The sequence below is a fragment of the Spinacia oleracea genome, chromosome 6 (genome assembly GCF_020520425.1).
Source record: "Spinacia oleracea cultivar Varoflay chromosome 6, BTI_SOV_V1, whole genome shotgun sequence".
Taxonomy (NCBI): domain Eukaryota; kingdom Viridiplantae; phylum Streptophyta; class Magnoliopsida; order Caryophyllales; family Amaranthaceae; genus Spinacia; species Spinacia oleracea.
In genome coordinates, this window is record NC_079492.1 from 84024295 (window position 1) to 84096383 (window position 72089).

At 37.2% G+C, this 72089-nt stretch overlaps 2 protein-coding genes and 2 long non-coding RNA genes across 19 annotated transcripts; 2 read left to right on the forward strand and 2 right to left on the reverse strand.

Moving 5' to 3' along the window:
• Positions 1 to 4003: 4003 nt before the first annotated feature.
• On the reverse strand, positions 4004 to 7745 carry LOC110779318 (uncharacterized). 5 transcript variants are annotated; one of them, XR_008923197.1, is made up of 5 exons: positions 7497 to 7732; positions 7262 to 7396; positions 5745 to 6389; positions 4399 to 5131; positions 4004 to 4298 (listed from the first exon to the last, which is right to left on the reverse strand). It is a non-coding gene; the product is annotated as an uncharacterized lncRNA (long non-coding RNA). The 5 variants fall into 5 exon arrangements; XR_008923196.1 differs by having other exon boundaries at positions 7262 to 7418; XR_008923198.1 differs by having other exon boundaries at positions 5745 to 6055; positions 6309 to 6389; positions 7262 to 7731.
• Positions 7746 to 17427: 9682 nt separating this feature from the next.
• LOC110797323 (beta-1,3-galactosyltransferase 7-like) lies at positions 17428 to 35556 on the reverse strand. 5 transcript variants are annotated; one of them, XR_008923515.1, is made up of 10 exons: positions 34195 to 35556; positions 34022 to 34098; positions 33767 to 33944; positions 33581 to 33631; positions 18556 to 18628; positions 18347 to 18467; positions 18136 to 18223; positions 17899 to 18024; positions 17733 to 17823; positions 17428 to 17610 (listed from the first exon to the last, which is right to left on the reverse strand). XR_008923515.1 is itself a non-coding variant. In XM_056831658.1 (10 exons), exons 1-9 carry the CDS (start codon positions 34281 to 34283, stop codon positions 17743 to 17745), a joined length of 828 nt encoding a protein of 275 aa, XP_056687636.1. In that variant the 5' UTR covers positions 34284 to 35556; the 3' UTR covers positions 17428 to 17610; positions 17733 to 17742. The 5 variants fall into 5 exon arrangements, 4 of the variants coding, with proteins under 4 accessions (XP_056687636.1, XP_056687640.1, XP_056687641.1 ...); XM_056831658.1 differs by having other exon boundaries at positions 17733 to 17767; XM_056831662.1 differs by having other exon boundaries at positions 17428 to 17823.
• On the forward strand, positions 32174 to 35740 carry LOC130462768 (uncharacterized). Of its 2 annotated transcripts, XM_056831664.1 has the most exons (5): positions 32174 to 32695; positions 33048 to 33245; positions 33404 to 33447; positions 34263 to 34336; positions 35436 to 35740. In XM_056831664.1, exons 2-5 carry the CDS (start codon positions 33240 to 33242, stop codon positions 35738 to 35740), a joined length of 429 nt encoding a protein of 142 aa, XP_056687642.1. In that variant the 5' UTR covers positions 32174 to 32695; positions 33048 to 33239. The 2 variants fall into 2 exon arrangements, 1 of the variants encoding a protein (XP_056687642.1); XR_008923516.1 differs by having other exon boundaries at positions 33002 to 34336; positions 35436 to 35511.
• A 496-nt stretch (positions 35741 to 36236) lies between these two features.
• LOC110780608 (uncharacterized) lies at positions 36237 to 43375 on the forward strand. 7 transcript variants are annotated; one of them, XR_008923523.1, is made up of 11 exons: positions 36237 to 36563; positions 36669 to 36912; positions 37524 to 37727; positions 37830 to 37920; positions 38033 to 38139; positions 38220 to 38540; positions 38658 to 39999; positions 40135 to 40148; positions 40980 to 41127; positions 42197 to 42480; positions 42575 to 43375. It is a non-coding gene; the product is annotated as an uncharacterized lncRNA (long non-coding RNA). The 7 variants fall into 7 exon arrangements; XR_008923520.1 differs by having other exon boundaries at positions 37524 to 37548; positions 37649 to 37727; positions 37823 to 37920; positions 38658 to 40148; XR_008923519.1 differs by having other exon boundaries at positions 37524 to 37548; positions 37649 to 37727; positions 38658 to 40148.
• Positions 43376 to 72089: the final 28714 nt, after the last annotated feature.

Sequence of the window (72089 nt, forward strand, 5' to 3'; positions counted from 1 at the left end):
TTATGTTAATCCACAGCTTACTCTTGACTGAACCCGTAGGGTCACACAAATAGTACGTAAACGGATCAAGTATTTAATGGCATTAAATACTCCATCTATGGATATTCGGAATCGACGGATCTTGGTTTCAGTGGAGGCTGAGATCGTCATAAGCAAGAAATGAATACTCCGGAAACGATGATATTGCCGGAAACGGAAATATGGATCGTATCGGAAATATGAATATTATCCAAGTCGTAGATGTTGCCGGAAACGGAAACATGGTACGTATCGGAAAATATTAATGGAAAGGGAAATATTGCCGGAATCGGAAATATTTCCGAAAACGGAAATATTGTCTGAATCGGAAATATTATCGGAATCGGAAAATAATTCCGGAAACGGAAATATTAAATATTTGTTCGAAACGGAAGTTAATTCCGGAATCGGAAATATTAAATATTGGTCGTATCAGAAATGAATTCCGGAACCGGGAATTTAATCGGAAGCGCGTCGTACGAATTTAGCATCGGACGAGGCTTGCCAGACGAAGGCCCAACACGAAGCCAGGCCCGCGCCCAGCAAGCCAAGTGCCCAACACGAAGGCCACAGCCTCGCCAGGCCTAGTGCAAGGCCAGGCCCAGCAAGGCCGTAGGCGCGCGCGCTGGAGCGTATGCTCGTGGGCTGCGAGGCACTGCCCACTCGTGTGGGCCGCAAGGCCTGCGCGGGTGCGTGCGTCCCTCGTGGTCGTGCGACATTCGTGTTCGTAACGAATCCTAATCGTATTGGAATTCGTGCAATGATTAAATCCTAATCCTAATAGATTAAATTTATTATTTAGAGTTCAAATAGGATTCTAATTAATAAATCCATATCCTAGTAGGATTATAATTCCTTTCCATAAACTCTATAAATATAGGCCTAGGGTCACATATTTAACATACGATTATTGAAGTATTCAAGGTAATATTTTTAAGCAAAAATCAGCCAAACACTTGCACCCAAATAGCCAAAAATCTAAGGAACCTTAAGGGCGATTCTAGTTGGTCAAGCTTAAGGCGGATCCGGACGTGTTGTGGACTATCTACGGAGGGACGACACTTGGAGTCCTAAAGACTTGTTCTTGTTCGGTTCGGGCGCAGCTAGGGAGGGCACGCTACAAAATGTATGCATCTGAATTATGCTAAATGATTATGTGTTAATAATATGTTTCCTGGCTTTATGGTTTTTTCCGCATGATTTATGTTTATTCATATGTATCATAACCTAACAATATGGAGTTTTGAAGATAGAGGATCGTGCATGTTCGACACGCGCCCGATCGGGCGGGCTTCGCCAAATCCGGATCGGGCGGTCATTCTGGGCGCTGTTATGGACATTTCGCAACCGCCCGATCGGGCGGAATTTCGTCCGATCGGGCCGCTTGTCGAGCAGAATGCCCGATTGGGTGGCCGTATGCCCGATCGGGCGACGCCAACCCCTGCTTCTTTTTCGCGAATTTTTAATTCCGGTTTTGGGCTATATTTTGAGCAAACTATAAATACTAGCCCCTTTTATTTTTAGTGACATCATTTTTTTTTCTAGTTTCAACACTTAGTTTATTTTCCATAGCTTTTTTTATTCTCTCTAAATTTGTTCCAAAACTTAGTTTTTAATTGCAATCAAAATTCAAGCTTTCATTATTCATTGTTCTTCATTTAGGTATTGCTTCTTACTTTGATTTATTACTTTGCTTTAATCATGTTTTCAATAGTATTAATTGCTTTATTTATTGGTAATATGTGTGAGTAGTCTATTTTCTAGGGTTTTAGGGATCCATGAATTAATATGAAAGGATGATTGAATGTTGTTGATTGTTGGTATTGTGATTAATTCCTATTGATTGGTTTCATTTACTATGAAATTAGATTTGCGCAGGTTTAATTGTATTAGTCAAGCAATATCAAGTTAAGATTCGAGAGATACAATTTGATGTTTAGGCTTGTGTCAATAGGTAGAATTGGAATTAATACGTAGTGAGAGCCCGTTAATTCTAAGTCTATGATTAGTATCGATTCGAGAGAGCATGCTAGTCTAATTAATTGCTTTATTGATTGTTGTCGATTGATTATCATCCTGGATTGTTATTTGTTGGTGAACCTATGCCCTAGATCCTTTAATATCTGAATTCTTATTTGTTTAATTATCGTCGTAGTCTTAGTATACAAACCAACCAACTCTTGTTTCCCAATAGTCTAGATTAGTTGATTAGTAGTAGAAAGAACGTTGTTTCCCTGTGGATTCGATCCTGACTTCCCTTGCTACCTAGCTAGTGGACTTAGGTTTATTTTTGATAAGGTAATACGACTTTAGCCTGTCACCGCTTGGCGTTCGAATCTCATGTGCCCAAGTACAAATTTTAATTATGCACCTTTCAATATTGCAATTTCAATATCGCACCTTTCAATACCGCAATTTCAATATTGCACTTTCAATATCGCACTTTCAATTTCAATACCGCAATTTCAGTACCGCACTTTCAATTCCGCATCTTTACTTGCCTAGTCCATTTCTAGGCAATGTGGACCTACTCCTTAGTCCTTTTCTAGGGGGTCTTGTATTTACTAATTCCGCACTTTATTTAGTATTGTGATGTTGCTTTATTTGCTTTATCGCTTTCATCACCAACATGCTAAATACAACAAAATACAAAAGTTACATCACGCTTAACAAAGATATTTTTGGACAAACCGGCCTTAGGTTCCTTAAATCAATCTTTAAAGGAAAGTGACCACCATACAATTAGAGATTCAATTTGCTCTTAATGCAAACCCACATAGTCTAATCTAGGGTTTATTTTCGAAAACAATGTTGTGCCAACGTACTTGAATATTTCTAAAGCTCGCCGAATAAGCATTTTGTTCCCGTGCCCGGATCTCACCCTTCCGTTTCAAGGATTCAAGGCCTTATCCAACATAGAGTCACTTTCGGTCTTTCCAAACGCAACTTTAAAAAATGTTTGGTGGCGACTCCTTCGAGGTACAAAAATTCTACGGTTTTCTAAAGAACCGCCCCTCTTGTAGAACGGGAAACAAGTTTTGACACAAAAAACCCCCTACAGTAGTACATAATTAACGTTAGGTAACACCGAAAACCTGTTACATAAAGGGGGTAAAGTGTTTCCATAGATTATAAGTAACACTTTATGGGTGATACATCTGCTCGTGCTACCTATTCTATTAGGTAACACTTATAATTACATATTATAACACTTTTACTAGTGTTACCAAAAATAACTTTATGTAACACTTTTCCATTCTTATTGTAGCACTTTGAAAGTGTTACTTGTAATATCTTAGGTAACACTTTTTAACCATTAGTATCACTTTTTATATCATCTTTTGATTTACCGTAACACTTAATCGAATCGTAGGTATCACTTTTTACCATATAACGTAACACATTGTTTAATATTAAGCAACACTTTTCTGCTATTAGGTAACATTTTTCAATCATCTTTTGACATCAAGTAACACTTTTTTCGACATTATGTATCATTTTTTGTAAACTAATATAACACCGGTTAATTAATATGTAACATTTTTTTATTAAAAATATTATTAGTATTACTATGATTATTTAAAATATACAACATTTTTTTAAAAAATATAAAATAATACTCCCTCCGTCCCGGAATACTCGACACGGTTTGACCGGCACAGAGTTTAAGGGACTTGAATTGACTTATTTAATTTAATAGGTAGTAGTTGATAGTGGGGTATTATTTTAATGTAGTTAGTGGGGGGTGGGTTAAGAGGTTGGGTTGGGGGAGAGTAGGGGTTGAATTTTTAATTATTTTTTGTATGGAGTAGTAGGTGGGTTAATAGGGGTGGAGTGAGAAATAATATAATATTGTTAATATTTCCATTTTTAGAAACAGGTCAAGTATTAAGGGACGGCCCAATAAGGAAAACAGGTCAAGTGTTCCGGGACGGAGGGAGTATATATTAACATGCACAACAACCACAAATATGAAATTAACATATACGATAGACAAAAATTACATTTGATATAATTTCATAATTTCTTACAGAAAACATTCACAAACACCAACTTTTGTTTGGCTAAGCAATCTAACAATCAAAACAAAAAGAAAGCCAACTTCAATCAACTTCGGTCTTTAGACCACTAAATTCCAAAACAGCTCCAAGCAGACGTACATAACCTCCAAGCTGAGGCTCCAAGCACCAGCAGCACCTCGATCAAGCAACAACAACACCTCCCAAAATAGAAGCTTTAAACAACAGCACAACCAATCTTTCATCTTGATCCACTTTATTCTAATATATGTATAAAAAGAATAAAAATCAGATAACCAGGACGAAACCATGATGGTAATATGAATTATAGATACGGCAGTAGCTCTGATAAAATATTTACCTCAACCATAGATTCAAAGTCTTTTTGAAGCAATGTACTCTAAAATTATGCCATGGCATAAACCCAAGCAAAATAAATGTGCTTGTTCACCCAATGCATGCATCCTCGTTCCGCTGCTCATTCCATGACCCAATTAAGCATATATACAACACAGAAAAGGCAATCCCCGGAAGCATGAATTAGAGACAGTGAATCCTATAATGTTATATGTTTAAAAGAGTCTGTTCAAGGTACACATAATCTGTTTTATAAATAAATAACAACATAGCTTCTCCATGTTACATATCTAAATAATATAGGCGAAAATATTACCTACAGTATGTTGCAAAAATTTAATTTTGGGGGAAAAATTATTATAATCTATCTTATAATAATGTTGCATTTTATTTTGTAATCTAGTAAAAGGTTATACCTTATGCTTCTCCAGAACTCTGCTTTTTTCTTATGGCTTGATTCCAACTTAACAATGTCTTCTTCTTTCTATGATAGCCTTGGCAATTAAATTATACATATTTACACTAAAAACAGTGACAGGAGTGAGAAGAACAAATTTTTTTCTTAGGAGATAAGTATATGAAGCCTTCCTTTCAATCTTTTGTTTGTGGCGTTTCATCCAAGAAGTCATGGTAGGATTTAGGGCGGTGGCTCAACTGGCACTCACTTCGTTCCTCGTCCATCACCGGTATCGCCCATCTTAATCTTCACAGTTTGCAGAGTCAATTCCTCTCTTACGCTGATAACCATAACACACTTCAGAAACAATATGAGGAACATAATATAATGCTGGAGTAAATCAGCATTCAGACAAACAGAAAACTCATAATTGAATGTTACAGTTGAGTTATCCACTTCAATGCTCCCAAACACTCCAAGAAATCCATTCTTTATTTATGATTCAAATTGCTTCTTCAAAATTCGAGAAACTGTTTTAGTTCTATAAGTCCTAAATGCAAAATTAAATCCAAAACTCAAGAACTCATATGAAAGAACATATCAATTTTCAACAAAAAAACATACAAATAATTCGATGTTCAATTTATCCCAAAGACACACAAAACCAAATTTCAAACCTAAACTAACCAATCTATAACTTTATATCCAAAAAGAAATGCACAAAAATATGAAGTATAAAGGGGAACCGAATAACGAATTTGAATTAAATTGTGAGAAATTCCACACACAATTCGCCGAAAACCCTAAACAAATAACATTTATAACCGGAACTTTCAAGAATCAATAAAATTATTCAATCAATAAAATAATTAAGAACATCCCACAATTAAACCAAAGTATATCAAAATCAAAGGAAAAAAATTATAAACCAAATGGACGGGAAGATAATTCACCTTATTTGAAATGCACAATCGATTAACAGATTCATAGAGGATCAAAGCCAAAATCAATCTATTAATCGGGAATAGACGTTGATTTTCCATTGTTGTCATCCTCTGTGGCTGGTTTCTCTGATGAAACACACTCCTCTCCTTTTCATTTTGTCTTTGTTAAACTCTCGTCAAGCCACTTTTCGTTTTGGCCTTCCAGGCTTCCACCCTGGTCTACCCATATACCCCGTTGTCTAGGTGGTGGTGCGGCGACGTCGTGTTGTCTAGGTGGTGGTGCATCGCCGACTGTTCGCTGGAAGATGGTGTGTTGCCGTCTGATCGTTGTGTAGGTGAATTAGGGTTCTTCAATCACTAGTACATAATTGTGTACTATTGGTGTCTACAGTAATCAAAAGAAATTCTCTACTCCCTATATATGATATGGAATCAACAGAATATAAAATATGAAGGTTGGTTAATGCCAGTCTTCTATCTGTTTTGTTAAAAGAAAAGGCATCAACTTTTGACTTTGGCAACCATCTTTTTAAGGAACGCAATTAGCTTTTCACACATACTAAAGACACATACGGTGTTCTTAGCTCTATTTTGAGAAAACCCATCAATTCTGCAAAAGCTTTTGCGGGAAATCCTTCCATTTTCTCCTGAAACCTGCAAATAAGAGTGGGTGAGAAATTACAAGATTTATAATGTCATAATATCCACGTCAAAATAATCTATATCTTTGAACAAAACTGAAGCAAACAAGCCCAGCTGCAGATGTTTTAGAGGAAGATCTCATCCCACCATTGGCACCACATGTGTGGTGGTTGATACAGACATAGGTGCCTGTAGTATATAGGGATATTTACCATTGTCTTTGCCTCAAACCCACCATGATTTTGTATTAGATAACACAGAATAGACAGTCACTCAAGATACTAAGGAACCTCTATTATTGCTTTGTTAGATCAAAATAATGCTACCACCAATAAGTCAGTAAGAAAAGTATGCATATTGCATCTATGAAAACTAAATCCATTTGAAAATACGTTCACTTGGTAAAAATTACTTTTTAAGAAAGCCCAACTTTAGAGAACTATCTAACAACAATCTTCACATATAAAAAAAATTTGAACATGCTAGCAGACTTTGCAGATTAGTACTGAGTCGAAAAGAAAACACACATACATTAACCTACTCCAAGTAATAGTATTTGCAAACCAAACACACAGAATAACAGTCAACAACCATACCAAACCAACACACACAGACTCACAGTCAGCAACCAGGCAAAGTGAAACCACAAACTATATTCCTCCTGCTCGAATTATACTAGAAAATGTAGTTTTGAACAAGAACCCACAAACTATACTCCTTCTCGAAAACCCAATTCGAGGTGAAGGCATTCTAAATACCGAATCAAAAAATCACAAATAATTAACACTATAATCTAGTTTGTAACAATTCATAGAAATCTTGAAAATCAAGTATTAAATAACCAAAAAAAAAAATAAGAACACCCACCACAAATCAGAAAGTACCTGAATTTGGAAGCCTGCAAATTCGATAAAACCCAATCAAGACCACGATCAAGACCAATATTAAGACCACAAAATTGGAAGCGCGAATTCGATGAAACGTGAAATTAGAAGTGCTCATTCAATGAAATTTCCCCCCTTCCGATCAACACAACCAAAACTATTTACAATTGTGAAGCAATTAAACTTCTAAAAGCTTAAATTAGTAAAATAAGAATTACGAGTTAATTGAACTTACATAATTTAGGGTTTGAAAAATAGAAAATCAAAGCCCTTATATTCTGGAAGAGTATGAAAGAACGATGCAAAGTTGTTGGATTGAGTTAATCTCAAAAATAGAGTATGAAAGAACTTGCAAGGATGAAGCAGTTGTTGTATGAATGAAAGATGGAGGACGAAAGATGGAAAAAACAAAGAGATGAGAGGTGGAGGACGGAGAAGTGTATTATGTTTCAAGGCAATTTTCCATTTTTTCTTTATAATAAGGGAATCTAAAACTAATTTAGGCGGGCCTAGTCTTAGCTTCCCTAATTTCTTGTTGTACACAAAACTCAACAAGTATAAAAAAAAAGTTGTCAACAAGTGAATTAAGATACTCCGCAGTAAAATTTAAAAGTGTTACAAATTAGTGTTACGTAATACTAAAGTGTTACAAAGTAGTGTTATCGTTTATTAAAGTGTTACAAATTGGTGTTACCTAATATTCAGTGTTACAAATTAGTGTTACCTAAAATTAAAGTGTTACTAAAGTGCTACTTATACATTGAATAATTTTACAACTTTAAAAGTGTTACCTTTGGTGTTACCTAAGGTTACTTTTGTACTAGTGACACGAACAAATTAAAAATCGCAGAGTTCTTGATTGTTCTTAAATTTTCATGGTTCCAATCATCGAATTCACACTTCCAATTTCTGGTTTCATCGTATTAGTGCTTTTATTTCGTCGTCTTAATCATCTTTCGAGTTTGTTCTTGACCGGGCTTTATTGAATCCGCGCTTCCAATTTCAGGTATTTGTGATTTGTGGTGGTTGTTCTTAAATTTTTTGTTTGTTTAATATTTGATTTTCAAGATTTCTATGAATTGTTACAATACAAATTATATTGTTTTATTTTTTTTGATTGGATTGTGAACGTTTATTATGCAGTGGTAATTTGTTTGATTTTTTGATTCGGTACTCTGTATTTTGGCCTGGTGTGGTTGGTTGAGTGTGAGTGTGTGTTTTGGTTTGGTTGTTCTGAAACTTTTTGTTTGTTTACTCTTTGATTTTCAAGATTTCTATGAATACAGATTATAGTGTTTAAATTTTTTTTTTGATTGGAATGTGAACGTTTATTATGCAGTGGTAAGTTGTTTGATTTTTTGATTGGGTACTCTGTATTTTGGTCTGGTATGGTTGTTGACTGTGAGTATGTGTTTTGGTTTGGTTGTCAAGCAACCTGAATAAGGGTCATTTACACTAGTATTATTGGTTGTTAGCTTTTCGTGTCTGGTTAATTTTCTGTATTTTCTTCTATTTTGTCGATTATATGGCCCTTCTAAGAGTCACAGTGACAGTCACATAAGTGGGAGGTATGATTCTATAGAACACGAATCAGCTTGATTAATTTACCTGCTCTTTCTGGTTCCTTTTGTTGTGTTTTTACACTTAGTGTTAGTACTCCTTTTGATTGAATTTTGTGTCTGATGTGGTATTATGGGCTTTTAATTTATTCATTCCGTATTTCAAGTTTGTTGATTTTGTGTTTGATGTCGTGTCATTGGCTTTGAATTTGATAATCTGAATTTTTTAGTCATGAACTTAAATGGTATATGCTCTGGCTCACTGGTGGACCTCACTGATGGACCTGGACTGAATTTGGACAAGAATAGAATTATCATAGTTTTATGTGAGCTTAGTGAACATTGATTGCGACCAATGAACAACTCAGGAGGCTGCATAGGAGCTTACTTGCATGGTTAAAAAAAGGCGTATTACTGATATAAGGGGTGACTCGATACTCGTGACTGCATTTTTTTATTGTCTATTTTATCTGACAGTCACTGCATTGTAATTTAATTTCAGAAAGTAGGTTGTCTTTTATGTAATAAGATATCATCTCATCTTTGTAGGCTAGAAAATACAACCTGTGATGGATGGGTACCAAATAATATTACTCGCCTGTATTGGCCTTACTGCTGCAATGATGATCCTTTGGCTGTTCCATGTTTTAATGCCATTGCTTGGTTTCCCCTATTATGCTCAAACGTAAAAGAGGAAGTATAAAATTTCATAATCATGGTGAATAACAGATTAACAACTTTCAGTATATAACCTTACTGGGAAGCCGTCCCATTTTTTCCAATACATTCTTAGGTAGTGTCTCAAGAACTGTGACATGAACAAGTTGGTTAGGAAAAATTAACACTTCTGCAAAGAACTGATCTGTGCAGATCGGAACTGATCTGTGCAGATTAGAACTGATCTGTACAGATCAGAACTGGTCTGTACAGATCAGAACTGGTCTGTACAGATCAGAACTGATCTGTGCAGATCAGAACTGATCTGTGCAGATCAAAACTGATCTGTGCAAAATAGAACTGAACTTCACAGAACCCTTATGTTAGTCTATTCATAGAATTTATCTGATTTCAATTTCTAGGGTTCTGTCACTACGGAGTCCTACCTGCTGTTTTTTTTTGTCTGTATAAATTCATCTTTCTCTCTTCTATTTTGACACTGCTGTGGGCTCTATCATGGTGACCTGGTGACTATTTAATTGGCATGCCTGCCATTTCAATACTTTGGCTTGCTTGTGAACATAACGTTTCTTAAATCTCAACTTGATATTTTTTTTGTTTACTCATCCAAATATACGTTCTTCTGATTGAGCTTCTCCTTATCTCTTCCGTATTTTGAACTTCTGCAGATTCGTACTTTATTGCAATTCGGAGGATATACTCTTGTGAGAAATTCAAAGGACCTGTTTGAGAGTCTTGGATTTCATGATATTCAGCCTGTGCTCATAAGTCTCATCATCTTTCAGGTTTGGATTTCATGAACTGCTATTCTTTCAATTGATTTTAACTTTGGAAATAATAAATTCATAATTAGTGGAGGTTTAGTTAAGGTTGAGCTCAAGATATTATTTCCTTTATTTCAGCTAGTTCCCTGTCTTAAGCCTGTTTGGGGTCCAAGAATAGTTGTGAGAATATTGTGCTTCCCAGGTCTATTGTCCCTCCCCTAAACCCCTATGGCTCTACCTGATTTAGCCAAAGGGGAGTGTGTGCCAAAACCAGAGGCCACTAATGCAGTAATGCCTGCAGGCCAACATCAACTATGTCTGCAGTCAAGGAGTTATTTGCAAGCTCATTAAACCCGGTGATGCTGCTTAAGACCAAATAAGTCTAGGTCTCATAATACTCTCACAATCACCTGTTCCATGAATACCTTTTACCAATCCATAGGTTTGCATCCTTTCCAAATCGAATTATGCATGTTTATCTCTTTATAGTTCATAACCTAAATTCTATTTCACCATTAAGGCTAACTGAAAATATCAACGGATACCCTTTCCTTGTATTGCAACATGATATAGCTTGATTAACCTGTCTCCACCTCATGCTAAGTGCATCAAGTGTTCTAAACTTAATGTTGTGATACAGAACTTACTCCGACCTTTATTCTGCTAGTTTAATTCATTTGAGGCTTGATGTTATAGTGGTAGTGTTTAACTGTTTGCATTTGTGCAGTTTCGAGGTGTGTGGGATCCAGGTGCTCGGGCAGCAGAGCGAGTTGCGGCAGCTTCACTGAGGTAAATTTCTCCTACTATCAGAGTTTGAAAATTATTATATGAGCGAATATCTCCTGTAAAATCAGCAATATTCTTTTAGTAAGCTGTTTTCCTTACTGTTGAATTTAAGCTGTGATTACATGGGAGTATACCTAAGTGATTACTGTTGAATTGAATTTAAGAATATGAGTGTGCTTAATTTATCGAATAATCGTTTTAATGGGAGTATACCTAAGTTGATTTCAAGTTTGAACTTGCTTTCGGCTTTGGATCTTTCTAACAATTCTGTCTCTGTTTAGGTTCCTGACTTGGGGTTACCAAATTTGCAAGTGCTTTAGGGAATGATGTTGATTTAGTGAAAACTTTGGTTAAGCAGTCTGATTTGTGATTACATGATGAACTATGTCACATAGAAAAGAAAATGAAATTTCTGAAAATTGCTACAGGTGAACAGAAATGAAAAAAGAGAGTAAGTTACCAGAAAACAAGTTAATAAGAAAATTTTTACCAGTAGTAAGAGACAAAACAAAAGACGGGAAAATGTTAAAAGTTCTTCATAGTAAGTAGTAATGTTGCATGATATAAGTTTAGGGAAACACATTTAGTTTTTATCAGTATCTCTCTGGTTCGCAGACTCTTATTTAAGCCTTCTAAAGAAAATAAAAAATGACAGACTTACAAAAATACTACTCTGAATACTAATCGGCTGAAAAAATGAAGTAGAATTAAAGTACCATGCTTGTCTATTTTTGAGTTGTTGCTTTTACAATGTCTTTCTGCTGATGTTTTCCTCCGGTGTTGTTTTCCTGATTTCTTGTGTACCCGTTCTTTTTCTAATTGTAGTCTTTTTGCCTGTTCAGGTTCTTTCTGCCTTTTCATGTTCTGATTGTAGTCTTTTTGCCTGTTCTTGTTTTGATTGTAGTTTTTCTGCCCATTCTAGTTCTGATTGTAATGTTTCTGCCTGTAATAGTTCGTAAAGAGAGTTACATGTGTGCATCCTTAGATTAAACCTTGAGTGCACTAATGTATTTCAGAGAAAGAATACCAATTTAACACCAACAATGAGATTCCGTTAATCATCATGGCAGCTTCCTATCTAGCTAATACAACTTAATATACTACCTAAAAGAATCTAGCAATCGGAAACTTCACCAGATTTTTGAATTCCACTTGACTTTTTATCTATTTTCTTTACTTGTTTCGTTTCTATTATTATTATACAAGTCTCAATTATTTGTGGGTGTATGTTTCTATAGTTATTATCACTCCTTTTAGACATGTTAAAATTATATTCCAATGTTTTTAATCTCTCAATTCGTGTATGTTTAACTTTTCATAAAGGAGACAGAATGAGTAGTAGGGCCAACTTCTTACAATCTAGTAATGAGTATGAGAAAGGTGTGGAGGATTACTTAGATAAAGCGTTTTCTACTCAAGCAATTGGTGATCAGATTACTTGCCCGTGTAAGGTGTGTTATCACATCTTTTGGCATCATGAGAGACAATATTCAATCATTTGATTGCAAACGGGATCGAGCCTGGCACTGAAGGATGACATTGTTATGAAAAGGGTATGTCATCGACATCAAATACAAAGAGGAATGTTGAAGATAATACACCAGACATGCACGATGATATTGAACGTTTGATATATGATGTTCATAGAGACGTGGCAGAAAGGTATGATGAAGGAAATAATGCCCTTGGTCCAAGTATGCATTCTATGTTAAGTCTAATAAATGCGGTTCAGTATTAATTAACAAGTTAATAATTCAGTGAGATCAAGTGAGCTGAATGCCTAGCTAGAGGCCGCTTCAGTTCAAGTGGAATTAATGATATTAATCCACAGCTTACTCTTGACTGAACCCGTAGGGTCACACAAATAGTACGTAAACGGATCAAGTATTTAATGGCATTAAATACTCCATCTATGGATATTCGGAATCGACGGATCTTGGTTTCAGTGGGAGCTGAGATCGTCACAGGCAAGAAATGAATACTCCGGAAACGATGATATTGCCGGAAACGGAAATATGGATCGTATCGGAAATATAAATATTATCCAAGTCGTAGATGTTGCCGGAAACGGAAACATGGTACGTATCGGAAAATATTATCGGAAATGGAAATATTGCCGGAATCGGAAATATTGCCGGAAACGGAAATATTGTCAGAATCGGAAATATTATCGGAATCGGAAAATAATTCCGGAAACAAAAATATTAAATATTTGTTCGAAACGGAAATTAATTCCGGAATCGGAAATATTAAATGTTGTTCGTATCGGAAATGAATTCCGGAATCGGGATTTTAATCGGAAGCGTATCGTACAAATTAGCATCGGACGAGGCCCGCTAGACGAAGGCCCAGCACGAAGCCAGGCCATCGCCCAGCGAGCCGCACGCAGCAACGCACGCCTCGACCAGGCCCAGCGCAAGGCCAGGCCCAACCAAGGGCGCGCGCGCGCGACAGCACAATAGCGTGGGTTGTGCGCCTGACGTGGGCCGCAAGGCTTGCGCGGGTGCACGGCTTGTGCGATGCGTGTGCGGGAAATCCTAATTCTATTAGCATTCGTGCGAAGATTAAAATCCTAATCTTATTAGAATTGCATTGTTATTTAGAGTCCTAATAAAGTTCTAATTAACAAATCCACATCCTAGTAGGATTACAATTCCTTTTCCATACCTCTATAAATAAGGGCCTAGGGTCATTATTTATACACAAGTTTTCAAGTATTCAAAACTAGGATTTTTAAGCAGAAAAATCAGCCATATCTCTTGCCCATTTAGCCGAAAATAAGTAGTACCTTAAGGGCGATTCTAGTTGGTCAATCTTAAGGCGGATCCGGACGTGCTGTGGACTATCTACGGAGGGACGACACTTGGAGTCCTAAAGACTTGTTCTTGTTCGGTTCGGGCGCAGCTAGGGAGGGCACGCAACAAAGTGTATGCATCTAAACTATGTTAAATGATTATGTGTAAATAATATGTTTTCCTGGCTTTATGGTTTTTCCGCATGATTTATGAATTGTCATATGTATCATAACCTAACAGTGGTATCACGAGCCTCTTATTATTTTCATAATCTAAATTGCATGAACATGGTTAAATATTACAAATTTGCAAGAATTAAAAGGGGTGATTTATTTTCGTAATTGTTAATTAATTGCAAATTGCGTTTATTTAATTATACGTACGCAGTTTTTCGGCAGTTTCTTCGTTACTCATCCAAATCGAGTGATTTTTGTGTCAATTCCGCATGTAAAAGGCATTCTAAAATTTTGACAAATCGGCCGAACCCAGAATTCTCAAATTCGAAGCCTAACTATGACTTTTCGGAGGTTTTAGTTTTTCGAATGCAAAATTTCGTAAATTTAAGATGTTAAATTAAATATTTGCGATTCTTGTTGATAAATCTTGAATTTTTTATTGACCTACTGTATATGTTTAACAAGTTTGAATGCCTAGCCTTGTTAATTATGCAATCTAATTTGTAATTATGATTAATTTGTTGAAAATTGGAATAATTTAGAATTAATTTGATTTTCATAATTAATTATAATTTAATTAGACACCTATGATTAAAAACCACCATAAAAATTGTAAATTTATGTTAAATTTTAAATTTTTATGACCTAGACTTGAATCCATGTTAATCGGAAATCAATTAAATAATAAATTTTCGATTTTTCGCCCTTAAATTATGAAATTAATATTATTTATTAATTTGTCATTAATTTTGAATATAAATTTTAAATTTTTATGCGATTCGCTCATATAACTTGCACGCACAAAGCAATGGACGCTACGTGTTACCCTTAAGGGGTGTTGTATAGTGCGGGCATGTGACGACGAGCAAGGGGGCTCGTCGCCCATGCGGTACGAATGCAATGAGCAAGGCCATGGTGCACGAGCACAAGGCAGCAACCCTGCCTTGTGTCGTGTGCTGTGTGCGATGGGCGAATGGGCGAGGGCGAGGGCAAGGCACGAGCAGTCGCGTGTGGGCAGCAAGCGAGCTGCGCCACAGCGCGCACTGCCTCGCGCAAGCGAGCGGAGCCTCGCGCGCAGCGAGCGCAAGCTCGCGTGCCACGAGTGCTACGCCCAAGCATCGATCGCTCGCGCGCAGCGAGCGCTGTTGTGCGTGCGACGAGCGCTGCGCCCAGCAATGGCGTGCGAGTGCTTGTTGTGCGTGCGATGAGCGCTGCGCCCAGCGATGGCGTGCGACGAGCGCTGCGCCCAGCGATGGCGTACGAGTGCTTGTTGCGACGTGCGACGAGCGCTGCGCCCAGCGATGGCAAGCAGCTTGCTTGTTGCGACGTGCGACGAGCGCTGCGCCCAGCGATGGGCTGCGGCAGCATGCTCGTGCGTCGAGCGCTGGCGCGCGCAGCGAGCACCAGCTCGCGTGATGCCTTGCGATGGTGAGCAGCAGTAATGCGAGGCAGCGCATGGGCTGCGCGCACATGGCCAGCGATGGCTGTGTGCGTGTGGCCCATGGGCGTGCGATGCGTGGGATTGTTGCGTTGCGATTAGATCGTTTTGAAATTTTAATTTGAAATTTTCAGTTTATGTAATTTTAATTAATTTTAAAATTAATAATTTAAATTATTTTTTGGATTTTAATTTTGAATATTGTAATTATAATAAATTTTATTTATTCTAATTATTTTACTAAAATTAAAATCATGAATTAACTTAAATACGACTGAAATTAAATTAAACTTTTTGGATTCAATTACAAATTTATATGAGCTTTAAATTTTAATTAAATTTGTATGTTTCCGGTTAGACTAGAAATACATTTTTATGTTTAAAATTAGTAAAGCATATGAATTTATTGGTTTAAGTGGGAGCCCTTTTTAGTCATAAACTCTTGATTAGGTCTACAAATCCTTAAGGTTAAAACAACTTGATTAGAATTAATAAGGACTGAGTAATTTGTAGATTATTGGTGCCCTTGATTAATTGCTGCAAATGTTTACGTGATGCATAATGTGTTTTACTAACCAGCTATGTGGGCCATTCATGATAATGAATGGGTGAATGGTATATATTGTATATGTACTGTTTTGCAGGTTATGAAGTGACTAGTATGGCCCAAATAGGATAGAAAATATGGTCTGCGTACCATTAATTTGAATGTAATTGGTCTAAAGTACCAAGGTTGTTTTTCAATTCAAATATGGTCTGCGTACCATCAAATAGTTGTAATTAGTTGTAATTATAGCTTATTCTATTTGAAGAAAATGGTGCCTCCCACGGAGATTTTCAAGACGGACTTTGAAGTTAAAGCTTCAAGATGAAGTCGGGCCATACTAGATCACATTTATCTTATGCATGTTTTAAGTTATTTATTGCTTTTAAATATGTCTTAAAATGCATGAGATCAAAAGCTTGATTATGTTGCATGATTAAGGATTTTAGTTCACTTAAAATCTAACCAACATAGTAAGAGCCTTAAGTTCCAAACTTAAAAATTGAGTTATAAGGTGCCATGCCAAAATATACACTTGCTTGGATATCCTTTACATCAATCTAGTAATAGTTTTCGCTCAGCGAGGTGTTACTTATTGGTCCTAAAGGGGCAAGGTACACAAATAATTGTGAGTACATGTTAGTTTTGGTGAATCTCAACGATATAAGTAAGGAGTCCTTTTATGTCGTGGCAAAATCGATAGGTTTACCTAATAAGTTCTTAGACGTACCTATCAACCAAGAGTAGTTTCTAGACTATTAGCAAAAGGCTTTTGCTTACCTAAAATGTTTTAGAATTGAGTCGACAAACTGTGCTTAATTCTTCAATGGTTTTAGGATCTTGGAATCATTTTATTCGCACCTGCCGGAACAATAAATTCGAATAAAATGCTAATAACTTGTTTTAAATTGCATGCACTAGTGGAAAAAGGCTCATTTGCATCGCACATTTAAGTGCATTTGCGTCGCACATTGTGCGTGGCAAAAGCTCTCGACGCAAATGACTAAAAGTCATTTGCATCGCACATTTGTGCGACGCAAATGACCCTCATTTGCGTTGCACATTAAGCAAATGTGCGACGCAAATGACTTTTCAGGCGCCAAAAAATAAGTCATTTGCCTCGCACAATAGCTTAATGTGCGACGCAAATGACTATTTGAGCGCCAAAGAAATAAGTCATTTGCCTCGCACATTAGCTTAATGTGCGACGCAAATGACCTTTTTTGGCACCAAAAAAATAAGCCATTTGCGTCGCACATTAAGCTAATGTGCGACGCAAATGAATTTGAATTTTGTAAAAAAAAAATAGATATTTTACTATATATATATATATATATATATATATATATATATATATATATATATATATATATATATATATATATAGTAAAATGAAACCTATGTATAGTAAAATGGACAACTCATATTATTAAATAGAACCACATCAAATCAATAAGACTAAATACGTAAAGGCAGTACCTTTATAAATCTTACAATACAAAAGCTTGAAATATCTACAACAATGTATTCCATCTAACGGTTTCTCTTGACACCCAACAAAAAAAAAATATTAGTTGCTGCCCAGAATCTTCTAGTGTTTCCCTCGCTTCTAGTGTAGTATCGAGCAACGTCCCAACAATCATGGCCAAGGCGTAGCAAGTGATGAGAAAAGTGCATTTAGTATGTCAATCAAATTGGTTTTGGTGTACAGATCGTGAGTAGAAAACCAACCTTCACGAAATCATCCACTAGCAAAGCGGTTCCATCTAAAGAAACATTTTGGTTAAGGTGTGAATATAGTTAACACAAATGAGATGAGACCCTGAATATGAAGCATAAAGAGGTTGAAAATGCATAAAAAAAAGCAGATATCAGGAAAAAAGAAACTGAATCTCACTGATTTATAGAAATATATGTTGCCAAATCTTTGGAGATGGCATAGATCTGCCCAGTTGCATGGCGGAAGTACTTGTTTCCATCATCCCCAAACTTCCAGAATTCTGGTTCATGGTATTTAACATTCCTATGAAAAAACAAAAGAAATGCATAAGAGGGACATTGAAAATTATCTAAATACCAAGAAACAAAAAAAGAACAAATGGATGACCTATATAAAGAGGTCCTGGAAGCTTACTTATCAGCCAGAACGGGTCCAGATTTCATACATTTGATATACACTCTTGGTTTTGATCGATAATGAGCAAGAGTTGACGCAAAAACACCTGCAATAAAAAACAGATAATGAACAAAAATCATCAGAGACAGTGGATAATGGAAACCATGGTGGTGAGGGCAACATATGATAGATAATTAGATACAGAAATAACATTATTTTAAAAATGTACCTAAATTTAAATGTACATCGTCATCCACCTTGACATAAAAATCAGCATCCCATTTTGCAACAGCTGTGGAGAAGTATATCTTGGTTTTTGCAGACAATTCATGATATCCTTCAATATGCTCCTGAAAATGTTTTTGGACAAGATTCTCACAATGACCGAAAAGGTTAACCTGTACATAGATATACTGAACTTGGGGATTGTATTATTACCAGCCTGAGAAAGTCATGATGCTGAGCTTCCTCCGAATCAATCGCTCGATCTAATATGGTGTTAGATGTAGCACTATTTCAAGAATGCATATTTCAGTCAGTGCACATTTCACAATAATTTAGCATTAAAAAAAAGCACATTTCACCACATTTATAACAAACTATCTTCCAATAGCTCCAACAGTGGAATGGAAAAAAATATGCACGGTTAGAACACAAAGGAGTATGACCACTATATCCAATGTCCTTTTCAGTCTCTCCACAAGCAATAAAAGCTTTGCTTGAAGTTTAAAGGATATGAAGTTTTAATCTTGGTGATTTGCAAGTTGCAACAACAAATCTCATACCAATCACACCAATGCTTTGATATATTATGTGTGTGCTTATCAATCATTTTTTTCATTATATCCATGTACTTCCTTAGGACTTTTAACCCTTTAAAGTACTATGATACAAACTCCCCTGAATGCCAAACTCTCCAGATTCCTCAAAAGATACTTGTCGTCCTAGTTCTTGTTTAAAGACTTAGTTTTTACTTCTTAACCAAGTAAATAACAATCAATCATTTTGAAACATATATGACAAGAATTCTTAGCATTGCACAAGAATAAAACCCTTGCTAGATATTAGATGACTAAGATAGTGTTGGTAAAACTTTATTTTATCTTATTTGTTCAGACAACATAAGTTTTTTTCCCAGACAAAAGAAGTCCGTGTAAGAAAAAATAAGTCTTTTTAAGGTGAACCAACCACAGACTAGAGGAAGTGGACTCTTTGAAAGTACAGATCCAAGGCTAAGAAAATGTGTAAGTTAGAACACATATGAATTCTCTTCCCATCAACCCACCCTAAGCGTTAAAGATCATAACTAGAGGCACTGGGTAATGTCCATGTATGTTATATTACTGACCAGTAACTAATTAGGGTAGCTGGTATTGCAGTTATAAGGAATTCAGTTATTAAATTCATAGAGCTATCTTTATCGGCTATCAAATGAAAAGCTTGATTCCCTGATCTTCAATGTTCAATAAGCTCAAAGGATAATTTAAAAGTTTCAACCAATGGCCAGTTTAAAGAGTTGATCCAGGCAGGCAATCAGTCATTCGGCCATTCCAAAAGCACACCCACCCTGGTGACTGATGTTACTATCAGGAATTCAGGAGAAAACTATGGCCAATTTCATAGTCTTATTAATCATTCATAAGAAAGTATGGTGGCCTGTTTACATACATAATACTATTATCTGTATAATTCTTACAAGTGGATATCCATTTTAGTTGGAAGACTGTGTGTTCAATGTAGACAAAGTGACAAACTGCACATAAGATGAAGCCCTACTTGTATAATGGATTACACCTACATAATCTCCCTTCCAATCTACAAATGCAGAAACAACATAAGCAACTACTACTTGTCAACATAAGCAACAGAAACAACAAATGCAGAAAGATAGAATATATCACTACTTGTCAGAATTGTCACACAATTCAGAATTATTAGCAACCACTGACAAAAGAAAAGTAAGAATATATTAGTAGCAAACAATTTATCTATAGTACCGAATTCATTGACAGTTCATTATAAAAGTTCCAAAAGTTAAATATACATTAAAAACAGCAATTAGTAACTGATTTTGAATTTAGAAAGGGAAAATGAATCTGAAAATGTAACTGTCATTAACGCAAAAACATAAGCTTCGATCACTAATCACTTATTGATCCACAATCCATTTGGGAACATAAGCAAGTTCAATCTAGCATAACAGAAATGAAGTAACTTTAAATTCAAAATCCTAGATTCGCCATAATAACATAAGAAAGGGGCAAAAGATGATAAACTTCGACACCAACGTAGGAGAGTGAAAGTACACTCCCATATGGTGTGACAACAATTCAAACGGCAATTAAACAGTCTGATTGTCACCAAATCACATCGGATCACATGATCCCAGGTGCATCAGTAAACTAGAAGTCTAACATTCACAATAATCAACAAACACCCAGATTCAATGTGGGATAATTGATCAAAGCAGTCAGATCACGCAACATAACACGCTCAGTGACTAAACTTAAGCATCATACTTCACAACACTAAAAATCCAGATCTACGAAAAATTAATACGACCAAATTCCCACAAAATTAGAAATTAAAAACAACAACATTCATACTTCATGTCAGCAATGTAGCATCTATATGGGAAATTTTTTTTTCAGATTAAAATCAACAAAAGATCTAATTTCCACCCAAATCACTACGATCACGATTCAACCCTACCCAGATCAACAACTAACAACTTCAAAAAAAAAATCAAAATCCTCAATTAAAAGTTCAAAAACTCGAAAACAAAATACTCGAATTCACAAACTAACCAACATGATCAAACCCTAGATTTATAATAAAACAACAAAAAGAGGCGCAAAACTAATTAAACATGGAAACTAAGGTAGGAGAGAGAAAATACCTCAGCAGGAAGGTAATCATGGATGGCGGCGGAGTAAACGAGAGCTCCAACACCAACATGTTCAGCATATTACTCAGCGTTCAAAAATCGAACAATAATACCCAACGGAAACTGCAAACGAACATTAATTCTTCGAGATGTAGCCTTCTTCGTCGCGCCGGGACCTAGAATTTTTCCAGTTCTTGCCATTTTCGCACAGCTTAGATTTCCATTGATTAGAGTTTCGGAGGAGACAGAGAACAAGGTATTGGAGCCTTTGAAGGGAAGCGGGATAGTGGTGTTGTGGTTAGGGTGGGTTTCAAACAGGAGATCTAGAAAAAGGAGGATGAGAGAGAAAGAGATGTATGGAGGGAGGAGGCGGAAACCCTCTGTGAGGAAATGAATTAATTTTTAGGAATTTTAGGGTATCATTACGTCGCCATATTAAAAAGCTGCGATGCAGTATAATCTTTGAGGATGGACTAGTCCTTTGCGTCGCCATATTAAAAAAACTGCGACGCACTTGATTGAGTCATTTGCCTCGCAGTTTTGTTAATCTGCGACGCAACTGACTTTGGGAGCATTCTAGAGTCATTTGCCTCGCAAATTAACAAATGTGCGAGGCAAATGACTAAATTTTATGCTAAAAATTATCATTTGCGTCATATGTTCAGAATGGCGTGGCAAATGCGGGGATGCAATTAAGCGTTTTTCAACTAGTGATGATTGCTTTCATTTTTAAGTTATTAATCATGATAAATGTTTAGACTTTGCATGCTTCAATGTATGTTTTTATTATTGTTTATAATTAAATATCTTGCACTGCAATAAATCCTTTTAGAAAGGTAACAGTAAATTTCCTCGATTGGTAGTGAATTCAAGAACGATTAACGGAAATGAGAGAAAATGAGCAATTTAAAATGTACGTTTCTTTTCGCGACTTTTATGGTTGTTTTCGAATATCAAAATCGAATGGCAAACCAATTGGTGCTTGTGAATTCAAAATACAATGTAGTTTTGAGATCATAAAGCATTGAGTTTAAACGCTCAGCTTTACCAATGGTTAACAACCTAAAATCTTTTTTCCATTTAATTCTCGAATGAGTCTAGTCCCTAGACATTCGAATAGATCGATGCTTAGAGAACTTTAGAAGCTTCTGGTAAGATCATCTAGTTGAAACAGAATATTCAACATAAATAAAATGGTAAGAACTCTATTGGAATGACATCGGACATGTCTAACAAAGTATAAAAGTCAACACTATAGAATTCAATTCTTAAGACTATAAGAAAGGGTACAAGAAATAGGAAAACAAGGAACAAATGAAAGGAATTTACGATTCCGTTTCTACCTATAAGTTTATGTTTAAAGAAAAGTGACCTAGCAATCAAACTTCCTTGGTATCATATACCGCTTGAGGTTCTTACTTCGGTAATAACTCAAACAATGGAAGCTAGGCTACACTAATGACCTACAAGTGGGAAATGAAGCATGGCAATGCTACATTAGTTGTAGGGTCATCTAGTTTGTTTTAAGTCCTTTCAAGGTTGGAACTAAATGGCTATTTTGTTCCATAATCAGCATACCTAAATTTCTGCTTCAAACACAGAAAGACTCACATTCAGAAGAACAAAAACAATGTTTGTTTGTTTGTTTATTTGAATAAAATGGTCATTTACGGGATGAGTCAATATGCTTGATTAAAACAAAAAACTCTTTAACAATAGAAACTTTACTAGGTTCAAATCAAACCCTTGATTTGAGTTCCATTAATCTTTGGAATTGTTGCTTAGACCATATCAACAAGTTAACATTCACAAACTCTATTTTAATGGACTTTTGAAAGTTGGTTGATTTCTAGATCAACTTAAGACAAGCTAGTCTTACTTGTTGAAAGTAACAAAGAATATGAACTATTGTTAGAACGCCTAGACGATAGAGTTCAAAGCTAAAGAAAGGTTTTATGACTTTATTATTTCACATGGATTTGAGTGAATATAGGTTTATTTACTCAAATGTGATATAAGTTGAATCTGTTTGGCTAGTTCAAAGATTCAGAAGTATAAAATCCACTTGGCAAGAAATCATAAAGATCTAGGTTAGATCATGTTGATGATTACTTGGGACCAAATATGATCATCAATGATTGTGTGTTGTAATTTCACAATCTAGCTCCATAAGATATGGCATATCTACGTTGGAATAATCGAAGTCAATTAGTACTTGATTCGATCAATGATGAATCATAAAGACTTTTCCTATAATTTCTAAAACAAAATGCTCAACTACCACCAAACTAAACCAAATTCGTCAAAGCTATTGAAAAGTAATTTCAGAATAACTTTTCATAAAATATATCTAGAGAGTTGCTAAACTCAGTGGGAGCTTAGTGTTTGTTATTCAACAAACTAAGGCCCAAGTATAGATATACGTTTCATTGTGATTTATTCAAATGAGACACAAGGGTATTGTTTCTACCACGAATTTTTGAGAACATAATGTTTGTTTGCTCGAAATGATGTCTTTTTGGAGATTCGTTTCCAAAATGACAAGTGGGAGAAAATATACCTCGAAAGTCTTCGGGGCGAACAACAAACATAAACGGACATTCCGGAGGCTTTTCGAAGTGCTTCAGAAAAATCGAACTTATTCTTTAAGGACTTTAGAAGTGGCTTTAAAGAATAGACATCTCTTAGAAGACTTTACAAGTGCTTCAAAGAGAATAGAATATTCAAAGGACTCTCAAAGTGCCTGTTGATATTCTATTGTTTGATGTTCTATACCCAAGTAGGCATAGAGTTCAAATCACTGAAACTATGAGATTCTTCTATAGTGAAGAAACATGGAGTTCAGGTCACTGAAACTATGCAATTCTTCTATTAGATAGTGAAGAAACCTACAACTTACAGTCAAACTATTATCATGTAGATTAATGAGTTTGTGACCTGTAAGAAAGCTATGACGAAACCCAGATTCCCTAAAATGGTTAGAGGCCATATATAGACTCAAATGTTTTAAATGGTTAGAGGCCATAAAACATACTCAATGTTTTGATGACAAAATTGAAATTTTGTTGATTTGCAAGAATAGTTTCACACCTATTGGTTGCAAGGATAAAAACCATCAAACCTGAAATTGTGTTCACACACTAAGCTAGATTAGTTGCTAAAGGTTACAAGCAAATTTACGGCGTGGATTGTGTTGAAACCTCATGCATAATCATAATGCTCAAGTCTATAAATCAAGCAATGATTGCATATTGGTACATACGGCAATTGGATGACAAAACAAATTCCTCAATAAAATGTTGGAATAAACTATGTACAGGGTATGTCATAGGATTTGTGGATCCAAATAAATGCTTGAAAAGGAATGCTAGCTTATGAAATCTAAGTACAGATTTAAGCAAGCAATTGGGAATTGGAACTGTATTTTATTGAAACTAATAAGTATTTTAGTTTCATAAAACGTACATAATTCTTATAGATATATAAGAAGTTTAGTGGGAGTACGTAAAACTTAATTGGTCCTGTGTGTATCACACACATATATCTCTATTGTGAAATAACATTCAAATGCTAATGACCTAGATTTGAAATTATTCATCAATGATGGACTATGGCGAAACTTAGTACATATTGGGTATTAAGATCTATTTATAAAGATCTTATAATATTGTTTTGGATTAAGTAATGGCATTTACTAAATCATACACGAAAGTCTCCATTGGAGACATTTGACCCATATGAATAAATCTAAGTAAAGAATGTTTGAACTATGTATAAGCATTTACTAAAGTTAAACATCAAAGGATCTAAGTAAGATTCTTAACCTATATTATATGTCAAAGAATTTAGCTGGATTTAGTATCTACTGAAACTAGATGAGCTAAAGTTACATGAATAGAATTCAATTGGGAATTATTCTGCAAAAGAATTTATCATGAATGATATAATATGAGGATCGCCAAAAACGTATCGTATGACTTTTGGCATGACGAACATATACCAATCTCTATTGATATAAGTGAAGATCAACTAGATTGAGATCAAGAATACTTATGGTACTTGAAAAGGTACATAGGAATAGTTCTTGATTCAAGGAAATAAAGATATGCTAAATATTGATGCTACACGCAGAAACACTGGCAAAGGATCAAGCAAGATCCCTTTGGAGTTAACCATTGGCAAGGACGAGCTATAGAGCATCGTGTTTTGAAATGGCAACATGGATTGGAGACCATGAGTTGTTGCGTGGGAAATTAAATATTAATTTCTATGTTCTAAGATACAGATGGAAAGTCTTGCACATATCTGTGAACTGCTTGGATAAGTAAATCCAAACAAAGCATCACTAGTAACCTATACAGTTGAAGTGAAAGAACTTATTGCCTAAGAAGCAATAAAACAGGGTTGTTTATGTTAAAGAGTTCTTCAAAGAACTTGGGTGAGATCATATGTCTGCTGACTTGATGGTTCTTCATTGCAAAATGCGTAGAACCACTATCGAAGTAAGAAAGACTAGATCACATACTAAACAAACTCAAAAGATCTTATCATCATATCTCGAAGAACATTCGATGAAAATGATATTAAGATTGGCAAAGCATGATAACTAAACCTATGCAACAAGTGAGAAGCAACATTCACATTGTAGCACTGGAAATCAAGCATAGCTTTGAATTCCATGAAATGTTTTAAAGATGGGTTAGAGGCCCATGGTTGTAAAACGTTGGGGTTGAACATTTATCATATATGAAATGTATTTTCATATTCCATTTAATCTTGGTTTAGTATTAAATGATGAGTCCCTTCAATTTGACGATATATTCAAGATAGACTGTCAGGACCAGTCCTGTGACTAAGAAATGTCTATCAAGTGAACTTGAATGTCAAAGGTTGAAAATGGTCCCTAGTCGGAGTTTTCTATAAAATTGGACGCATAGAAAACGTTAGACGATTAGAATGCAAGATGACTAGTAGTTCTGTTTCTTGAACTATGTGGACATGGCAATGTCATAATCATTTGCATAGATACTTACTTTGGGAAGACTAGTATCGGACAAGACCTATGAAACTTTACTGTAAGAGATGAAAATCTGTCATAAGTAAATTTCATTAAAATTATTAGACACTAAATCCTCAATACTTGAGTGATTTGAGATTACTTGTTTGAGAACTGGTTGCTTTGACGTTGACCAACCGTCGCACCGTAAAAGGAGGCTATAAAGGCAACGCTCAGGTAATCACCTATCAAACGAAGTCTAATCTCAAGATCGCAAGATTGGGATTGTCCTCCCATAAATCGGGATGAGATGCTTAAAAGTTGTACAAGGCCACTCGGAGAGCTAGAAACTGTGAAATGCATGGCCGTGCTCGGATGAATCATAGGCTATGATTATCTGTTTATTTGATCAGTTGAACTCTGAAACCGAGGAACACCTCTGGACATAATAAGGATGACAACTCTTACCTTATGTTCAAGAGCAAGCATCGAGCGACAAAGGAATTAGGAAATGCACACTTGTCCCTAAGGACAAGTGGGAGACTGAAGGAAATAATGCCCTTGGTCCAAGTATGCATTCTATGTTAAGTCTAATAAATGCGGTTCAGTATTAATTAACAAGTTAATAATTCAGTGAGATCAAGTGAGCTGAATGCCTAGCTAGAGGCCGCTTCAGTTCAAGTGGAATTAATGATATTAATCCACAGCTTACTCTTGACTGAACCCGTAGGGTCACACAAATAGTACGTAAACGGATCAAGTATTTAATGGCATTAAATACTCCATCTATGGATATTCGGAATCGACGGATCTTGGTTTCAGTGGGAGCTGAGATCGTCACAGGCAAGAAATGAATACTCCGGAAACAATGATATTGCCGGAAACGGAAATATGGATCGTATCGGAAATATAAATATTATCCAAGTCGTAGATGTTGCCGGAAACGGAAACATGGTGCGTATCGGAAAATATTATCGGAAATGGAAATATTGCCGGAATCGGAAATATTGCCGGAAACGGAAATATTGTCAGAATCGGAAATATTATCGGAATCGGAAAATAATTCCGGAAACGGAAATATTAAATATTTGTTCGAAACGGAAATTAATTCCGGAAACGGAAATATTAAATGTTGTTCGTATCGGAAATGAATTCCGGAATCGGGAATTTAATCGGAAGCGTATCGTACGAATTAGCATCGGACGCGGCCCGCTAGACGAAGGCCCGGCACGAAGCCAGGCCATCGCCCAGCGAGCCGCACGCAGCAACGCACGCCTCGACCAGGCCCAGCGCAAGGCCAGGCCCAGCCAAGGGCGCGCGCGCGACAGCACAGCAGCGTGGGCTGTGCGCCTGATGTGGGCCGCAAGGCTTGCGCGGGTGCATGGCTTGTGCGATGCGTGTGCGGGAAATCCTAATTCTATTAGGATTCGTGCGAAGATTAAAATCCTAATCTTATTAGAATTGCTTTGTTATTTAGAGTCCTAATAAAGTTCTAATTAATAAATCCACATCCTAGTAGGATTACAATTCCTTTTCCATACCTCTATAAATAAGGGCCTAGGGTCATTATTTATACACAAGTTTTCAAGTATTCAAAACTAGGATTTTTAAGCAGAAAAATCAGCCATATCTCTTGCCCATTTAGCCGAAAATAAGTAGTACCTTAAGGGCGATTCTAGTTGGTCAATCTTAAGGCGGATCAGGACGTGCTGTGGACTATCTACGGAGGGACGACACTTGGAGTCCTAAAGACTTGTTCTTGTTCGGTTCGGGCGCAGCTAGGGAGGGCACGCAACAAAGTGTATGCATCTAAACTATGCTAAATGATTATGTGTAAATAATATGTTTTCCTGGCTTAATGGTTTTTCCGCATGATTTATGAATTGTCATATGTATCATAACCTAACATATGAAGGGGTTGGAGATGAGCCCAATGATGAGGTTAAGAAGTATAAGTTAGTTGAAGATGGAAAACAAGAGCTATATTCCGGCTGCAAAAAAAATTCAAAGCTATCATTTCTCATTCGTTTTTACCTTTTGAAGCTGCAAAAAAAATTCAAAGCTATCATTTCTCATTCGTTTTTACCTTTTGAAGTGTACTCATGGGTTAACTAATGTAGCAACTTTAGATATTTTGGATTTTATCCGAGAAGTGTTACCAGATGCATCCAAAGTGCCTAACTCTTTTAATGAGGCAAAGAAATTGATAAAAGATATGGGTCTTCATTATGACAAGATTGATGCATGTCGTAATGATTTTATGCTGTATTGGAAGGAGCATGAAGCAGCGACGTCTTGCCATGTTTGTCATGCTTCAAGGTGGAAAGAAACAGAGACTGAAAACCAAGATGATATTAGCAATCAGCCATCTAAGAAAGTGCATAATGTCCCTGCAAAAGTTCTTTGGCATTTTCCTCTTCAACCAAGGCTTCAAAGTTTGTACATTTGTTCAGACAACAGAGCTATTGAAGTGGCATGATGAAGAAAGAGATAAAGATGAGTTATTGAGGCATCCGGCTGATGGTGAGGCGTGGAAAGAGTTTGATCTAAAGTACCCAAATTTTGCTAAAGAAGCACGTAATGTTCGTTTGGGGCTTGCAAGTGACGGATTTAATCCATTTCGAACTATGAGCACACAACATAGTACATGGCCTGTTGTTCTAATTAATTACATCTTACCACCATGGTTGTGTATGAAGCCAGAATTCGTGATGTTGTCTCTCCTTATTCCCGGGCCCACCTCCCCTGGGAATGATATTGATGTCTACCTTCAACCATTGGTTCAAGAACTTAAAGATCTGTGGGAGTATGGGTTGGACACCTATGACGCGGAGAAGAGACAAATATTCAAGATGCATGTAGCTTTACAATCAACGACCAGTGACTTTCCAGGTTATGCTATGTTATCTGGTTGGAGCACCAAAGGGAAGTTTGCATGCCCCTATTGTCACTACGAGACTGATCATCATCACTTGAATAATAGTAACAAATCTTGCTACTGTGCTCATCGTCGATGGTTAGATGAAAATCATCCTTGGTGGCATGATATGGAGTCTTTTAACGGAGAAAAGGAAGAGAGGACAGCTCCAGATCCTTTAACAGGGACTCAAATTTCAAGCTTGTTGGAAAATTGGGAAAATAAGTTTGGAAAGTTACAACCAAAAAAGAAATATCCAGATTGTCCATGGAGAAAGTCCTCTATCTTCCACACTTTCACTACAAGAAGTTGTATCATTAACGACGGGAAATCCCGTCGAGAAAGGCCAATAAACGTTGATTAACGACAGGGTTTCCTGTCGCGAACCCGTCATAAAAGAGGGCCGTCGTTAATAGAAAATCACGTCGTTAATCCATCATAAAAGAAATTTGTGACAGTTGTTCCCATCTTTGTTTGGTTGTTAGCCCCGTCGCAAAATCCTTTTGCGACGGGATTTTGGACCCGTCGTAATTAGGTTGTCGTTAAAGATACAAATTCTTGTAGTGTTTGCCATATTGGAAAGATTATGGGTGTCGCCATCATTTGGATGTCATGCACATAGAAAAAAATATATGTGATAGTGTGCTGGGAACTTTGTTAGACATACCTGGAAAGTCAAAAGATCATCATAAGGCTCGATTATATCCGCACGAAATGGGTATAAGGGAAGAACTACATCCTTTAGATACAGATGACGAGCGGTATGTTTACCTGCCCAAAGCATCATTCTCAATGACGAAGGAAGAAAAAAGCATTTTTTGTAGTGTTCTGAAGAAGGCAAAGCTGCCACAAGGTTGTGCATCAAATAGTGCAAGGTGTGTGCAAGTGAAGGAGGGAAAAATATTAGGGTACAAGAGTCATGATGCTCATATAATAATGCAACACTTGCTTCCGGCAGCAATTAGGAAAACTTTACCAAAGCATGTTGCATTACCTCTTATTAGATTGAGTGGCTTTTTTAAAGAAATATGCAAGAGAGTCATCAATCCAAAAGATTTGGATCGCCTTCAAGCTGAAATTGTTGAGACTCTTATGAACTTGAAAGAATATTTCCACCATCTTTTTTCGACATCATGGTCCACTTGCCGATTCATTTGGTTGATGAAATAAAGCATGGTGGACGAGTGTGTGATTGGTGGATGTACCATATAGAAAGGTACCTCAGAAAGTTGAAACGTATATTAAAAACCGATGTCGCCCTGAGGCTTCTATAGCAGAAGGTTATTGGGCTGAAGAGTGCTTGATATTCTGTTCTAGGTATTTGAATGCTGGTGCAAAGAAGCGATCTAAGTGGTTTAACAAAAGTCAGGAGGAACCTGATGAAATTGACGAAGAGTCACCTTTATTCCCTAAGGAAGGCTATCCTCTTGGGAGGAAGAAGAAAGGGAAGAAGAAAGGGAAGTCATACACTCTTGATTCAAACACAATGGCTCTAGCACATCGTTATGTGTTGTTTAATTGTCAAGATGACCAAGTTGAGAATTACATAAAGTGAGTAATATTTTGAATATCTTGTCCATTATGTTTAAATTTATATTTTTTTATTTCCATACTTATATGGTTAATACTATGCAGGGAACATGAAGAGTTTGTAAAAAAGAAGTCTAGAGACAGGCGAAAAAGAAGGTGTAAAGAGGCACAAGAGCATAGCAATGAATTCATGGTTTGGTTTAGGGAAAAGGTTGAGCTGCATAATGTCCCTGATCATATCAAGTGGCTATCAATAGGTCCTTCTAGTATTGCAAGGAGGTACCCCGGATATTTTTGTAATGGATATAAGTTCTACACAAGAGATCATGATGAAAAGTGTAAAACTCAAAATAGTGGAGTCTCTTTGACAGCTTTGACTCCAAGCTTCACGAGTAGCAAGGATCACAATCCCGTTCTTGGTAATGTCACATATTATGGGATTGTAAAATCGATAATATATTGAGATAGATTATTGGAGTGCATTTAGTGTTGTGTTGTTCGAGTGTGATTGGTTCCATGTGGAAGTAGACGATTATGGACTAACTCGTGTGAACTTCAAGAAATTGTGTTCTAAAGATGATCCTTTTGTCTTGGCATCACAAGTGCATCAAGTGTTCTATACTCAAGACGGCCTTGAAGAAGATTGGCATTATGTGAACCGAAATTTGCCAAGAGAATTTTTTATGCCGAGGGGCAATCTGAAAACACCTATATGAATAAAGTTCGTGAACCCGCGGAGGATGTAATTCCGGCTACAGATCATGATGAACACCGAAATTGGTACATAGAAGGTGCTTATGACAGAGTTGAGGTGCCTGCAAACACTAAAATTAGGGATGATAGTCACGAAGATAGTTCCGATATAGATGACACAGATTGGGATTGGATGGAACCATCAAAGTGACATGCCTGGAGCATTTAATTAGAATAATTATCCTTGATTTGAACTTATTTTTTGGATTTGACGAACTATCATTGAAGTGTTTTATTTTCTTTTTTGATCTTGTTGTGTTATGATTTTTTTAAGGTAAATTTCTACTATTGACAGAATTTGAGATATAGCAGGGATGTACTTTTGAATCTTTGATGCATTTGTCTCACATGGTATTAGTGGCGATCTGCAAAACCCTTATGTTAGTCTGTTCATGGAATTCATCTGATTTCAATTTCTAGGGTTCCGTCACTACTGAGTCCTACCTGCTGTGTTTTTTTTTCTGTATGAATTCATCTTTCTCTCTTCTATTTTGACACTGCTGTGGGCTCTGCCAAGGTGACCTGGTGACTATTTAATTTTCACCTCACTTATCGATTGTATGCTGTTGTTAGTTAGTGAAATACAGTTAAATCATGATGTCTCATTCACGGCTTATTGATGAAAAAAATCTGATATGTACGTATACTACATCTATTAACCATGTTGTTCTACTCTCCCACCCTTTTGTTTTCCTGCTGCTTTTGTCTAGCAATCATTTATTGGCCACTATCTTTTTTCTTCGGGTATGCTGGTTCTGTATGCTGGTTCTGGTATGCTGATCGATTATTTCCTTGTGCTAATGCAGCAATAGTAACAAATGTCCATCTGTTACTCATATATATGTTTCAGATTGGTACCCATCATACTGTGAGCATCTTTATTGACATCGTGCATTTCTCAATAGGAACTGCTATCACTTGGTTGATTTGGTCACTTGGTTGATGTTTATTCCTGGAACGTACCCACACTATTGATACCTTGATGGACTTGGTTGGAAAATCATATTCAATAATTATTCGCATATGAATGACTATGCAAGTTGTTTTTATTTTTATTACATGTTATTTTGTTCTCTGGTTTAGTCAGGATCAATTTTCTGAAAAGATATATAGGAGATAGCACTCCTTCAAGTTCATTCTACTGCAAGTCTGCACGCGTATATGCTTTCCTTTATTTCAGCTAGTTCTTTAGGCCAATTATTGTGGGCGTTGCGTACTGCAATCATTTATTGGTTTTTTTCTGTGTTGCTTGTTCTTTTAGACACTTGCCATTGGTACACATATAACTAGTCCATTTCAGAAGAGTTCTTAGTGCCTAGCTTGATTCCTTGCAGTTGGCTTCAATATATGTTCTTCTGATTGAGCTTATCCTAAACTGTTCCGTATGTTTGAGCTTCTGCAGATTCTTACTTTACGAGCCATGCATCTCCCATTCAGATTAACACAGTAGCAAGTTGCGCGGCTGCTAGGATATAAACATTCAGAATTCCCATTGGTAAGCTAGTAATTGTTATAATTGTTTTTTAATTTCTGTAAAAAACTATCAATTTTGGGTTTTTTGAAGTATTATTTTGTTGTTTATTGAAATCTAACTGGGGGATTTGAATCCGGAAATTTCTAACGGGTGGTTTAGTTGTGCTGCCTGTTTCTGATTCATTTTGTTGAGTCCGTTCACAATGGTTTTTGAGTGTTAATAGAAGATGATGTATTGTATATCTTAGGCACTTTTCAATTTTGGTCATTACTCTCAAAGCAATATTTCCATGTACATAATTTAGGGAGTTTGGCATGCTTGTTGCAGATTGAGATGGTATCTTTAGATTGAGATCGTATTTGCTGGGTTTCAGGGAGACTAAGGTTTGAAGCTCATCAGAAGGAGGTGGGGAAGATTGTAAGTATGTGCCCTGTGCTTATAGATGGCCAAAAAAGAAAAAGAAAATCTGCAGATAAAGGTTTTGCACTGATAGGATACTTGATCCCTTCTAGTTGCCTAACATTTCCCTCATCCCAAGCAGATCGATGGGCAGTTCACTCTCCACATGGTGGTTAGCATCACAATTTTCTAATCTTGTTCTTAATATATTTTAGGAAATTAGAATAGTTGCTGCTTCTGAACCATAATCTGAACTTGTCTGAAGTTCTTAGACGTGATGTGTTTTTAAGGTGAAAATAACAGAGCCTTTCCGGTGTGTCTCTTTGTCAGAAAGTTCCTAGCAGAACAGCTGGACATGAACATGAGTCCTCCAGGTTTATTCTTTCTAATCTGAATTACACTTCTGCAGCAAATCACCATCCCATGCATGGCTTTCAAAAGCAGTTTAGCTTTGTAGTTTATGAGTTTATCCAATTAGTAAAAGTGATCGATGAAGAACACACTGACCTGTCTAGTTTTTCCATCTTCCAGCTTCTGCCTCTTAATAGCTTGGTTTTCCTGAACAAAATTTGGCGTCCCAGTAGAGCTACTTAAGTTGCTTGTATCCATGTTGATTATTTATGGGTAATCATTTGAGAAACAATCATATACTACAGCAAAGTAGCTAAAGTGTACATATGAATTTTGCTGTACCTTCTAAAACCACCAGCAGGTTTAGCACTTTTCATGTGCGACTGCATTTTTGATTTCGATGCTGTTGGATCCTTTATTGCACTTGCCATCCTCTTGGCCGTCTTCGGCTTCTTTAATTGGGTAGTTGTTCGGCCTCCTTTACTCGAAAGAGCGGGTGGTTTAGGGGTGGATACATCTGCTGCAGTTAGATACATCAAAAGCCACTATAATATAAAATGCCACAGACCACCAAAGAGGTCACACTAGAAAACCAACCTTGGGAAGGGCAGGTTGCGGAACCCTCATTGTTTCCTGGTTCAATTTTCACACAAGGAGCAGCTGGTTTTACAGCACTGAAATATAACACAGGCCATATTAAGTGAAACCAATCAAAGAGTCCAAATGAAATGGCAGTAATTTACAGAAGAAATCTAAAACCACAAACACACCTTTTGTATTCTTTGCAAATTTTCTCACATGATGCCTCATAACTAATGTGAATGACTCTTTTCTGCAGTTGGCTGCACCAGAGGATCATCTTCTTCTTTTTAGCTCTCTGGACAACACTTTACGAATTTGGGACCTCAGAAAGTAAGTCTTGGATTGGGTGGTCATATTTGTTTTAAGTTTAGTGTTGGTCATCTTTTCTTAGGCAGTTTGCTAATTTTTCTTACCAGAATAGTACCTGATTAGTCGGTACTCAGTGTTCTTAAACAAAATTGTGTTGACACATTGATGTGGACTGTATATGGAATAACACGAAAACAGTAACAAGGGAAATGGTAGGCTCACCTGGGATAGGTCTACCAGTCAAAGCAGCCAGAGCCACATATATGTTTTCAGGATCCTGAGGCTGAAAATCAAACACTATACCCTGCACAACACAAACCCATTCCTACACAAATACACTCGCGGAATATTTAAAACTAATGCACGATTTCACACAGGTATTATTCTTCCATGATCTAAATTACATAAAGGGTAGAAGCACCCATCTTGAACCACTCATTCAATTTAATTAACTGATTGAAAACCACAATCAGTAACCGTCATATATAAATGTGGTGAATCCTATAAGAGGAAAATAAAAGCATCCTAAATATTTGATAAATGTCATAAGCATTCATATTTAACCTTAGCAACACAGAATGGAGCTAGCATCGGTTAGATCATAATATTATAAAAATATATAGATGTAACTACAGAATCAGAGCAAACAGAAACGTAAATTATTATCAACTGCAACCTAATTAATTTCTCATATCTTGAAAAAAGTGTCTGATTAAAGCCTTGTCTGAATCAGAAAGAGCATGACCGGAGAATTAGCTGACAAATAAAGAAGTTGTATGAGCATCAGCTGAAACGTTTTTGCTTCTCATAGTGGAGACTAGTTCCAAAGCTTTGCTGACATCCTTCCCTTATAAGCTTTTTTCTTCACTTTTTTCTTATTGTTTATTATAAGTCTTGGAACTTGTCAAAGTTTAAGTGAGCTTACCATTGCCATTCACAGGTTTAGATGCAGGGATGAAAAAATCAGCATTTTGTAGAGAACAATAAGGTTTATGAGCAAGCAATAAAATACATACTAGATGATGTCACTGACCAGTTTGCTAAGCGCCATATTTCCGTTTCTTTCTCATAAGAACTAAAACTAATCTATTTTTATAATCTTGTGTGTTCTTCTTTGTAGGAATCAAAATCCAGATGGCAGATTATGAGAAACTTAGACAGGCAATGATAGAAGAAAAGAGAATAAGAATGAAGGATTTGGGGGTTACGTCCATGGCTTATCAAATGAAACAATCGATGAAGGGATCAAAACAAACGAAAAAAAGTAAGAAGGTGACTAAAAATACTGACGAGTATACACCTGATGAAGAGGGTGAACTGAACCACTCAAGTGAAGAGGATGAAAATGAGATAAGGAAAAATGGTGTAAACTTGAGGTCTCGTTCAAAGAAGGTGGTTCCTTTTTCTGACAGCTTAATTTTGTGAATCATAATTGTTAAAAAATCATGTAATACTTTTAATGATTTCCATGGAACATTTATTTCAGGTTTTGGCATTGAGAGGGAAGATTCCCACAAACATTAAGGACCCGACAGATGTCTCTTCAGTACCAATGGCAAATCTAGTTAAGATGCGTCATCCAAACACCGAAAAACAACACTTAGATCAAGGGTTGCAAGGGAGAGATTCAACGCAACGAAAAATCCAACTGGGATTGGATTTGGATCTGATGCAGACGATACAACAGCAAATAGGAACACGACTCGACCAACATCAAGATAAAGTACCCCAACAATCTAAGAGGAATGTAGGCTCTTCTATATCAGAAAATTCTCAAGTGAGATTAGGCAAGTCTGTTGCACAGAAAAAATTATCATACCATAGTCAGCAAGAGAAAGAGGTTGAGATTGGGAATGGTGTCCAGACTAAGATAGGGCAGAGTAAGGCAATGGTTGCTCCTGGTTCACTCAATGCTTTCAGGTAAATGAAAACACAATTGATAGAAAAAGAGAGGAGAGCAAAACAAAGTGATTTTTTACAACGACAACGAAAACTACATCCTGTTAACATGGCTAGTTCACAAGTGCTTTTAGAGAGTTCACAAGCACAAAGTTTTTCACAACCACAAAGATTTGGACCTGACTTACAGGAAGAATACGAGAATCATATGAGTTCAAATGAATGCAATTTGGAACATCATGTAGATGATGAAGCCGAGTTTAGTGATGGATTGCATATTCTTAACGGCGAGATACCGGTATGCAAGATGAACAACAAATGGATCAAGAGCACGAAAGTGAGAAAATAGGTAATGATACCTGTATTTTCGTCCTAAATATTTTAAGATAGATATGTTAAGAGTCATATATAATTTTAAATTTTTAATGACCTTGTTGAGTTAATGTTCATGTAGCACTTTCAAAAAGGAAGCGAACCAGAGGACCAACTATGTGTAAAGATGTCCATGAATGGACATTAGAAGAGCGTAAGCCTATCGTTCTTAATGAAATGGGAAAACCTATTGGCCCGATGATAAGACTGTAGATAAATTCACAAGATTCTTATGGACTTTAGCTCGTAATTCTTCTCTTGCACCGTTGAACAAGATTAGTAGGCTTCATGTTCAAGACAAGGAACAAATTTGGAGTTACGTGAAGGTATGCACCTTTTATTTACCAATACAGAAGCTGTGTTGTTGGCTTAGATTCTAGTAGAGTCCAAGGTTTATGTTGGTAGGTTGTTTTAATACTATAGAGAAAAATGGAAGTTGTTGCTAGTACACTTCATTAATTTCTCGTAATTCAACTCATCCTCTTTTTCTGAACATGAATAATTAGATTCAATTTCATGTATCAAGGTTGATTCATATTCTTTTTGGAAGCTTATCCAGTTCGTTACTTTTACTTTTTCCCGCAAAATCGAGTAACTGGCTGTATAAATGTTGTTCATGTTTACAAGCCTTTCTCTGCCTTTTGTCAAGTTTACTGCCTATTTTTATACCGTTTTCCAGGCTGCCCATTTCAACAAGCTACATTTACATGACTTTTCTAGAAACTTACACACACATGAATGAATTCCACGCTATCACAATAAATCCCTTGCAATATGTCTATAGGGGGCCAAAAACTCTTTCTCAAGTTTGTATGATGTCAAACACTTAAGATATCGATCTGAACTTCTTCTTGTCAACTTTTAGGAAGATTTGTTTGCATAGAGTGTTTCTTTTGGTGCTCCCTAATTTTCTTATTTAATATTTTGATTAATACAGAAGAAATACATCATCCCTGAAGAAGGTAAAGACTATGCTTTGTCATCAGTGGAAAAACTTTGGCGTAAATATAAATGTAGTGTAAAGGCAAAGCACTTTACTCCGTACGACAATGATGGTGATAGGTTGGCAGATCCCCCCGATACAGTTCCAGAGGAGCATTTCAAAGACTTGCTAGAATTTTAGAAGTTGGAATCAGTCCAGGTAACAGTTATGTTGTTTCTGTTATATTACAATTGGTTATTAGTATTATTACCCTCTCAAAATGAAAGGTCTTAAGCTATGAATTGTATGCTAAGCATGCAGGAAGACAACAAAAAAAAGGGAGATAAGTATAGATCAAAAAGATAGGCACACTATGGGTCCTATGACTTTCGCTAGGAAACAACATAAATTGGTATATTTTTATACCATTATTCCTTCTTTATCACTCTCACTATGATCATGTACATAAACAATCTTATTTCAATTCTAATTTGAATGTGTTTTTTTATTCTACCAACAACTAGATGTTGAAAATAAGCCACCATCCCTAGCACTCGTGTACAAAGAAAGTCGTAAAAGGAAAGCAGGCAAAACATACAAAACATCTTATGAGCCCACCCAAAGTAACATTGTAAGTCCCGTTGTCTCCATATTTTTTAAAATATGATTATGTCTTAAATTAGTTAGTTATTTGTGATATTTCCATTATAGGACAAGATAGAGGAGGTCCAAATGCAAAGTGAAATTGGTGGAGATGTTGCATACTATGAAGTAATGGATAAACCAAATAACTTAGGACATAAAAAAAAGCAACTGGGGATATATTCAATAAGGGGAAAGAGCAGCAAACCAATAATTCCTGATGAGTTCTTAAAGCCTTATAAAGACCAAATTGTGAAAGATAATGTAGCAGAATTATTGAAGACGCTCAATCAAATTGATCCTAGAGTGTTGGATACTTTGACTCGATCACTTGAAAATGTGTCATCTAATCCAGAACATGTACACTCTATTGAACAAGAGCAAAATGAGGTAATAGTTAATATATTCTCTTTTAGAAAGCCAGCTGTTGTTATTGCGTTATGGCATAGTGAGTTATTGCATTTTTTGTTCTGGTTGTCTGTATTTGATGCTTTCACACATATTTAGGATCAAATGGGTCAAAATGAAAGATTGGAGTAGCAAGTAATGTTGCCACAAGATAAACAATTACTTTTTCCCGGGACCGAAAAGTGTGGAGTTGTCTGTTGTTACTGCTGCTGTCAATGTTTCTGTTGCTCGCTATCAATGTTGCTGTCAATGTTACGCTATTGTTGTTGCTGCTGTTATGCTGTTACGTTATTGCTGCTGTTGCTGTTATGTTGTTACGTTATTGCTGCTGCTGCTGTTACGTCGCTGCTGCTGCTGCTGCTGTTACTGTCGTCGTTGCTGCTGCTGCTGTTACTGTCGTCGTTGCTGCTGCTGCTGCTGCTGCTGTCACTGTTGTCGTTGCTGCTGCTGCTGCTGTTACTGTTACGGTTGTCGTTGCTGCTGCTGTTACGATTGTCGTTGTTGTTGTTACGTTGTCGCTGCTGCTGTTACGGTTGTTGTTGTCGTTGATGTCATATCTTCGTCTGTTACTGCTGTCTTATGCTACTGCGTTAATGTTATTTGCCTTTTCCTGTTTTGGAATTTGGTGGTCTAGAAATAGAACTTGACCGAAGTTGACTTTCTTTTTTGTTTTGATTATTAGATTGTTTAGCAAAACAAAAAAAATTGGTGTATGTGGATGTTTTTTTTAACAAATTTTATATGAGATCATATCAATTCAAAAATTGGTGCATGCAATGTTAATATTGTTTTTATATTTTAAAAAGTAAAAAAATGTACGTTGCCTCACTAGTACAAAAGTGTTCTTAGGTAACACCAAATTTTAACACTTTTAAAGTTGTAAAATTATTCAATATATAAGTAGCACTTTGGTAACACTTTAATTTTAGGTAACACTTATTTGTAACACTTAATATTAGGTAACACTAATTTGTAACGCTTTAATAAACAGTAACACTAATTTGTAACACTTAAAAATTTCATACAGAGTATCAAATTAATTCACTAAAATTTGTTGACCACTGTTTTTTACTCGTTGAGTTTTATGTACAGCAAGAAATTAGGGAAGCTTGGACTAAACCCAACTAAATTAGTATTAGCTTCCCTTATAAAAAAAATTAAAAAAATATTTAAAAAATGGAAAATTGCCTCGAAACATAATAGACATCTCCGTCCTCCGTCCTCTGTCCTCCGTCCTCCACCTCTCATCTCTTTGTTTCTTCCATCTTTTGTCCTCCATCTTCCATTCATACAAAAATTTCTTCACCCCTACAACGACAGTCGTCGGCCATCATAGTGTAATTATATTGAGATTAACTAAATCCAACATATTGCATTGATGTCTCTCATACTCTTACAAAATATAAGGGCTTTGATTTTCTCTTTTCAAACCCTAAATTATGTAAGTTCAATCATCTCGCAATTCTTATTTCACTAATTTAAGCTTTCCGAAGTTTGATTTCTTCACAATTGTAATGAGCGCTTCTAATTTCATGGTCTTAATCGTGGGCTTGATCGGGTTTTATCAAATTTCCAGGCTTCAAATTTCAGGTAATTTCTGATTTGTGGTGGGTGTTCTTATTTTTTTGGTTATTTAATAGTTGATTTTCAAGATTTCTATGAATTGTTACAAACTAAATTATAATGTTTATTTTTTTCAATTTTTTGATTCGGTATTTAGAATGTCTTCACCTTGAATTGGGTTTTCGAGAAGGAGTATAATTTGTGGGTTCTTATTCAAAACTACATTTTCTAGTATAGTTCAAGAAGGAGGAATATAGTTTGTGGTTTTACTTTGCCTGGTTGCTGATTGTGAGTCTGTGTGTTTGGTTTGCAACTACTATTTCTTGGTGTAGGTTGATGTATATGTGTTTTCTTTTCCTCAGTATTCATCTGCAAAGTCTGCTTGCATGTTCAAATTTGTTTTTATATGTGAAAGTTGTTGCATATTAGATAGTTCTATAAATTTCGCCTTTCTTAAAAAGAAACTTTTACCAATTAATGTATTTTCACATGGATATAGTTTTCTTAGATGAAATATGCATAATTGTCTTACTGACTTATTGGTGGTAGAATTATTTGATCTAGCCAAGCAATAATAGAGGTCCCCTAGTATCCCTGGTGCCTGTCTAATCTGTATTATCTAATACAATAATCATGATGGGTTTGAGGCAAAGACAATGGTAAATATTCTTATATACTACTGACACCAACCACCACACCTATGGTGCCAATGGTGGGATGAGCTCTTCCTCTAAAATATCTGCAGCTGGCCTTTTTGGCTTCAGTTTAATCATCTATAAAGATTGTTTGACGTGATTTTTTTACAGCTACCATTTCAATAAAGATAAAATGTAATATGTCACCCCCTCTTATTTGCAGGTTTTAGGAGAAAATGGAAGGATTTCCCCCAAAAGCTTTTGCAGAAATGGCGTGTTTTCTCTAAATAGAGATAAGAACACCGTATGTGTATAGTATGTGTGAAAAAGCTAATTGTGTTCCTTGAAAAGCTGGTTGCCAAAGTCGAAAGGTGATGCCTTTGCTTTTAAGTTTTAACAAAACAGATAGAAGACTGGCATGAACCAACCTACATATTTTATATTCTACTGATTCCATATCATTTATAGGGAGTAGAGAATTTCTTTCGATTACCGTAGACAACAGTATTACACGGAATACAAAATTTCCTTTTATCATTGCAGACACCAGTAGAACACTTTATTTCCTTCTTATATAAGTTTTTCTTCATTTTATATGACAAAACTTTTATTTAGGAATATGATATTGCAGTTACAAAAGTTTATTAAGGCTAACGGAAAAAATGTCTTGGCATTAAGGGGGATTTATACAAAACATGACCTCATTAGACGTGCAAGATGGTAGATATCCATCAAAAGCAGCTTTTGTCAAAAACAAGTTGTCTAGAAAGTGTTAAAAGGAATATCTTAACTGGTCAAGTAGCAGCAACCTTTAGGAAGAGATTCTGACCCAATTTCTAATTATACAAGTTTTACTCGTACTTTGTTTGGACTTTGTAATTTATTTTCTACATTTTCTACATTTTTTTAGCTTGGAGAGTTTTTTTGAAGCTCTACAAAAATAACAAAGGGGTGATATTCATCATATTACCCTTATGTTGTTCACTGTTTCCAACGGAACACACATTTATTTTTGGCTATCTTTGGTACCTGACTTCTTAAGCACACTGATTTTACAAGAAGAAAATGTAGTCAGGATTATCATATTAACGAGTTGATGTTTGAATAAAAACTAATGTCCATTCCACTGTAGTTCTTTGTTGCTCAATTGATGGGTTTTTTTTTTTACAGAATAATAGGTAATTTTAGTAGCCATTCTACATAGGTGCTTCCAAACCCAGCTAGAAGTCGCTGGAGTAGAATATCTACTCTAGAACACACAGTTCTATAACTTTTAAGGACACCAAAAGGCAGAACATCCACTCCATAACACAAAGTTCTATTTTATAGTTGTTTCTCTTGCCTTGTTCATATTATACCATAGTCTTTTCTGGTTGTTGCTATTTTTTTTTTATATATAGGAATATCTTCTGTTTGACATGTTTAATATATTTGTTGTAGGAGGTTAAGATGTCAGATTATTAAAGACCAGGGCAAAAGAGGATAGAAGATAATAGATAAAAAATGAAGGAATTGGAGCGGGGGTTGAATTAATGAGTTACCAAGTAAGTAAAATGGTGAATAGCTCATAACAAATGAAGAGGAGTATGATGCAATCGCAGAAGGTGGTAAAAGATAGTGACGAGTACATACCTGGTGTAGAGGGTGAACTAAATCACTCAAGTGAAGTGGATACCAATGAGATGAGGACAAGGAGTGTAAACTTGAGTTCTGGCTCTAATAAGGTACATGGTTCCTTTATACAATGACATTCCTAAATTATAAGTAGTTAACTATTCATGTGAAAAGTGTAATAATTTTAAGCATAACTGTTTTTAGGTTTCGGCAATGAGAGGGAGAAGTCCCACTAAGATGAAAGAGACTTTAGAAGGATAAGATTACTATTAGCAGTATTTATAATGTTTTCAACTTGTCTACTCTTCTTTGGTTGTCATGGATGTATAGTCGAAAGAAGGCAGGTGATGCATCTAAACAAGAAGGAAATGACTAGTCCAGGACCGATGATAAGTCTTGCATATAGGAAGGGAAGAAGAACAAAATTGCAAGATAGATACGCGGACAACAAATCTGAGCTGAAGAAAATGACATATCTGAAGATGTCTCTAAACATTGTAGTTAATATTGCACATTCATTTTTTTAGGGATCAAGAAGTTTTGGTGTTGCGGTTGTTGTTCTGTACTATTCGAATTCGGGCATTGGAGTGGTGTGGGTGTTACTTTGGTAATATTGGTGGCTTTTGCTTCTAAGGAGGTTATGCAGACTGGTACAGTTGATGTGTAGTGTCAGGTGGCAGCAGTTGTGAGGTGTTCAGTTAATTAGTCGGTACGTGCAGGCAGTTCAGTTGGATGTTGTGTTGTGCAGCGTTTAGCAGCTGGTTGTAGGTTCTGCTTTTTTATGTTGTGTTGTTTGGTTCTGTAGTTTCAACTAAGGGTTGATTCCTTGTAGCTTCTATTTGTGTTTGTTTGTTAGGGAGCGGGTTGTGCTCCCTTCCTTTAGTTGGTTTTGTTATTTTCTTGTTTGTAACTCATTTTTTCTCCTACTAATTTTGGTAATAAAATCGATGTTTTACCCAAAAAATTAAATTATAGTATTCTATAAATATTATTATTATTGGTGAACCAATTTTGTACTATTTGTTAAATTATTAAATTTAATGAAAAACATTACTTTGTAAGTGTTACATTAGATATTAAAAAGTGTTAAAAGTGTAATGTTACCTAATAATAGAAAAGTGTTGCTTAATATTGAACAACGTGTTACGTTATATGGTGAAAAGTGTTACCTATGGTTCAATAAAGTGATACTGTAAATCAAAAATGACATAAAAAAGTGATACTAATGGTTAAAAAGTGTTACCTAAGATATTACGAGTAACACTTTTAAAGTGCTATGATAGGAAAGGAAAAGTGTTACCTAAAATTACTTTTGGTAACACTAGTAAAAGTGTTATAATATGTTGTTAAAAGTGTTACCTAATAGAATAGGTAGCACAAGCAGATGTATCACCCACAAAGTGTTACTTATAATCTATGAAAACACTTTACCCCCTTTATGTAACAGTTTACCTATTTTAAATAATCATAGTAGTATTAGTAGTAGTTGTAATAATAATAATAATAATAGTATTAGTAGTAGTTGTTGTAATAAGAATAATAATAATAATAATAATAATAATAATAGTAATAATAATAATAATAATGATAATAATAATAATAATAATAATAATAATAATAATAATAATAATAATAATAATAATGAAAAGAACAGGGGGCAACAACTAAAACCTGTGGTTACTAGGAACTCTTTTCACTTGCTCTCTGCATAGAAAGGTGAAACTGATGTTGAGAATGATACTGACACTGAGTATGATGAGTCAGATGATGAGAGTGTTGAATTAGGCAAGGGATTGACATCCCTTCAGCCTAATGGATAGTGTTATTTGTTGGAATGTGAGAGGTCTAAGCAGAATAGGTAAGCAGAATGAGGTGAGGAAGCTTATTGCTACCCACCAAGTGAAACTGTTTAGCCTCTTGGAAACTAGGGTGAAGGCTGCTAAGTTGGGTGCTCTGTATTTAAATCTTTGCCCCAACTGGTGCTTCACCACAAATATCAGCTGTCATCAAAATGGTAGGATTCTGATTGCATGGGATCCTGATTCTTTTGAAGTGGATATCATACATATGAGCAGCCAGTTGATTCATTGTCATATAGTCACTAAAGGGTCTGGTGTGGGTTTCTATATATGGCACTTTTGTATATGGGTTTAACTTTCCCAAAGATAGGGAGCCTCTGTGGGACAGCCTTAAGAGTATTGCAAGCATGTGCAATGACCCTTGGGTTGTGATGGGAGACTTTAATGCTGTCATGGAACTGGAAGACAGAATTGGATCAACAGTCAGACTCAATGAAATTCAACCCATGAGTAACTACATGAGCTTGTGTAATTTATCTGTCATCAAAACTGTGGGAAGGCATTTTACTTGGAATAATAAATAGAAGGGAGCAGATAGAGTGTTCTCCAGGATTGATAGAGTTCTTAGCAACACAAAATGGAGTGATATCTTTAAAACTGCTGAGGCTGCCTACTTAGATGAAGCCACTTTTGATCATTGCCCAATGATTCTCAGGTGTTATAAAGCTGGCTGTGTGAAAAGACCTTTCAGGTTCTTCAATATGTGGGTCAATGCTACTAACTTCATGGAGTTAGTTAAATCAACTTGGGGAAAATATGTCTATGGTTGCCATATGTTTAGAATTGTTCAGAAACTCAAGTGGTTGAAGCCAGTACTGAAAGCTCTTAATGGTCAAGGTTTTAACAACCTTGAAACTGAAAAGATTAGACTCCACCATGAACTGTTGCAAGCACAGCAGGCTCTCCATTTGGACCCCTACAATGTCACCCTAGCTACTGCAGAAAAACAAGTGGCTACTCACTATGCTAGTGCCCACAAGAACTATCTTTCTTATTTACAGCAGACAACTAAAATTCACTGGTTGAAAGTAGGGGATGAAAACACTAGGGCTTTCCATCAAAGTATCAAACACAGGAGGAAAAGAAACAAGATTAACTCTATCCAAACTGAAAAGGGTGATTGGATTAGAGATGAAAAAGGCATACACCATGCTTTCACTCAGTACTATGGTGATCTGTTTGGTCAAAATTCTGAACAAAGAACTCCTGTCAACTCTGCAATTATAGACACTGGCCCAAGATTAACTGATGCTCACAAGGAAAGTCTACAATGCAGTTTCACTCATGCTGATATCAAGAGGGTTCTTGATTCCATTCCAAATGACAAGGCACCAGGAATGGATGGCTATAGCAGTTTATTCTTCAAAACTGCTTGGCCTGTGGTGAAATATGACATCACCAGAGCCATTAATGACTTCTTCTCTACAGGGAAAATGCTCAAGGAGATCAATGTTACAAGCATCACTCTGGTTCCAAAAGTGTCTGTTCCTAGTATTGTGGGGGATTTCAGACCCATTGCCTGTTGCTCTGTGATTTATAAGTGTATCTCAAAACTTATGTGTGAAAAGCTTAATGTTGTGCTACCTGATATTATCTCACACAATCAAGGGGCTTTTATTGCTGGAAGATCAATCCTTCACAATGTTCTTGTCTGTCAAGATATTGTGAAAATCTACAGAAAAAGTCAGAAACAACTGGGTTGCCTCATGAAACTTGACCTCGGGAAAGCTTATGATACAGTAGTATGGGATTTTATCAAAGAGATGATGACTGAACTGGGTTTTCCTACTCACTTTATTGGTTTGATCATGACTTGTCTTTCCACAACTCAATACTCTTTAATGATCAATGGTGCTCCTAGTAAGTTAATTCAACCCCAGAGAGGCCTTAGACAAGGGGACCCTCTCTCTCCTTTGCTGTTTACTTTGTGCATGGAGTACTTCTCCAGAGCTATGAAAGCTGTAGGGAATCATCCTGATTTCCATTATCACCCAAGATGCAGAAGCATGAGACTCAACCATTTGTGTTTTGCAGATGATCTTCTAATGTTCTGCAAGGGCACCCCTGCAGTTGTTCAGCTCATGTTGGATGGTTTTAATTGTTTCTCTAGTACCACAGGCTTGCAAGTCAATCCAAAAAAATCCTCTATTTTCTGCTGTGGGATGAACTCTCAACTCCAAGATAACATAGTGAAGCTTTCAGGTTTCAATGTGGGGTCTATTCCTTTCACCTATCTGGGTGTTCCCATCAGTGCTAAGAAATTGAGAGGGGCTGAGTGTGATGTTCTCATTGACAAAATGGTGGCAAGAATTAAGATCTGGAGCTCCAGGCATATCTCTTTTGCTGGTAGAATGCAGCTTGTCAATTCTGTTCTAATGAGTATCAGTGTTTATTGGTCTCAAATCTTCCTTTTTCCAGGGGCTGTTCTAAAGAAAATTAATGCAATATGCAGATCCTATCTGTGGTTTGGGTCTTATGCTGACAACAGACCAGGTGCTGTAGCTTGGGACAAGTTGTGTTGTACAAAAAGTGAGGGGGGCCTAGGTTTTAGAAATCTGGTTCTATGGAACCAAGCAGCTATTGGCAAACAAGCTTGGGCAATCTCTAAAAAAGAGGATAATCTGTGGGTTAAGTCGGTACATGCCATGTATGTGAAAGATAGAAATTGGGTTCAGTACACAGCCCCAATCACTGCAAGTTGGGCTGTGAAAATTGTTTGTAAAGTAAAGAACATGTTCAATGGGAAACTCCAGTCCCATGATTGGCTCACTGTCAGCAAGTATGCCATTAAGGGAATGTATCAAAACCTGAGTGAGGTTCAAACCAAACCCCACTGGGCTAAACAGGTGTGGAACAGACACAATGTTCCCAGACATAGGTTCACTATGTGGTTAGCTAGCCAAGACAGATTGAAGACAAGGGCTATATTGGTTAAGGTTGGCATTGGTAATGACAGTCAGTGTGTTGTATGCTGTTGCTCAGAAGAAACAATTACTCATCTGTACTTTGGGTGTGCTTATAGTGCTAGTTGCAAGGCTGTGGTGTTCCAATGGTTAGGCCTTTCTAACCATAGGGGTGATCTCCATAGAACACTGATTTGGCTGAGAAGACAAGGCACAAGCAAGTTCAGAAAACAGGTGATCTATGCTGCATATGCAGGCCTAATTTATCACCTATGGAGAGGTAGGAATCATGCAGTGTGGGATGCTGTGGTGCCTACTGTGTTGCAAACAGTTAAGAAAGTCAAGATGGACACCAAAGGTCGAATTCAACAGCTGATTGGGAAGAAAGTTAAAGCTTCTGATGTTGAGTGGTTTAGTGCTTTGTGATGGTAGATTTTGTTTTTAGTCTGTTTTTCTGAGTTGTGTTAGGCTTGCTAAGCCTGTTTGTTTGCTTGCCTTTGCTTAGGCAAGCTTGGTTGTAAAACTGTGTTTTGGTGATCAATAAAAATATCTTATTTGCCTTGCCAAAAAAATAATGAAAAGAAGAAAATGTTACCTATTAATTAATAAGGTGTTACATTAGTTTGCAAAAAGTGATCCATAATGTCAAATAAAGTGTTACTTTATGTCAAAAGATGATTGAAAAGTGTTACCTAATAATCAACAAGGTGTTACATTAGTTCGTAAAAGTGATACATAATTTATGATAAAGTGTTACTATATGATTGAAAAATGTTACTATAGATAAATAAGTGTTACATAAGAAATAAAAGGTAACACTTTACAAATGATACCAATGATATAAAAAAGTGTTACCTAAGAGGGTCTATAGTAACACTTTTAAAAGTGTTACCATACGTTACCCAAAGTGTTACATAAGACCTTAGGGAACATGAGCGGATGTATCACCCACAAAAGTGTTACCTATTGTCTATAGTAACACTTTTACCACTTTATGTATCACTTTTTAGGTGTTACTTAAGGTTCATTATGTACTAGTGATGTGCAAACCGCTAACTGTAATGCCTGCAGATTGAGGCCAACTCAGAATTTACAAACAAAAAAAGGAGATTTTTCAAGGCCCCCAGGGTTTTTCAATATTACAAAAATATAAATAAATATATATGTAGTGCTTAAGATCCTCAAAAGTTATTGAAATATTTTAGAAATATTGGCTAAAGAGTTTTTTTTTATTTTTGAAAAACTAGTCGTTTCTTAACAGGGGTATATGGTTAAAGTTTTAGATACCAGTGGGGCATATGGTGAAAAAATGAAAGTTTCTAACAGTTTTAACGGCACTTAACGGTAGAGTCACGTCATGCATGAAAATTAAACCTCAGGGGGTATACGGTGAATACCTGAAACTACGAAGGTATTTGGTGAATAAAAGTCAAACCTCGAGAGTATTTCATGAAAAATCTGTTATTCTAATTATTATTTTTAATTTGTATATTTTGTACTCCCTCCGTCTCATATTAGTTGTTGCACTTAACTTTGCACAAAGTTTTAGGTGATAAGTATTTGTTTGGTTATCAATTATTACTTTTTGACAAAGTAGATGTGATAGGAGTTAGTGGGGTATTTTTTTAATTGAATGAAAGAGGGCGTGGGAAAAAAAATAGTGGGAAGAGAGAGACAATATAATAATTGTGGGATCATTCCTAATTTATGGGACGGAGGGAGTAACAGATTGAGAATCGTCGCCCAATTGGATTTTGGAGATTTTATTTTGGGATGTTCTATCAAAATTTCCAATGTTCGGTCTGTATATGTTGATTGGGAAAAAAATATTTGGTCATTTTTATAAAGGGTGCCTTTTTTTCTAATTTCGCCTAAGGCCCTCAAATTCTCAGGACCGGGGCTGGTTTCAGGCTGCATGTGTTGGGTGTTCAAGACGCTTTGGTTCAGTACACATCAATATTTATTGAGAACACTTTTAATTAGATGCATGATCGTCCAAATTAGTTGGAGTCTGGTACAGATTATTTGACTTAACAGACGAGGTAACCAATGGCGAGGCTTCTTGTGGGCCTTAGTGGCCCATGGCCCCCCTGTTAGGGGGGAAAATACCCTCTTGGTGACATGTCCAAACGTGCCAACATGGAGCACACGTGCCTGAAGGAAATAACGCCCTTGGTCCAAGTATGCATTCAATGCTAAGTCTAATAAATGCGGTTCAGTATTAATTATGCAAGTCAATAATTCAGTGAGATCAAGTGAACTGTATGCCCAGCTAGAGGCCGCTTCAGTTCATGTGGAATTAATAACATTAATCCACAACTTACTCTTCACTGAACCCGTAGGGTCACACAAATAGTACGTGAACGGATCAAGTATTTAAGTGAATTAAATACTCAATTTATGAATATTCGGAATCGACGGATCTCGGTTACAGTGGGAGCTGAAATCGTCAAAAGGCAAATTAAGAATACTCCGGCAACGATGATATTGCCGGAAACGGAAATATGGATCGTATCGGAAATATAAATATTATCCAAGTCGTAGATGTTGCCGGAAAAGGAAACATGGTACGTATCGGAAAATATTATCGGAAATGGAAATATTGCCGGAAACGGAAATATTGCCGGAATCGGAAATATTATCGGAATCAGAAATATTAAATATTTGTTTCAAACGGAAATTAATTCCGGAATCGGAAATATTAAATATTGTCTAAATCGGAAATGAATTCCAGAATCGAAAAACGAATCGAAAGCGCGACGTACGAAATAAACATCGGACGAGCTTGCTAGACGCAAGGCCCAGCACGAAGCTAGGCCCCCGCCTAGCGAAGCCCGCGCAAGCGAGCAGCAACAACAGCGCATTCTGCCAAGCAAGCAGGCCCAGCCGAGCACGAAGCAAGGCCAGGCCCAGCGAGCAAGCCAAGGCAGGCTGGCAACGCCCTTGCAATGGGCCGCGTGCCAACGCTACTTGGCCGAGCCACGTGCACAGCGCGCCCCTCCATGGGCTGTGCTTGTGTGTGTGTGTTCGTGCATGCTACGAATCCTTAGAAGCTTATGATTTGTCCGATTAGTTGTTTTCCTAAATCCACTAGAGTTAGTCGTTTAATTAAACACTAAAATACAAAGGATTAATTTAAGTAGAATTCTAATTGAATTAGTAAATTGAATCCTAGTGGATATCTTAGTCCGATATTTCCTCCCTATAAATAGGTGATACATAATCACAATTTATAACACATCAATCATAAGTATTCATATAGTTTTAAGATTAAACTAAGCTTAATAATTTGCCAAATAATTAAGTTAGAATAACATAAAACCTCAGACTATATTCTAGTTAATTGAATCTAAGGCGGATCCGAATGTGTTGTGGACTATCTACGGAGGGACGACACTTGGAGTCCTAAACTTGTTCTTATTATGTTCGGGAGCAGCTAGGGAAGGCACACATCACATGTATGTAACCTAAATTATGCTAATTGACTATGTGGAAATTAATTTGGATTCCTGGCTTTATGGTTTTTCCGCATGAAATATATGTTTTATATTTGTCATAACCTAACAGTGGTATCAGAGACTCTAATTAATTCCATAATCAATTATAGTTAACATGGGTAAATTTTATAAATTTTCAATGAATTAAAGGGGTGATTAATTTCGTTGATTGTAATTAATTGCAAATTCGTGCGATTATTTAATTATATGTTCGCAGGATTTTCGGAAGTTTAGTCAATAATGGTCGGAATCGTATAATTTTATAGTGAATTTCACATGTAAACGACGTTTTAAAATTTTGACTAAAATCAAAGATTTGATGCCGAACCCAGAATTCCCAAATTCGAAGCCTAACTATGACTCTTAGAAGGTTTTAGTTTTTAGAAAGCAAAATTTATAATTTTTATGATGTTAAATTAAATATTTGCGAATCTTGTATGTAAATCTTGAATCTATGATTGACCTACTGTATATGTTTAACAATTTTAATTCCTAAACTTGTTAATTATACAACGTAATTTGTAATTGTAATTAATTTGTTGAAATTCTAATAATTTAGATTTTGATTTGATTTTCATAATTAATTAGCAATTTAATTAGGAACCTATGATTAAAAACCACCATAAAATTTGTTAAAATTCAAAAGTTTTAAAATTTTATTACCTAGATTTGAATCCATGAAAATAAATATAATCGGAAATTAATTTGGATAATAAATTTTTGATTTTTCTCCTAAATTTATGAAATTAATATTGATTTATTGATTTGTCAATAAATTTAAATAATAAAAGTTTTAATTTTTATGAATTCCGTTCACGAACCTTGCACGCACAAAGCAATGGACGCTAGGTGTTACCCTTAAGGGGTGTTGTATAGTGTGGGCATGCGACGACGAGCAAGGGATCTCGTCGCCCATGCGGTACAATGCAACGAACAAGGTCGTGGCACATGCGCGCAAGGAAGCAGCCCTGCTATGCTCTGTGTGCTATGTGCACGTGGGCGGATGGGCGAGAAGCAAGGCAGCAAGAGCTACGAGGCCGCGAGCGGGCAGTGAGCGCTGGCTCGCCCAGCGAGCATTGCCCCGCAGCCGCGCCCAGCGAGGGTGCCCCTGCCACAGCGAGCGAGCTACTGCGCGTAGGCGTGGCTTTCTCGGCTTGCTGCGTCTACGCGTGGCTGCTCGTGTCTTGCGGTACGATCAATGCGAGTGAAAGTGCATGCTACGAGGCCTCGACGAGGCATGGGCGCAAGCCCATGGACTTGTCTTGGCCCGATTGGTTCGTTTTAATTTTAATTTTTTGGTTGAAAAGGATTTTAATTAAATTTAAATTCGTAATTTAATTTTTTCTCGGAAATTAATTTTAAATAATTTAATTATTATAAATTTATTTATACTAATTATTTTACTAAAATTAAAACCTTGATAAATTTAAATTAATTAATTTGATAAACTGAAAATAAATTAAAGGATTTAAATTTTAATATATGAGCTTTAAATTTTAATTAAATTTGTAAGTTTCCGGTTGGACTAGGAAATACAATTTTATGTTTAAAATTTGATAAGCATGTAAATTTCTTGGTTTTTAGTAGGATATTTTAGTCATTAAACTCTTGATTAGGTATACATTCGTTTAAGGTTAAAACAACTCGATTAGAATTAATAAGGATTGAATAATTTGTAGATTATTGGAAGCCTTGATTAATTGCTGTAAATATTTATGTGATGCATAATATGTTCTACTAACTTGCTATGTAGGCCATTAATTGATAAATGAATGGGTGAATGGTATATTGTAAATGTACTGTTTTGCAGGTTATGGAAAGTGACTAGTATGACCCAAATAGGATAGAAAATATGGTCTGCGTACCATTAATTTGAATGTAAAATTGGTCTAATGCACCAAAGTTTTAATTTTAAATATGGTCTGCGTACCATCAAATAGTTGTAATTAGTTTCAATTATAGCTTATCCTATTTGAAGAAAATGACGCCTCCCATGGTGAAATTCAAGGCGGAGTTTCCAATCCATTTTCAAGATGGAGTTTGAAATTGAAGCTTCAAGATGAAGTCGGGCCATAATAGATCACATTTATATCTTATGCATGCTTTAAGTTATTTATTGCTTTAAATATGTCTTAATTATGCATGAGATTGTGGCTTGATTATGTTGCATGATTAAGGATTTTAGTTCACTTAAAATCTAACCAACATAGTAAAAGCCTTAAGTTCTAAACTTTAAAAATTGAGTTAAAAGGTGCCATGCCAAAATAACACTTACTTGGATAACCTTTACATCAATCTTAGTAATAATTTTCCGCCATAGCGAGGTCTTATTTATTGATCCTAAAGGGGTAAGGTACACAAATAATTGTGAGTACATGTTAGTTTTGGCAAAACTCAACGATATAAGTAAGGAGTCATTTTATGTCGTGGCAAACGAGATAGGTTTACCTAATAAGTACTTAGACGTACCTATCAACCAAGAGTAGTTTCTAGACTATTAGCAAAGGATTTGCTTGCCTAAAATATTTTAGAATTGAGTCTAAATACATAATGTGCTTAATTCTTCAATGATTTAAGGATCTTGGATTCATTTTATTCACACATGCCGGAACAATAAATTCGAATAAAATGCAAATGACTTGTTTAAAAGTGCATGATTGCTCTAATTTTCAAGTTATTACTCATGATAAATGTTTAGACTTAGCATGCTTCAATGTATGTTTTAATTATTATATATCTTGCACTGCAGTAAATCCTTTTAGAAAGGTAACAGTAAATTTCCTCGATTGGTAGTGAATCCAAGAACGATTCCCGGAAATGAGAGAAAATGAGCAATTTAAAATGTACGTTTCTTTTAGAGACTTTTATGGTTGTTTTCGAATATCAAAGTCGAATGGCAAACCGATTGGTGCTTGTGAATTCAAAATACAATGTAGTTTTGATATCATGAAGCATTGAGTTTAAACGCTCAGCTTTACCAATGGTTAACAACCTAATATCTTTGTCCATTTAATTCTCGAATGAGTCTAGTTTCTAGACATTCGAATAGATCGATGCTTAGAGAACTTTAGAAGCTTCTAGTAAGATCATCTAGTTGAAGCAAAACATTCAACATAATGATAAGAACCTTGTTGGAGTGACATTGGACATGTCTAACAAAGTATAAAAGTCAACACTGGTGAAGTCAATTCTTAAGACTATAAGAAAGGGTACAAGAAATAGGAAAACAAGGAACAAATGAAAGGAATTTACGATTCCGTTTCTACCTATAACTTTTTGTTTAAAGAGAAGTGACCAAGCAATCAAACTTCCTTGGTATCATATACCGCTTGAGGTCCTTACTTCGGTAATAACTCAAACAATGGAAGCTAGGATATACTAATGACCTACAAATGGGAAATGAAGCATGGAAATGCTACATTAGTTGTAGGGTCATCTAGTTTGTTTTAAGTCCTTTCAAAGGCTGGAACTTAATGGCTATTTCGTTCCATAATCAGCATACCTAAATTTCTGTTTTCAAACACAGAAAGACTCACATTCAGAAGAACAAAAACAATGTTTGTTTGTTTGTTTATTTGAATGAAATGGTCATTTACGGGTTGAGTCAATGTGCTTGATTAAAATAAACAACTCTTTAACAATAAGAACTTTACTAGGTTCAAATCAACCCCTTGATTTGAGTTCCACTAATCTTTGGCTTTGTTGCTTAGACCATATCAACAAGTTAACATTCAAAAGCTCTATTTTGATGGAATTTTGAAAGTTGATTGATTTCTAGATCAATTCAAGACAAGGAAGTCTTACTGTTTAAAGTAACAAAAGATGTAAACTATTGTTAGAACACCTAGACAATAGAGCTTAAAGCTAAAGAAAGATTTTATGACTTTATTATTTCACCTAGGTTTGAGTGAATATTGGTTTTTTTACTCAACGTGATATAAGTTTGAATCTGTTTGACTATTTCAAAGATTCAAAAGTATAAAATCCACTTGACAAGAAATCATAAAGATCTAGGTTAGATCATGACGATGATTACTTTAAGACCAAAGATGATCATAAATGATTGTGTGTTGTAATTTCACCATCTAGCTCCATAAGATATGGCATATCTATGTTGGAATGATCGAAGTCAATTAGTACTTGATTCGATCAATGATGAATCATAAAGAATTTTCCTATAATTTCTAAAACAAAATGCTCAACTACCACCAAACTAAACCAAATTCGTCAAAGCTATTGAAAAGTAATTTCAGAATGTCTTTTCATAACATACATATCTAAGGAGTTCCTAAACTTAGTGCGGGCTTAGTGTTTGTTATTCGACAAACTAAGTCCCAAGTATAGATATATATATTTCATTGTGATTTATTCAAATGAGACACAAGGGTATTGTTTCTACCACGAATTTTGAGAACATAATGTTTGTTTGCTCGAAATAGTGTCCTTTTGGAGATTCTTTTCCAAAATGACAAGTGGGAGAAAATAGACCTCGAAAGTCTTCGAGGCGAAAAACAAACATAAACGGACATTCCGGAGGCTTTTCGATGTTCTTCGGAAAATCCGAACACTTTTTCTTTAAGGACTTTAGCAGTGGCTTTAAAGAACAGACATATCTTAGAAGACTTTACAAGTGCTTCATTGAGAACAGAATATTCAAAGGACTTTCAAAGTGTCTGTTGATATTCTATTGTTTGATGTAGGAATAGAGTTCAAGTCGCTGAAACTATGAGATTGTTCTATTAGATAGTGAAGAAAACATAGAGTTCAGGTCAATGAAACTATGAGATTCTTCTATTAGATAGTGAAGAAACCTACAACTTACAGTCAAACTATTATCGTGTAGATTAATGAGTTTGTGACTTGTAAGAAAACTATGACGAAACCCAGATTCCCTAAAATGGTTAGAGGCCATATATAGACTCAAATGTTATAGATGGTTAAAGGCCATAAAACATAACCAATGTTTTGATGATAAAATTGAAATTTTGTTGATTTGCAAGAATTGTTAACACCTATTGGTTGCAAATTGGTTTTAAGGATAAAAACTATCAAACATGGAATTATGTTCACACACAAAGCTAGATTAGTTGCTAGAAGGTTACAAGCAAATTCATGGCGTGGATTGTGTTGAAACCTCATGCATAATCGTAATGCTCAAGTCTATAAATCAAGCAATGATTGCATATTGGTACATATGGCAATTGGATGACAAAATGTATCCCTCAATCAAATGTTGGAAGAAACTATGTACATGGCCTGTCATAGGATTTGTGGATCCAAATAAATGCTTGAAAAGGAAAGCTAGCTTATGAAATCTAAGTACAGATTTAAGCGAGCAATTGGGAATTAGAATTGTATTTTAGTGAAACTAATAAGTATTTTAGTTTCATAAAATATACATGAATCTTATAAATGTATAAGAAGTTTAGTGGGATTACGTAAAACTTAATTGGTCCTATGTGTATAACACACATATCTCTCTATTGTGAAATGACATTCAAATGCTAATGACTTAGATTTGAAAATATTCATCAATGATGGACCAAGGCGAAACTTAGTACATACTGGGTTTTAAGATCTATTTATAAAGATCTTATGATATCGTTTTAGATTAAGTAATGACATTTACTAAATCAAACACGAAAGACTCCATTGGAGATATTCGACCTATATGAATAAATCTAAGTAAAGAATGTTTGAACTATGTATAAGCATTTACTAAGTTAAACATCAAAGAGTCTAAATGAGATTCTCAACCTATATTATATGTCATAGAATTTAGCTGGATTTATTATCTACTGACACTAGATGAGCTAAAGTTACATGAATAGAATTCAATTGGAAATTATTCTACAAACGAATTTATCATGTATTACATAATATGAGGATCGCCAAAAACATATCGTATGACTTTAGGCATGACGAACATATACCAATATCTATTGATCTAAGTGAAGATCAAGTAGATTGAGATCAAGAAAAACTTATGGTACTTGAAAAGGTACATAGGAATAGTTCTTGATTCAAGGAAATAAAGATATGCTCATTATTGATGCTACACGCATAAACACTGGCAAAGGATCAAGCAAGATCCCTTTGGAGTTAACCATTGGCAAGGACGAGCTATAGAGCATCGTGTTTTGAAATGGCAACATGGATTGAAGACCATGAGTTGTTGCGTGGGAAATTCAATATTAATTTATATGTTCTAAGATACAGCTGGAAAGTCTTCCACGTATCTGTGAACTGCTTGGATAAGTAAATCCAAACAAAGAATCACTAGCAACCTAAACAGTTGAAGTAAAAGTACTTATTGCCTAAGAAGCAATAAAACAGGGTTGTTTATGTTAAAGAGTTCTTCACTGAACTTGGGTAGATCACATGTCTGCTGGCTTGATGGTTCTTCATTGCAAAATGCGTAAGACCACTCTTGAAGCAAGAAAGACTAGATCACAAAAATAAGCATACTCAAAAGATCTTATCATCCTATCTCGAAGAACATTAAATGAAAAGGATATTAAGATTGGAAAAGCATGATAACTAAACCTATGCAACAAGTGAAATATAACACTCACATTGTGGCACTGGAAATCAAGCATAGCTTTGAATTCCATTAGTGGTTTTAAAGATGGGTGGTGGCCCATGCTTGTAAAACATTGGGGTTGAACAACTTTTTTGGCAAATAAGGATTTTATTTGCCAAAAAAAAAATATCATATATGAAATGTATTTTCATATTCCAGTTAATCTTGGTTTAGTATTAAATGATGAGTCCTTTCAATTTGACAATGTATTCAAGATAGACTGTCAGGACTAGTCCTTTGACTAAGAAATGTCTATCAAGTGAATTTGAATGTCAAAAGTTGAAAAAGGTGGACGCATAGAAAACGCTAGACGACTAGAATGCAAGAGGACTAGTAGTTCTGTTTCTTGAACTATGTGGACATGGCAATGTCGCAATCTGTGAGGGGGTCGAAAAAGCGCGAGGCTAATGCGTGACCTCGTCCCTCGTGGGTGTGACGTTTCTTTTTGTTAAATTAAGTGTAATTGGATTTCCTGTGAGTTTACACCCAATTGACTAGTAATATAGGAGTCGCCATTCAGTTTTTAACGACAATGAGAAAAACTGACAAAACCCGGTTATCGTGACATAAAGGGAGTGCAATTATGTTTGACCACGACGGTCGTAGGTTCCCTTGTGATCCCTGGTGGTGGGGATCGCTCAACGTACACCCGCAGGGTAGAGATTGAGGGTTCGGGGGACTGTAACTACCGAGAGGAGTACTCGCTCTTTGATAACTCCAGAGGTAGGATATCCTTACTAGCTCAGCATAAATAATTGAAGGGACATGCGTTAACTATTAAACTAATCTGAATTGATTTTAACAATATGAAACATATAGTATTAGATCTAACGCGATTATCTGATTTAGATTGTTTTAAGGGACCTAGCATGATAATTCAATTTCCCAAAAATATCATATTTATTAGGCGTGATCGAACAATCAGATTTAGTTAGTTTAACAGTTCATAAAAGGCCGAGGAAAGCAATTAAACCATGGAGAAGGGACACATTACGACGCACCCTTGAGAGGTGCGTCACGGTTCTCAGAAAACTAACCACTTTGACTTTGCTATTTCTCCTTGTATTTAACGAATCTCAAATTATGGGACAGGATACGTTCTGTTCGATTTATGGATCGATTGCGACAGAACGCGTGATCAGTTTTGCAGCGTGAGGCTTAGGCTTAGGGGTTTAGAGTCAATACTCAGAATAATATTTTTGTGTTGTTGTGTTGTCTCGTCGAACTTAGGGGTCTATTTATAGGAAAGAGTGGCGTAGAAAGATAGATTCTCTCGTAATAGGATTCTCTCGTAATCTCTATCTCATTTAGGATTTATGTTGGAGTGCAACACCTAATTCCGACAGGTTTCTATCTTTTTATTCCTACTACTTTTAACAACTACCCATCACGGCAGTTACTATTTTTAGCAGGTTTCTATAAATAGCAGGTTTCTATAAATAGCAGGTTTCAGGTGAAATGAAAAGGGGAATTGAGATTCGTTATTTTATAGGAGATGCGTTGTCAAGTGGAGATTTACGTTTTCATCATCGAACCTTCCCTTTCGGGAATGGGGACAAAAGTAGGTGTCTACAGTTAGCCCCCACTTTGACTGAGTCTTGGAGTAAGATGATGGTCAAAGTATTAGACGGAGTGCGTCGCACAAGCCATGGTGACCTGTTTTGGCGAGGGTCTCACGAGCCCCCGAGTGATAACATTTGACTTAAGGGTCATCACTTGAAGTGTCGACATACCCCTCACGTGTCATTGGGATTTGTCAACGGATAATATAGAAACTTCCTCACTTTGTCATTGGAAGGATCTAAAGAAGTGTAGAAACTCCCTCACTTTGTCATTGGGAGTAGCTACAGATGTTTTCGAAATCAAAGCTATAAAGTGTAATTGGGCCTGGCCAAGCCCAACCACGAGGTAAAAAATGTTTTTAAAGATTCTCATTTTCAGGGCTAGCTAAACGAGAAAACCCCCTTGTTTTTATGGGACGTAAAACGAAGGAAAATCCAGCACATCGTTCTTTTTTGGAAAAACGGAAAACCAATCTTTGGAAAAAAGGAAAGCTACTCAAATCGTTCTTTTTTGGAAAAACGGAAAACCAGGAAAAAGTTATCGCTGCAGCGACTAAGGACCTGCGCAGTTAGTGACGCAGACCCCGCCGGCTAAAGATGGCGAGCCTGTCCGCTAAGGGTGGACCCCCCGTCCGATACAAGTGGACGAATCTATTTTTGAATTTTGAAAATAAGGACCTACGCGGTTTTGTGACGTAGACCCCGCCGGCTAAAGATGGTGAACCTGTCCGCTAAGGGTGGACACCCCGTCCGATAGGAGTGGACGAATCTATTTTTGAAATTTGAAAATAAGGACCTACGCGGCTTGTGACGTAGACCCCGCCGGCTAAAGATGGAGAGCCTGTCCGCTAAGGGTGGACACCCCGTCCGATAGAAGTGGACCAATCTATTTTTGAAATTTGAAAATAAGGACCTACGCGGCTTGTGACGTAGACCCCGCCGGCTAAAGATGGCGAGCCTGTTTTGAATTTGAAGACTTTATTTTTCGAAAACTAAGGACCTGCACGGCTAGTGACACAGACCCCGCCCGCTGAGGGTGGGCGAGCCCTGTCCTCTGAGGGTGGACGTCCCAGAATTCGTTTTTTCGATTTGGGAACTCGCGTGGTTGTCGACGCGATCTTGCCAACTGAAGATGGGCAAGTTCCTATTTCTTTTGTTCTTTGTGATTTCTTTTGAGAATTTCTTTTTATTCATTCTTGTAGGAGCGAATTCTTTCGAGGGATGCTCGGATTTAGTGGTAACCTGAAAGTGGGTTGGCAACGTGCTTAGACGGACCATTGTCTTGTGGTCATCTTCCTTCATGGTTTTGAGCTAGTCCTTACGGCTCAATTTTGCCACTACCTGGGTCCTTGATTGGGGGACCATGTATAAGTATCAACGACGACCTTTGTCTTGAGGTCGTAAACCGGTTCTTTTTCTTTTGAGATTATCCAAACACGGGACTTTGTACAGCGTAGTCTGGGAATATTGTTTTAACTTTGCATACTTTTTTTGAAATATATATTTTCTTTCGAGCCCCCAAGCATTCTTGCTTGACGGTCATTTCTTGTCAAAGAGGTTCCTACGCATTTTGTAATGTCTTTGATCGTGTTTGGGATCGTGCTCGTAAGTGCGAGCGATCTTTGTAGTGGTGTGCTACTCTTAACAAAGCCGTAAGGTGCGGCTTTCAGTAAAGAAATTGGCAATTTTCGAGTCGAACAGATACGGCAGGGCCCTATAGAAGTAGGGGCCTTTTTGGGTCTGGGATCATTTTCGGCGCCCACGCCTGGGCGTTAAAGATTACGGCGCCCAGCGCTGGGCGCTGAAAATGATTTCTGGCGAGGTTTCTTGATGACACAGTTGGCCTCTTGTTCGTTCGTTTTCTTCTTTTTTTTTCTTTTGAACGCGTTCGTAAATGTTCGATACTTAGAAAGATGATATGTATGTGCGAACGAGCGTTCATAGAATGGTCGTTGTGTGCCGTCTACTAATCAGTTTGCTTGAATGATTTTTCTTTGAGCAATGACTGATTTTGAATAGTTTGCTTAGAAGCTTGATAGGGTTTAGGCCCATTCATGAAGTGGGCTCAAACATCGTACCCTTTCGATTGTTCTAACATTTGCTTCGAGATTTTTTATTTTGCTATGGTTGTTTCGTAGCTTGGAGCCCCCAAGTTTGCATGTTGGGATGCTTCCTTTTGGCGTATGATTTTTGTAGGTTCTTTCGAGACAGATGCCCTGGGGTTCCGCTCGTGTAGGTGCGAGCTATCCCTTTCGTGGTAGGTAATATTTTGCTACTTTTAATCCTTAATTTAGAAGTCGTGTGGCTTGCATTTTGAATTTGGGCGATAAGTAGTCTTTGCCTCTTTTACACATGTTCTTGGTCGTGCCCGCATTAGTGCAATATGCCTTACTCTCTTTTTTAGACTTGTACCGTGGGATAGTTGAACTTATGGTGCAACGTAGGCTTGTGTGGCCTACCAACATGTTTTAGAACATTTCTCCAGGTGTTGGGATATCATTATTATTTTTTGCATTGGAGTACTTCATCACGCCTAGTTCAGGTGCTCGAACAAGGGTAACACCTTCTGTGTGGGTTTGCACGGCTTATTACTTCGTTCGATGCGAGGATTCATAGGAGTTTCTTTCTTATTTTTATATCTGGGCAAAGCTTGGCTAGCAGAAAGATTCAGCGCCCAAGCTGGGGCGTTAAAGATATCGGCGCCCAGCTCCGGGCGTTGAAAATGATTTCTGGGTATATTTTGGCAGTTCTTATCCTTGATTTTTTTCTTTCGCTTTTGCTTTGGAACGAGGTAGACTGTGTAACGGGCGCTTGTAGGGCGAGCGTTATGTGCAGTAGTTTGATCGGAGTTTTGGTGACTCGCGATTTACAGTTACCCTTGATAGTGGGGTGACTTCATATATTCTAAGTAGTGCTTTAGAATTTGGGAGGGGTTGTAGCCATTCTAAGGTTTGTTTTTCACAATTAATGCTTAGGATTGGTGCCCTATGATGAATGTATAGCATTAGCGTCGAGAATTTGCGATAAAATCGTCATTTCGAGCATTTTTAGAGTGTTTTTCTCAAGCCCCCAATTGTAGCTACGGGATTGGCTTGATGCTATAATGCTTGGCATACGTTTTTATGCATTCATGATGTCATGAATAGTTTGAACCAGACTCGTTTAGTGCGAGGTACGTTCGCGTAGTGATTTGCTACTTCTTTTGTAAATGTCGTATTGTGCGACATTGCCATGGTCAAGGTACATGTTGAAGTGTGCCTTGACCAAAAGCTAGGTGCCTTTCTTTACCCATAATCATATTTAGAAATCTTTTTTGACTCACTTGCAACATCGAAGATAAACACATACTTAGCTTAAACCAACGACACTTTATTATGTTCGAAGAAGTCTTTTGAAAATTATTTGAAATCCGAGTCCTACTGTATACAATCCGAGGTGCCCTAAGTAGGTTGACTTATAGAAGGGTTCGTACAGGATTACATGAGTGAATCAAAATAATGTTATGATTTTTGGAATGCTGACTAAGGATTTGCTGGAAGCCAGGGTGCAGGCGTCAAGATATACTTGTGCCCGTTTGGCGTATGCTTTAGGCTTTTAGGGCCATCTTTTCCAGAATTGCGGGAATATAAACCGTTTTCAAATTGACTTAGATTTTCTTGGTGTATGTCCGTACAAAAGGTCAAGGTATATTTAGTTCTTTCCCTAGCTCTTTCATTTCAATTTTTAGCCCCCGGTTGCTATTATTTCTTCCCATTAATGATGCTTTTAGATTTCGATTTTAGATGCCCGTGTCATATGTCTGAGTAGGGTGAGCCTTGGTTAAGTGCCAAGTCCTATTGACAATGTCTGTTTTTTTTTTCAAAGGGGATTCGTAAACATTTGAATTACCATGAACGGGTGCCCTGAGTTCGAATGAACGATGGGGCGATGCCGTAGAACAATCCTCTTTATTGCAGGCTTACTGCCTTTACTACTTGTTGGCGCTTATGACTGTGTCTAGTGGTGAAAGAAGGTCTTTAAGCGAACGACTATGTCTAGTGGTGAAAGAAGGTCTTTAAGTGAGTTAGTTCGCTTTAGGGAGGGTCAAGTCGAGTACTTTAGAGGTCATGGACGCTTGCGCTAGCCCTCATTCAATTGAGGCAAAGCGATCTTTTGAGTCTTGGCTAAGTGCCTAGGAGTGTGAGTGCTCCTTCTAGCAAGGGTACGTGCCCTTATTATTTTTCGATGTGTGCTCATTAATTTTGGCATCTTGATGACTTGGATTCTTCCTTTGACTTAAATTTTTCTTTCGACTTGGATTTGCAAGCAATTAAATTTCAATAAAGGACTCTATTTTTTTATTCTCGTTATTCTATAGGCTCTACCATCTTTGTAAATTGGTTGGACCGAATCATGGATTGCCTACGTATCCGCTTTAAATAGATTTAATTTGGAATCAGGTCTTGCGTAGTTCTTAGCTTAGAAAATGGTTTTTTAGAATGCCGATTCTAAACAAGTACGTTCTGAGGTGGAAACATATTATTTCAAACTGTAGAATAAGTGAAGTTTATTATTATATTAATCTGCTGCCTTGCCGTAAGCCAAAAATTTGTTTTATATTTTTTTTTGAGTACATGTATTTTTCGGTGGTACGTATATATGAATACGTGCTGTACCCCTCCAAGTGTTCGTTATTTTTCCGTGCATGTGCGGATAAAATGACGAGCACTTCTGGACAAAATTTGGCGAGCAGAGAGATTCAGCGCCCAGGCTGGGGCGCTAAAGATTTCGGTGCCCAGCTGTGGGCGCTGAAAATTATTTCTGGGCGGATCTTTTTTGGTGCGCTAAATGCTTCTTTTCCCTTTTTTAGAAGAACTTTAAAGACGCTTTGCAAAGTATGTTTTATTATTTTTGTTAAGCGTTAAGTGTAGAATATACTTTTCATTTGTCTTCTTTTTTATTCGTGACTCAAGACGGCTTGAAAGATGGGTTGAATGAGTTGTATAGGTATTAGTTAAGCACGAGGATTACATCAACCAAGGCCAATGAATAGCATGGGGACGACTCAAGGGTATATCACAGGATGTATTCAAACAAGTTATATGGTCATTATGCTAATGGTGGTGTAAGAGCAGGTTTTGGAAATAATGGGTATGACGCACGTGTCAATGGCCGTACGTGGTTTGCAGTTGATAACAAGTTCAGAAACAAGAGTTGAAGTAATGGTTTCTTGGGTTATGGCAATGAGAACATGGATGGGTTAAATGAGCTGAAAAGGGACCCCAGAGCGAAGGCGTCTAAGAGCATAAGGATTGGAAAGGGTAGACATCGTAGAATTTTATGATTTGGATTGGTTGACTCAATTCTTTTCCTCCGTTTACTTGGGTAAATTTTGCACTTTGGGAGGTACGGGCTAAGTATTTCATGGCTCGCTCTTTTCGCTCTCCCTTTTCTCTTTCTTTTTAAGTATTTCATGGCTTGCTCTTTTCGCTCTCCCTTTTCTCTTTCTATTTTTTTCTTTTTGCTTGGGATTTCTCCCCAACATAAATCCTTCAATTTTTTTTTATTTGGGCTAAAAGGTAGATGGTTGTGGTCTTTGAGTCACGAGGCGAGACTGAGTGAGCCTCGTTTGGTAGGCCTATAGTGGACCTTTAATTTTAGTGGGCCTAGGGTGGACCTTTAATTTTAGTAGGCCTAGGGTGGACCTTTTAAATTGTCTTACTTTGCAAGCGTATTTAGTAGTTTCTTAAAATGTGCAAATAGCGTAGATTCAAAATGTTATTTTTACCTTATTGAAATTTAACGAAAGAATTACATCGAAAATAATTTTTTTTGCTTCTTTTCAGATTCCAGTTTTCGGGATTTAATTGGAAGTTGTGATTTAGACTCAAACTTTCATTAATCTTCCTGATTATAACCCGTGTATGAATACAAGGAGGTGGCATAGACTCAAAATAATGACATGGCGTAAGCCTATAATACTTGACCAAGCGACTCTCAGACTTAGGCTAATTGGACCATAACTTTCGTTGGTTGACACTTTAGATTTTAACCCTTGGGTGTTCATTTGTCATGCGCCATTTTGCTTAATGTTGGCAAGGTAGTTAGTTGGGGAGATCGAATTTTTATTTTTGCAAGACTAGAATCATTAGTGCGGCTTCCCTCTTAGTGTGTATTGCCTTACCCCAATGGTGGCCTTATGGTATGCCGATTTGGGTATTTTCATGGTTGGTCATGTTGCATTCATGGAAAATATTTTAGTCCGTACTTAGGAGTATTTAAAGGAGCGAGTGGCTCGAGAGGACTACGATAGTCGTGACCCAATGTGATCATAAGCCTTGAGGCCATTAATTTTTGCTAATGGTATTGACACCTTAGGTTCACTTTGGGGGTTGTGCGACTATGGGGGAATGATTTTCAGAATGTGACTGTTTCCATTTTGCAAATACTATAATATATTCTTTTTATTGGTGAGAGAGAGTATTGAGGCCGTGGATTCTTAGCAAGGGATGACAATTACATATGGGTGCTTATTGATTTAAATGTTAGGAAGGGAGACTCAATATGGTTTAACCTTTTAACTTGTAGAACGACACCAAGCATTAGGACCGATTCTATGGATAAGACAACTAAGACTCAGGATTTGGATTGTACTTTTGGCATAGCCTAGTCTAGACTCGGATTTTATTTTCTTATTCAAACATTATTTTTCCTTGAAAACTTTATTATTTTTCGAATTCTTTGCCCACGTGACATTCAAGGTTTAATTAACATGCTCGGTTTTGGTGCCGAGAATTGTCGTCGTAGGAGGCCTAACAACGACATAAAGAGTTATTTATTTTTATGAGTCGCTTTTAGAATCGAGTGCTTTTCTTACGCCCTCGCAACAATTTTTTTTTTACGAACGGTTTTTTTGCTATGTGTTTTCTTTTTCGCGGGCACTGAGGCTGCTGCGCCTGACCAGAAGGCCAAGAAGCAACTTCAGCGCCCAGCGTCGGGCGTGAGAAATTCTGGCGCCCAACCAGGGGCGTTGAAAATGCGTCCCTGGCTGGTTCTCGTTTTCTGTTTGCGTCTACTTTTGTTTATGCGACTTCGATTTTGCGTGCTTGCCTAATAACGTCCTTTACGCGTCGTGCAGCGTTTGTGGGATTCGTTACAGGCCATCCCGAGCGTCGCTTATTTTTGTGACGATCGTTCGGGTTTGCAGAACACGTATTTCGGTATAACTCTTTGGCAAATTGGTTTATGAATGTTTGGGCAATTTTTAAGGTCGTTGGTTTTTCTAGGATAGTTTGTCACACGCAATCATATATTTTGCTACACATAACTAACATTCCATCATGAGGCAATAATAATATGTCATGTAGTTTATGATAGGCTTCTATGGGTAGTTATTTGCGCCAGGCTTGGTACCGCTTCTATCGCAGATCCACCACATGCCCCGGTCGGGGTAGTGCTTTCAACAGAAGAATTTCGTCCCAGAAAGCCAACCCGCAAGTGCAAGCCAAGGGGGCATGCAGGCGAGAGGGACCTAGTGGGCGAGCGATTGGGTTTTGGACGAGTGTACTACTAGCGAAAGTGCCGAGTGGACAACATTCGAAGCGTATGCACCCCCCGGTTGGCGATGGGTATCCTTAGTCCCAACTCCCGAGATGAAACACCAAGGGAGCCAAGATTCGTTATGCGGTTCTGTCCGTTCACATTAATATGCTGATTTTCAGGTCGTCCCAACTTGATGGGGAAATAAACGCGGGGTAGGATCATATCGTTTCACCCTTCGGCTATTTTGATTACCTACAAGCACGAGTATTTCCTTCACTATCCCCAGTGGAGTCGCCACTGTGAGGGGGTCGAAAAAGCGCGAGGCTAATGCGTGACCTCGTCCCTCGTGGGTGTGACGTTTCTTTTTGTCAAATCAAGTGTAATTGGATTTCCTGTGAGTTTACACCCAATTGACTAGTAATATAGGAGTCGCCATTCAGTTTTTAACGACAATGAGAAAAACTGACAAAACCCGGTTATCGTGACATAAAGGGAGTGCAATTATGTTTGACCACGACGGCCGTAGGTTCCCTTGTGATCCCTGGTGGTGGGGATCGCTCAACGTACACCCGCAGGGTAGAGATTGAGGGTTCGGGGAACTGTAACTAACGAGAGGAGTACTCGCTCTTCGATAACTCCAGAGGCAGGATATCCTTACTAGCTCAACATAAATAATTGAAGGGACATGCGTTAACTATTAAACTAATCTGAGTTGATTTTAACAATATGCAACATATAGTACTAGATCGAACGCGATTATCTGATTTAGATTGTTTTAAGGGACCTAGCATGATAATCCAATTTCCCAAAAATATCATATTTATTAGGCGTGATCGAACAATCAGATTTAGTTAGTTTAACAGTTCATAAAAGGGCGAGGAAAGCAATTAAACCATGGAAAAGGGACACATTACGACGCACCCTTCAGAGGTGCGTCACGGTTCTCAGAAAACTAACCACTTTGACTTTGCTATTTCTCCTTTTATTTAACGAATCTCAAATTATGGGACAGGATATGTTATGTTCGATTTATGGATCGATTGCGACAGAACGCGTGATTAGTTTTGCAGCGTGAGGCTTAGAGTGTTGTTGTGTGTTGTCTCGTCGAACTTAGGGGTCTATTTATAGGAAAGAGTGGCGTAGAAAGATAGATTTTCAGGAATTTGAATACGAAACGGATGAGGAAAAGAATCCGTCCCAGGTATTTTCGGCGCCCAGGGCTGGGCGTTGAAAATAGGGTCTGGGCAGAATTCTTTGTCAGATTGGACTCTAGAGTACGGAGTCCATTAAGAGACTTAATCTGAGTTATTTGGTGCGTACTAAACTTGTGACGGAATGCGTCTGGGCCTGTTACGAACTCTAGGCTCGTTAGGATTTTAATTAATACGTGACTCTTATTTTCGAATCATATTAGGAATAGGATTCTCTCGTAATCTCTATCTCATTTAGGATTTATGTCGGAGTGCAACACCTAATTCTGACAGGTTTCTATCTTTTTATTCCTACTACTTTTAACAACTACCCATCACGGCAGTTACTTCCCTATAAATACATCCCCAAATTTGACGTGAAAAGAACACACAATTCATATTCTGAGTATTGACTCCAACCCCTAGCCTAAGCCTCACGCTGCAAAATTGTTCACACGTTCTGTCGCAATCGATCCATAAATCGAACAGAACGTATCCTGTCCCATAATTTGAGATTCGTTAAATAAAAAGGAGAAATAGCAAAGTCAAAGTGGTTATTTTTCTGAGAACCGTGACGCACCTCTCAAGGGTGCGTCGTAATGTGTCCCTTTTCGATGATTTAATTGCTTTCCTCGCCCTTTTTATGAACTGTTAAACTAAATAAATCTGATTGTTCTATCACGCCTAACAAATATAATATTTTTGGGAAATTGGATTATCATGCTAGGTCCCTTAATGCTATTTAAATCAGATAATCGCGATCGATCTAGTATTATATGTTGCATATTGCTAAAATTAACTCAGATTAGCTTAATAGTTAACGCATGTGCCTTCAATTATTTATGCTGAGCTAGTAAGGATATCCTGCCTCTGGAGTTATCGACGAGCGAGTACTCCTCTCGGTAGTTACAGTCCCCCGAACCCTCAATCTCTACCTTGCGGGTGTATGTTGAGAGATCCCCACACCAGGGATCACAAGGGAACCTACGACCGTCGTGGTCAAACATAATTGCACTCCCTTTATGTCACGATAACCGGATTTTGTCAGTTTTTCTCATTGTCGTTAAAAACTGAGTGGCGACTCCTATATTACTAGTCAATTGGGTGTAAACTCACAGGAAATCCAATTACACTTGATTGAATAAAAAGAATCGTCACACCCACGAGGGACGAGGCCACGCATTAGCCTCGTGCTTTTTCGACCCCCTCACAGTGGCGACTCCACTGGGGATAGTGAAGGAAATACTCGTGCTTGTAGGTAATCAAAATAGCCGAAGGGTGAAACGATCCTACCCCGCGTTTATTTCCCCATCAAGTTGGGACGACCTGAAAATCAGCATATTAATGTGAACGGGCAGAACCGTATAACGAATCTCGGATCCCTCGGGAGTTGGGACTAAGGATACCTTTTTTCGCCAATAGGGGGGTGCATACGCCGCGCATGTTGCCCACTCGGTACTTGTGCAGGTAGTACACCTATCCCGAACCCAATCGCTCGCTCATTAGGTCCCTCTCGCCTGCATGCCCCCTTGGCTTGCACTTGCGGGTTGGCCTCTTGAGCGAAATTCGTCTGTTGCAGACACTACCTCGACCGGGGCATGTGTTGGATCTACGATAGAAGCGGTACCAAGCCATGCGCAAATAACTACCCATAGAAGCCTATCATAAACTACATGACATGTTATTATCGCCTCATGATGAATGTTAGTTATGTGTAGCGAAATATGTGATTGTGTGTGACAAGCTATCCTAGAAAAACCCAACGACCTTAAAAATTCCCCAAACATTCATAGACTAATTTGCCAAAGAGTTATACCGAAATACGTGTTCCGCAAACCCGAATGATCGCCACAAAAAAAAGCGACGCTCGGGATGGCCTGTAACGAATCCCACAAACGCTGCACAACGCGTAAAGGACGTTATTAGGCAAGCACGCAAATCGAAGTCGCATAAACAGAAGTAGACGCAAACAGAAAACGAGAACCAGCCAGGGACGCATTTTCAACGCCCCTGGCTGGGCGCCAGAATTTCTCACGCCCCTCGCTGGGCGCTGAATTTGCTGCTTGGCCTTTTGGTCAGGCGCAGCAGCCTCGGTGCCCGCGCAAAAGGGAAATACGCAGCAGCCTCGGTGCCCGCACAAAAAAATGTTCGTAAAAAGAATTGCTACGAGGGCGTAAGAAAAGCACTCGATTTCAAAAGCGACTCGTAAAAAATTAATAACTCTTTGCGTCGTTGTTAGGCCTCCTACGACGACAATGCTCGGCACTAAAAAATCGAACATGCAAATAATTATGAATGTCACACGGGAAAAGATTTTCGAAAATATAAAGAGTTCAAAGTGCACACATAGCAGTCCAAATATACTAGTCCGACTTAAGGGTAGTCATAGAATGTCTAAAAAACCGACTCACGAAACAAACTAATGTGTCTCCTACTCCACAACAATAATGCAGGGCCCCTGAATACCTGCCCGTGATAGCCATCAAGGAACGCGATGGAAGAAGCATATCCCGAACATCTATACCTAGAGGTCGCACAAACCCAAGAGATGCATGCTCTGGGACACGACCCTTTACGTTCTCAAAGGCCACTCGCCCCAAAGAATCGTGCTATGCCAAAAACGCTCCCCAACTCACATGCTTTCGGGCTATTGTTTGGGTTAGAAAAGAAAAAAGCGAAGAATGAAACAGAAATTATGGAATTAGCTCTTCAAGATGAAGTGTTCGATCCTACTAAATTGATCGCTCCATCACCCTCAAAAGATGACCAAATCCAACGAGGGTGGCGCAAGACTTTCAAATGGACTAATGCTCGTGGGATGAAGTTCAAGATATCTGCGGGAGAGGGTCCGATGTACGAAGAATTAGAGTCTGAATCCGAGTCTGACTCCGAGTCCGAACCTAGCTAACCCCTCCCAAAGAATTGTAACCCCTCCCAAAAATGGTTTAGACCCGGAAATCTCTACCCCGGGAGATCTTTTTTATGTAATGCTTCATGACTTTAATAAGATAAACAAAACTTTTGAGTATATGCCGCTTAAAAATCCGAGTAATAATGCAGAATGTCTTGCCACTAATGAGCACGAAAAAGAACCAGAAGAGGAATATACCGAACTAATAAAAGCTGTAAGTGAACAAGAACTCAAAACTCCTATAATTGAGGACACAGAATCGGTAAATATTGGAACAGAAGAAAATCCTAAAATCATTAAAATTGGCCTCACCTTGACTCCCACTGAAAAGGCCGATCTAATCTCCACTTTGCGGGAATTCGAGGGTGTCTTTGCTTGGTCCTACAAAGACATGCCAGGAATAGATCGAGAAATTGCTGAGCATAAAATTCCGCTAGATCCCAAAATGACGCCAGTAAAACAAAAGCTACGGCGGCTCAAACCAGAGATAGCCTTGAAAATAAAAGAAGAAGTCACTAAACAATTAGACGCCGGCTTTATAAAAGTCTCCAACTACCCAGAATGGGTGGCCAATATTGTCGCCGTAACTAAAAAAGATGGACGCGTGCGAATGTGCGTAGACTTTCGAGACCTCAACAAAGCCAGTCCCAAAGATGACTTCCCTCTACCTCACATTGACATACTAGTAGACAACACCGCAGAGCAAGCGCTCCTCTCCTTTATGGACGGGTACGCCGGATATAACCAAATACTCATGGCAGAAGAAGACATGGAAAAAACAACTTTCATTACCCCTTGGGGTACATATTGTTACAATGTAATGCCTTTTGGTTTGAAAAACGCGGGGGCCACCTATCAAAGAATAGCCACCACGTTACTCCATGACATGATACATAAAGAAATCGAGGTCTATGTGGACGACATGATCGTCAAATCTAAAGACCGGCACGGTCACCTCCCGGCACTTAAAAAGTTCTTCACCCGAATCTTGAAATATAACATGAAACTAAATCCGCAAATATGTGTGTTCGGGATAACCTCTGGAAAATTGCTAGGATATGTTGTTAGTACGCGAGGAATCGAGATTGACCCGTCCAAGATCAAAGCCATTACCGAAATGCCCCCACCAAAAACTGAAAAACAGATAAGGGGCTTCCTAGGGAAGCTGCAATACATTAGTAGGTTCATTTCCAAGCTTACTATGACTTGTGAGCCAATATTCAAAAAATTAAGAAAAGAAGAAAAAGTCGAATGGGATGAACAATGCCAAACTGCCTTTGATAAAATCAAAGAATACCTAAGCAAACCACCCGTCCTCTCCCCGCCTTTGCCTGGAATCCCTTTACGCCTATACCTAACCGTCACGGATACTGCAGCGGGAGCTATACTCTCACAGTGTGTACATGGATCCGAGCGAGCCATTTACTACTTGAGCAAGAAGTTCATACAGTACGAGACGAGATACACAGAACTTGAGAAAACCTGCCTCGCCCTCGTCTGGGCATCCAAAAAACTCAGACATTACCTATTGGCCCACACTGTTCATATAGTGTCACAACTAGACCCCTTAAAATACATGTTCGAAAAGCCCGCCCTAAATGGTCGCCTGTCCAGGTGGCTAGTCATGCTCTCAGAATTTGACCTAAAATTCATGCCAGAAAAAACAATCAAAGGAAGAGCGGTAGCCGAATTC

Excerpts from the sequence above, each read along its gene's own strand:
- LOC110797323 (XM_056831658.1), bottom strand. The coding sequence starts at position 34,283 with ATGATCCTCTGGTGCAGCCAACTGCAGAAAAGAGTCATTCACATTAGT. Across the intron at positions 18,025-18,135 it reads GGACCCGTTCTGGCTGATAA|GAATGTTAAATACCATGAAC; the intron begins GTAAGCTTCCAG and ends GTTTTTTCATAG. Across the intron at positions 17,768-17,898 it reads ACATATATTTCTATAAATCA|ATGGAACCGCTTTGCTAGTG; the intron begins GTGAGATTCAGT and ends ATGTTTCTTTAG.
- LOC130462768 (XM_056831664.1), top strand. Across the intron at positions 33,448-34,262 it reads CATGAACATGAGTCCTCCAG|TTGGCTGCACCAGAGGATCA; the intron begins GTTTATTCTTTC and ends TCTTTTCTGCAG. Across the intron at positions 34,337-35,435 it reads CGAATTTGGGACCTCAGAAA|GAATCAAAATCCAGATGGCA; the intron begins GTAAGTCTTGGA and ends TCTTCTTTGTAG.